The sequence below is a fragment of the Budorcas taxicolor genome, chromosome 4 (assembly GCF_023091745.1).
Source record: "Budorcas taxicolor isolate Tak-1 chromosome 4, Takin1.1, whole genome shotgun sequence".
Classification (NCBI taxonomy): domain Eukaryota; kingdom Metazoa; phylum Chordata; class Mammalia; order Artiodactyla; family Bovidae; genus Budorcas; species Budorcas taxicolor.
In genome coordinates, this window is record NC_068913.1 from 84,639,547 (window position 1) to 84,711,635 (window position 72,089).

Sequence of the window (72,089 nt, forward strand, 5' to 3'; positions counted from 1 at the left end):
CTTCTAAGAGGAGCAAAACATTCTCCTCAAATTATAAAAGAAAAATTAATAATAGATTGTTAATACAACCGCATATAAAATAACTTGTGATTCTCAATAAAGAATTGCTTTAATAATATCTATACTGATTTGCAAAAGTAAATTAAAATGTAATATCTTACTAGTATACACCATCTAAACCTGGCATTTCTTTTGCAGTTCATATAATTTTGTTTAAAGACCCAGTTTAAACAGACAGGTGTTTTTCTTACAAATAAATCACTCTGTCAATTATTATAAATTATTATCACAATAATTTATTAAAATAATTTTATAATAATAATAAACTCATTTTATAATAAATCCAATTTGTAATTATAGAGAAACAAACAACATACTTCCTAATTTGTGCCAAGGTACCATATGGGTTTAATGAACTTAGTGAACTTTTGAAACTAAATATAAATCTCGCTTCAGACATTATTATTTCAGAATTTCAGTTACCTTCTTAAAGAATCACAAATTGTAGAATTTCAAGAAAGGAATGCTAATGATGAAATTTATATATTGATCTTTAAATAGCTCTTTTGTTATCAAAACTTTCATAAGCCCACTCTCATATCTTTGGCAGGACCACCAACAGAAAATCCACTATGAAAAGTCTTAACTTGATAGGTACATTTGAGATCAAGGATATTTGGATGTCTTTTATTATTTTTCCTGAGAAATTACATGGGGTTGTTATACAGAAAAAATGATAAATAACATTGCCATTTTAATACTGATATAGGTACCAACCATGTTACATAATACTCATGTGTCTGATAATAGAAGAGACAGCAGCTCATAACCTATTGATAAAAATTATATAAAATTAGCATACAATTATCCATACGCTTCAAATTTCTGAGCTCCATTAGCTTTATCTTAGCATTTAAGGGGAAAATTATTCTCAAGTCATCCTGAATTGAAGGGGATACAGCTCATTAAATTAACCAGAGATAGCATGATATGAGAAGTGTCCTGAAGCTTATCAGTTCTTGTCCCATTTCTAACACAAAGCTTTTTTCCTTGGTCAAGTAATGCAAATGAGGGAGATGATGTTGGCCTGGACTACAGTGATAACCGTGGTCAAATTCTGTATGTATTTGGAAGCACTTCATACAGGTTTTGCTAACTGATTATATGTGGCCTTTGAAAAAGAAGGAAGTCAAGGATGACAGTAAAACTTTTGACGTGAGAAACATGAAGAATGAAATTACCTGCCTTTAAGTAAGAAAGACAGTGACAGATTGGAATGTCAGGAGAGCACTTGAAACATGTTAAGTTTGAGATGCCTATAGAAGCTATAGACAACTGGATTTACCAGTCTGGAGTTTAGCAGAGGGAACCAGACTAGAACTCCCAAATTTGGCGTTGACACTGTATAGATATGTTAAAGTTTTGGAACTGAATGAGATCAACCCAGAAGGGGATATAGATGGTGGAAGAAATCAAATGGATTCTGGACATATTGTATAGTTAGACTTGAAACAATTTGCTGTTAAATGTAGGTGTAAAAAGTAAGATTCAAAAATAGCTCCAAGGGTTTGGAGGGGAAAAAAATGAAGCTATGGATTGACTGATTCTGAGACTCTCCATTATTGGAGATAAAGAGGAATCAGGGAACTAAACAGTAGGATTGATTAGAAAGGAAGGAATGAAACCAGAGAAGGAAAATGTCTTGGAAACCAAGTGAAGTGTGTTTTGAGTAATAAGCAATTAATTGACTTGGTTTACATGAAAAGTGAGAAATGACCCTTGGGTTTCATGTGATGGAGATCACAGTCAGTCATATGAAAACAGAGTAACTATGGCAATTGCTTTTAAGTGAGAACAGAGGAAAAAAAATTACAGACAGAGATTACAAGATTATAGATAATTCTAAGGCTTTTGCTGTAAATGAGAGAAATGAGGCAATGATTACAGGGGGAGATGTGGTCAGTTTTTTGTTTTTAGGATGGATACTAGCATGTATTTATGTCAATAATGTCAGCAGAGAGAGAAACTAAAGACATGAGAAAGCAAGGGAAAGGCTGATGAAGCAATACAGAGGATGGGGTTCTAGAAAATAAGAGAAGTGCTGGCCTTTGCTAGAAACATGGACATATCATATGAATAGAAGAGAAGGTAAAATATTTTTTTTGGCAAGGTGTAGATAAGTGGATGGGCTTCCCAGGTGACTCAGTGGGAAAAGAATCTGCCTGCCAATGCAGGAACCCCAGGAGACATGGGTTTGATCCTCGAGTCAGGAAGATCCCCCTGGAGTAGGAAATGGCAACCCAGTCCAGTATTCTTGCCAGGACAATTCCATGGACAACAGAGCCTGGTGGACCACAGTTCAGAGCATCTCAAAGAGTCAGACACGACTGAGCAACGCAGCACAGTGGCGAGATGTCCTGGTAGCCTATAAAATTGTTTTTCTGATTCTTTTCTCAGTGAATCAAGAAGCCAGGTCATCAGTCAAGAAGTCTGAAGACAGAGAAGATATGAAATATTCAAGGAAAGTGTTAAGTATGAATGGATGAGGGAAATACCTAAGAATGCTGGGAAGTATAATCCATTTCAAGTGAAATCCATTTCAGGGTTTTCATGAACTGAAAATATGAAAAGACATCACAACTGTGTATTTTCCTTTAGTCACGTCCAGTGACTCAGGGCTAGACACATTTAGATAAGAATTTTATTATTTATTTATGCATGTATTTATGTATTTATTTGACATTAAATTTATGTATTTATTTATGTATGTATTTATTTATTGTTGCAGCATGCAGGATTTGGTTACATGACCAGGTGTCCAGCCTCAGCTCCTTTCATTGGGAATGTAGAGTCTTTGCCACTGGACCACCAAAGAAGTCCCTAGATGGGAGTTTTAAATGTAACTAATGGTTTAGGCAAACAAAAGAAAAGGAATAGGGGCAAACTTATTGTAGGTGTATGCATGGGAGTGATAATCATTAACTGTGGAATTTAATCTAGTTATGTAGGGAAGTGAGAACACAGAGTGGGGTGGTCAAGGCCACTGAAAGATGGCTGAATTAATGGACTGTAGGTGTAAAGAATTAGAAGGATTTTTGGAGTTTTGTGATGAGTGAGTTGAAATATGAGAGGTGGTGTTCAAAAGTATGTTTGAAATTGACATTAGGAAGGGATTTCAGTTATTATTAAAGGCTAGTTGTATCATGTGAATCATGTTGGTGAGAGGCTGGGTGTAGGCTGGAGGCAAGGTCACTGGAGGAGTTTCATCTCCACCAGGAAGAAAGTAAATCTTGGTTTGTAAGAGTTCAAGCTGTTAGGTTTATCTTTGAAGGAAAAGGGATTATTTGTAAGGAAGTTAGTAGATTTCTACCCAAAGGCTCTCGATCTAATAGGAAGACTGAGAGTGTTTCAGTTAATCTAAGATCTTGGGGGAAGAATCTGGATTTGGGCAACACTGGGTGCCAAGGCCCTGCATGTTGCTAGGCAACTGAGAAAAGCCTCCCAGCCTAGTTCTGGTCTTCATCGCACTTCCTGTCTGCGACCCACTTCGGGTCTCTGGTCGCTTTGACTCCAGCACTGTGGGGAAGCATCTGGCCAGAGGGTTCTGCGAGCCAGAGGCTCAGGGCCCACAGGTAGGTCGGGCAGTTAGGAGTTCCAGGACTTCCTGGTCCCACTGAAGGGCTGCCTCCTGAACCGCCATGAAGAAGCTTTTCACCTTATGGAGAAAGAAGGATGAGCCCCGCTGTTCCTGCTCACCCCTGCTTATAGGCAGATGGGCCAGTATTGGTCTCTTCGCCCAATCAGGCTACACCCTTCGAGATAAGAATTTAAAGAAACTTCACAGAGCTGCCTCAGTTGGGGATTTAGAGAAGGTGAAGGAGTGTCTTCAGCTCAAGAAGCATGATGTGAACATGCGGGACAGAGAACTCAGGTGACCAGAGTGACTGAAGGGCAGCATGGTGGGGAAGCTGGGGGCCACTGGGCCCTCTAACCAGAATCATGACTTGTCTGGGCTCCCCCACTGCTTGTCACTCCATATTTCCCACAGCAGAGAGGTCGGGTAACCATTGGCAGAGGGTCACACCCCAAACTTTCAGCTTCTTCCCTTTAGAAAGGCTCTTCTGGATATCTGAGGGCATTTGCCTTAATCTCCACTGCTTACCCCACCCTCTCCCCGACCTACAGTTTGTCCCTGTAGCAAATCTTGTCCCTAGCCACTAAGATTTTCCATGTTCCTAACGTACTGATAGAAAAAGAGTAGAGGCAACTTTTCAGAAGAGTAGTCGTTAAGATTTTAAGACTCTGAAAGAGCAAAACTTTTTAATGTAGATCCCCCAAGGAAAAAACTTTTTTTTTGAGTTACAGAAGATCTTCAAAAAGCTCATCAGCAACCACTTACTGCAAAAACAAAATTAATTTTATAAAGAAATGAAGAAGTCATATATTTGGCATTAATAACTGAAAATGTGTTCTATATGTGCCGCCCTTAAATCTTGTGGGGAGTTTTCAGGTCATTGAGTGTGTAAAATGTCATGTTTCATCACTATGGTTAGAGGATTTGTGTTAACTTATGGATAGGTTTACCTCCTTTTTTAATAAAATCAGAGTTACCTAATTTATCTGACTTTTATCCTGTACCACTGCTTTGAATTTCTTTACAAGGTCATGAATAACCTCAGCATGACTTTATTCAGTGGTCAATTCTCTGTCTTACCTGGGAGGCATCTCAGCCAAGTCTCTTACTTCCTTATCAATAGTATTTGAAATACTGCATTGTTTTGCAAGACAACTGGTTCACCTGGCATTTGTCCTACTTTTGTGTACAGTTCTTTCTAGACTCTTTTGCTGGTTTTGTTCATCTTCCTGACTGGTAGATATTTGAAGCCTCAGACCTTGAAATGATTCTCTTTCTCTTAATCCTCACTTGACTAGTGACAAGACATTGTCTGTATCTGATTTCCCATGGTTCCCAACATTTTATCTCCAGCTGGGTGTCTCCCTGAACTCTAGACTCAAATATACAAATGCCTACACTATCACTTGGATTTCTAATAGACTGTGGTGTGCTTGTAAATGTTTAATAACAAGCTTTTGAGTTGGGGTGGGGGTGAGGAGAAGGGAAGAGAAGCCCTGATTTCAAGCTACAAATGTGATATCAATTGGCTTGAGTAATTCCTGAGAATTTAACGATCAGCTTGTGAGAACCACTAGCTCCACTCCATCACTGATTTGGGATCTCACATAACCCCATACTGCACTCCTGTTACTTCTCAGATCTGCTCCTCTCTCCCTATAAATGCCGTTTCCTTTCTTTCAGTTGTTTACACTAGAACCCCTAGAGTCATTCTTGACTAATCTCATTCTTTCACATCCTCCATTTCTTTCAACAGGAAATCTTGGTTTTACCTTCAAAATAGATCTAAAATCTAGCCGTTTCTTGCCACCTTCACAGTTACCACCATAATCAAAGCCACTATCATACTTTAACAAGACTTACTGTAGTGGCCTCCCAGGTAGTTTTCTGTCTTCTAACATTTTCAGTTTATTCTCCACACATTAGCCAGAATGATCCTCTAAAGTGTAAGTGAAGTGATGTCTTTCCTTGCCTAAACAACATCCATTGGTTTTTCTTCTCATTAGGGGTAAAAGCCAAAGTCCTTCCAAGGCTCATAAGCCCTACACAACATTCACCCCCACTTCTTGTTATCTCTCTGATCTTGCCTCCTACAACTCTCCCTTTCGTTCATCTCCAGTTCCCCCTTGCCTTCTTAGTGTTCCACAGAAATGCCAGACATGTATTTAGAGCCTTTGGACTTGCTGGTTCCTTTACTGGGGTACTTTTCCCTCCCAGATCGTCACATGGCTTGGTCTCATTTCCTTTGGGTTTGTCACTGTATCAGTGAAGGCTTCCCTGGCTACACTACCTACAGTTGAACCCCTTCTCCATGCTGACATTTTCTGTTCCTCTTCCCTGCCTGATTTTTCCCTTTAGCACTTAATACTGTCAGTTGTACCTTGTATTTTATTTTGTTGACCTCTTCTGCTAGCCAGGTATGATTCATAAGGTCAGGTATTTTTGTTTTGTTTGCTGCTGTGTCTTCATCACCTATAACCTTGCCTAAGCCATAGTAAGTATTTAACAAATATTTTTGATGAGTGAATACATACATATATATCTATGCAGATAAATATAATTTAAAGATATTTACTCAGCAATAAAATGATATCTCATTAATATAAGAAATGAAATTACTGTACATGCAGCAACATGGATGAATCTCAAAAGTGTCATGCTAAGTCAAAGAAATCAGATAATAAAAACTATATATCAAGTGACTCCTTTTCTATGAAATTTTTGAAAGGCAAAAGTATAGCCAAGGAAAGCAAATCAGTAGTTACCAGGTGCTTCATACAGGGACTGGAGGAACGAGATTGATTATAAAGGGATATGAGTGATAGAAACGTTCTTTATCATGTTTATGGTGGCAGATATATGACTATATATTGGTTAAAACTCATAAAATTGTACATTTAAACTTTTTGTAGATTATACCTGAATAAAGCTGAATAAAAAAGTCTCAAACTGTATATTCTATTTGAATATTTGTGTGTGTGTGTGGAAAGACTGAGAATGGGATAAAGTATGAGTGGATACATACTAAACTTAAAATCACTATTTCTGAAGAGTAGATGAGATTTGGGCAGGGGAAGCAGAGAGAGTAAGAATGGTTATGGAAGACTCGCTTTATGCTGTTTAATTTTTTAAAAGTGATTTAGCGGTGGTTGCGCAGGCGCAGGAGGGCCTAGAGAAGCTATCCCACATTGAAGGTCAGGAAGGGTGGCGGTGAGGAGATACCCCTCATCCAAGGTAAGGAGCAGCAGCTGCGCTTTGCTGGAGCAGCCGTGAAGAGATACCCCGCACCCAAGGTAAGAGAAAGCCAAGTAAGATGGTAGGTGTTGCAAGAGGGCATCAGAGGGCAGACACACTGAAACCATACTCACAGAAAAGTAGTCAGTCTAACCACACTAGGACCACAGCCTTGTCTAACTCAATGAAACTAAGCCTTGCCCACAGGGCAACCCAAGACGGGCGGGTCATGGTGGAGAGGACTGACAGAATGTGGTCCACTGGAGAAGGGAATGGCAAACCACTTCAGTGTTCTTGCCTTGAGAACCCCATGAACAGCATGAAAAGGCAAAATGATAGGATACTGAAAGAGGAACTCCCCAGGTCAGTAGGTGCCCAATATGCTATTAGAGATCAGTAGAGAAATAACTCTAGAAAGAATGAAGGGATGAAGCCAAAGCAAAAACAATACCCAGCTGTGTATGTGACTGGTGATAGAAACAAAGTCTGATGCTGTAAAAAGCAATATTGCATAGGAACCTGGAATGTCAGGTCCATGAATCAAGGCAAATTGGAAGTGGTGAAACAAGAGATGGCAAGAGTGAACGTCGACATTCTAGGAATCTGAACTAAAATGAACTGGAATGGGTGAATTTAACTCAGATGACTATTATATCTACTACTGCGGGCAGGAACCCCTCAGAAGAAATGGAGTAGCCATCATGGTCAACAAAAGAGTCCAAAATGCAGTACTTGGATGCAATCTCAAAAACGACAGAATGATCTCTGTTTGTCTCCAAGGCAAACCATTCAATATCACGGTAATCCAAGTCTATGCCCCAACCAGTAACGCTGAAGAAGCTGAAGTTGAATGGTTCTATGAAGATCTATAAGACCTTTTAGAACTAACACCCAAAAAAGATCTCCTTTTCATTATAGGGGACTGGAATGCAAAAGTAGGAGGTCAAAAAACACCTGGAGTAATAGGCAAATTTGGCCTTGGAATGTGGAATGAAGCAGGGCAAAGACTAATAGAGTTTTGCCAAGAAAATGCACTGGTCATAGCAAACACCCTTTTCCAACAACACAAGAGAAGACTCTACACATGGACATCACCAGATGGTCAACACTGAAATCAGGCTGAATATATTCTTTGCAGCCAAAGATGCAGAAGCTCTATACAGTCAACAAAAACAAGACTGGGCGCTGACTGTGGCTCAGATCATGAACTCCTTATTACCAAATTCAGACTTAAATTGAAGAAAGTAGGGAAAACCGCTAGACCATTCAGGTGTGACCTAAATCAATTCCCTTATGATTATACAGTGGAAGTGAGAAATAGATTTAAGGGCCTAGATCTGATAGATAGAGTGCCTGATGAACTGTGGAATGAGGTTCATGACATTGTACAGGAGACAGAGATCAAGACCATCCCCATGGAAAAGAAATGCAAAAAAGCAAAATGTCTGTCTGGGGAGGCCTTACAAATGGCTGTGAAAAGAAGAGAGGCAAAAAGCAAAGGAGAAAAGGAAAGATATAAGCATCTGAATGCAGAGTTCCAAAGAATAGCAAGGAGAGATAAGAAAGCCTTCTTCAGCAATCAATGCAAAGAAATAGAGGGAAACAACAGAATGGGAAAGACTAGAGATCTCTTCAAGAAAATTAGAGATACCAAGGGAACATTTCATGCAAAGATGGGCTCGATAAAGGACAGAAATGGTCTGGACCTAACAGAAGCAGAAGATATTAAGAAGAGGTGGCAAGAATACACAGAAGAACTATACAAAAAAGATCTTCACAACTCGGATAAGGAGTCCTCGGCCACAGGACTGGAAAATGTCCGTTTTCATTCCAATCCCAAAGAAAGGCAATGCCAAAGAATGCTCAAACTACCGCACAATTGCACTCATCTCACATGCTAGTAAAGGAATGCTCAAAATTTTCCAAGCCAGGCTTCAGCAATATGTGAACAGTTAACTCCCTGATGTTCAAGCTGGTTTTAGAAAAGGCAGCAGAACCAGAGATCAAATTGCCAACATCTGCTGGATCATGGAAAAAGCAAGAGAGTTCCAGAAAAACATCTATTTCTGCTTTATTGACTATGCCAAAGCCTTTGATTGTGTGGATCACAATAAACTGTGGAAAATTCTGAAAGAGATGGGAATACCAGACCACCTGACCTGCCTCTTGAGAAATCTGTATGCAGGTCAGGAAGCAACAGTTCGAACTGGACATGGAACAACAGACTGGTTCCAAATAGGAAAAGGAGTACATCAAGGCTGTATATTGTCACCCTGCTTATTTAACTTATACGCAGAGTACATCATGAGAAATGCTGCGCTGGAGGAAGCACAAGCTGGAATCAAGATTGCCAGGAGAAATATCAATAACCTCAGATATGCAGATGACACCACCTTTATGGCAGAAAGTGAAGAACAACTAAAGAGCCTCTTGATGAAAGTGAAAGAGGAGAGTGAAAAAGTTGGCTTAAAGCTCAACATTCAGAAAATGAAGATCATGGCATCCGGTCCCATCACTTCATGGGAAATAGATGGGGAAACAGTGGAAACAGTGTCAGACTTTATTTTTTTGGGCTCCAAAATCACTGCAGATGGTGAGTGCAGCCATGAAATTATAAGACGTTTACTCCTTGGAAGAAAAGTTATGACTAACCTAGATAGCATATTCAAAAGCAGAGACATTACTTTGCCGACTAAGGTCTGTCTAGTCAAGGCTATGGTTTTTCCTGTGGTCATGTATGGATGTGAGAGTTGGACTGTGAAGAAGACTGAGGGCTGAAGAATTGATGCTTTTGAACTGTGGTGTTGGAGAAGACTCTTGAGCGTCCCTTAGACTGCAAGGAGATCCAACTAGTCCAATTTGAAGGAGATCAGCCCTGGGATTTCTTTGGTAGGAATGATGCCAAAGCTGAAACTCCAGTACTTTTGCCACCTCATGCGAATTGTTGACTCATTGGAAAAGACTCTGATGCTGGGAGGGATTGGGGGCAGGAGAAGGGGACAACAGAGGATGAGATGGCTGGATGGCATCACTGACTCAATGGACGTGAGTCTGAGTGAACTCAAGGAGTTGGTGATGGACAGGGAGGCCTGGCGTGCTGTGATTCATGGGGTCGCAAAGAGTCAGACACGACTGAGCAACTGAACTGAACTGGTATAATGCTGCATAAACTTGATTTAGAAGCATTATGCTAAAGGTCTCTGATGCCTCATGTATGTATATGTACACATAAATAATGGCCTTAGGATATAATATTCTATATGTTTTCTAGTAAACATAATGATACTAAATGTGGAAGTTTCTGGTTAGGAGAGAACAAGAGAAACACCTTGACAGTTAATGAGCAGGTTGTTCTAAAGGCCATAGTAGCCCAGTAGGAAGAACATTGTTTGGGGAATAAAATTCTGAATTTGTGGCCTGTCCTGCATTTGTGTGACCTTGACCCCAAATCTCATCTTGTCAAATCAGAATTAATACTAGATAAGTGTTTTTTAAACCAAGATATGCAAGCCCTTTTGCAAACTATTTTTTATTAAACCAGAAGAGCTCCTTATTAATGTCCTTTGTTTATTTGGCTTATATTTATGTTTTTGTTTTAAAAGTAATGTACCTAATAAGTATAAAAATGAATGGAAGATGTCTAATATCTCTCCCAGCAATAAAATTAAATTACCTTCTGTGTGTGTGTGTGTGTGTGTGTGTGTTTTTAATAAAAAGTCCCTCAGATCTGTAGATAGCCTCGTAAGTGAAGGCTCAATTCCAAATGAACACTTTCTACCATACTACTCAAACCCAGATTAGAGCTAAAGTGCCGGTTTACAGTTGAAAGTAGTGATCCAGTGTGAGGTAGCTTCCTTGGTTACTTCTTCACTCACCCTGAATTCTAAGTTATCATCAAGAGCCCAAGTCAGTTGATAAGGGGGGTGTTCTCACGATGACCTAATTTAAGACAGCAGCTGTGTTCTGGTCTTGCACCCTGTGTAGCAGGTAGCACTTCTCTTCAGTTTCCAGAATAGTGACTCTTCATATCCATCTGAGTCACTCCTTTTGCTAAAGTTCAGTTAAAGATTTCTGGGATCTGATAATTCTTCATTTGGCCACAATCTCTGCTGACAATTCTTTCACTGGTATATGAGAGAGTGAGAGACAGGGAGGAAACAAAACTTGAATCAAACAGTAGGATACCAGCTTGCCTAAAACCCTAGAAACCAGCACTAGGCCTTGCAGGACTTTAAATTTTTTGTAAGTACCATGAGTTAAAAGGTAACAGTATAGATCAGAGTCTTCACTTTGCAATATGGTACACTAATAAAAGTTGTGTGTTTTTGAGAAATGGAATAATACACTTAGTTTTAAAGTGTGTCGCTATTTGTAAATACATGTTTTGCATTCAGCTATTTCAAAAAATAGGATGGTTTTGACATTAGGTGAAAAAGCACTGCCTCTTGAGAAATCTGTATGCATGTCAGGAAGCAACAGTTAGAACTGGACAACAGACTGGTTTCAAATAGGGAAAGGAGTACGTCAAGGCTGTATATTGTCACCCTGCTTATTTAACTTATATGCAGAGTACATCATGAGAAATGCTGGACTGGAAGAAACACAAGCTGGAATCAAGATTGCCAGGAGAAATATCAATAACTTCAGATATGCAGATGACACCACCCTTATGGGAGAAATTGAAGAGGAGCTAAAAAGCCTCTTGATGAAAGTGAAAGAGGAAAGTGACAAAGTTGGCTTAAAGCTCAACATTCAGAAAACGAAGATCATGGCATCCGGTCCCATCACTTCATGGGAAATCGATGGGGAAACAGTAGAAACAGTGTCAGATTTTATTTTTGGGGGGCACCAAAATCACTTTATATGGTGACTGTAGCCATGAAATTAAAAGACACTTACTCCTTGGAAGAAAAGTTTTGACCAACCTAGATAGCATATTCAAAAGCAGAGACATTACTTTGCCAACAAAGGTCCGTCTAGTCAAGGCTATGGTTTTTCCAGTAGTCATGTATGGATGGAAGATTTAGACTGTGAAGAAGGCTGAGCACCGAAGAATTGACGCTTTTGAACTGTGGTGTTGGAGAAGACTCTTGAGAGTCCCTTGGCCTGCAAGGAGATCCAACTGGTCCATTCTGAAGGAGATCAGCCCTGGGATTTCTTTGGAAGGAATGATGCTAAAGCTGAAACTCCAGTACTTTGGCCACCTCATGCGAAGAGTTGACTCACTGGAAAAGACTCTGATGCTGGGAGGGACTGGGGGCAGGAGGAGAAGGGGACGACAGAGGATGAGATGGCTGGATGGCATCACTGACTCGATGGACGTGAGTCTGAATGAACTCCGGGAGTTGGTGATGGACAGGGAGGCCTGGTGAGCTGTGATTCATGGGGTCGCAAAGAGTCGGACACGACTGAGTGACTGAACTGAACTGAACTGAAAAAGCATTGATATTGTAGAAGCTCTTGTATGTGTATACATTTGGTAAATGATCATTACTTGCTGCATATTTCAATATTTCATATTCTTAATTCTCTGGAATTAAGACTAGTTAATCTAAAACTTAAAATGAAATGGAGGCAATCTGTATATTCTTGAGACTTTTTGTCTTTTTAAGCCAGGATGACTCATTTGAAAGGATGCAAAATATTCTGGGTAAAAATCTTTTTAAGACTATTTTGAGGGTTGAGTAATATTATAACCTTTGTAAAGTTTCATGCCTACTCAGGATAAATTAGTCTTGTTTTCAAATTTTGTGTAAAAGACCACAGGACTATATATCTCTCAATGCTTCCTTAAGAAACTGAAGCTTTAATAGCTAATTTATTTTATTGACTCTGTGGTCGATTTCCTGTGTTCCTTGGGGCATATAGATGCGCTCTGAGATCTTTGTAAAAGTTTCATTGTCATGTAGGGTTTAAACTTAAATTGGAAGAGTGAAATATTCAGCAGGCATGCATCAGCTACTTTTGGAAAACCTACTGGGAAAACCCAAATGCCATTTACTTTCTCTCAGAGAAAGAGAAATTGGTATTGTTTTTGCTTGTTTTCATGAAAAAAGGAAACCAGAGCTGGAGAGGTAGACCTAAAGATTGAGTAAAAACCACCTAAGTTCCTTGAGACTAAATTTTTGAGATAGGTGTAACAGTAGGTGAAAGCGACAGATCAATATATTTGTTAAGATTTGCTATGCTATCACAAGGAGTTATTTTAGGTCAGCTTAAATCCTTTTGGCCCTATATATTTGGGTTGAAGACTGGAGAAATTTCCTATTACATAAGAAAGTTTACGTTTAAGCCAAATTATGGATGTCAACAAAAAGGCTGATCAGTGCTTTCCCTGTTTTGTAATTTCTGAGAAATCAGATTAGTTATCAGAAGTTTGTTTGGTAAGGATGGAATCACAGCAAACAAGGTAGATCATTTTGAGGGATATTTTCATCTAGATCATGATGTCTGAGGAATCATTTTTGTTCTACACAAAAACAAAGTAATCCTTTCCAATGACTGGGTAATGTGGGTTCCTTAAATTCACATTTTCTTTACCATGGAGGATGTTAATCACGAATAACTTCTGGTTTCAGTCTATCACCTAGCTGACCATCCTCTTTCTGATTATAGTCTTTCTTCAGATAGGATAATATAATTGGTTAGGTTTCTGTTCTTTTGTATTATACTTAGTCTTGCCTTCCAGAGATTATATTCAGATAACTTTGATTGGAGTTTGTGTATTTTCAAATTGTTCAAAATTATTTTTATTTTCTCCCATAAATGGTAAATTATATCATCATCTATAGATTTTATATCTAACTCTTTGGAAGTTACCTTATTTTCAAGTCCTTATGGGCTACCTTTTGCTCCTCTTAGTATAAATAACAGTACTGTTTAGGTACGTATCAGTAAAGTACTTTTGAGAATCTAAAATAAACTGGAAAATGGCATCTAAAATCTTTTGTTTAGGACCTGAGCTATCTATATATAGATTTTATATTATAAAATTATCTTTGCTGCTGCTGCCAAGTTGCTTCATTCGTGTCCGACTCTGTGTGACCCCATAGATGGCAGCCCACCCAGCTTCCCCATCCCGGGGATTCTCCAGGCAAGAACACTGGAGTGGGTTGCCATTTCCTTCTCCCATGCATGATAGTGAAAAGTGAAAGTGAAGGTGCTCAGTTGTGTCCGACTCTTCGCGACCCCATGGACTACAGCCTATCAGGCTACTCCGTCCATGGGATTTTCCAGGCAAGAGTACTGGAATGGGGTGCCATCGCCTTCTCTGAAAATTATGTTTAAGTAAGGATATAATGATATCACCTTCACAAATAAATAAAAGTTTATTGAGGTCCAGTTCAGGCTAAAAACTACAAAGTTTAAAAGGAGTCATTAGTACCTGTTATGTTATACTTCATGAATATGTGCTTGATTTCTTGGAGGCTACATAGAATATGGCTCTTTGAGAAGAAAAAAAAATTTTAATAATTAAAACTTAGGCTGAGATCTACAACTTAAAGAGAGCCCTTAGGCTTTTCACCTTTGTGTTCACTTCTTAGAGCAAACATCAACTTTAATAGCTGAGCAAAGAGAAATATGCACAACTTAGGTGTAGCATGCTGTGGAACAAGGGTTCCAAGCATAGGCAATGTCCCTTCTCCCTATTAGCTGGAACATGTATCTTAGGTTTCGGAGATCATTTCTAGATTTTTTGGATATCTAATTTTATCATTCTTTTCAAGGCTTAGACTCACTTTGGTGTTTGAAAAAAGCTATTTTTTTTTTTTAACATAAATAAATTCTCTTGGAAGTGAAACCAGTTAAATAAGTATCTTCAGGGCATTTACATAGCCCTTTTAATTCAGTAAAAATTAATTATAATTAATATGAATTTGGTGTAAATATAAGTAAGCATATGAAGCAAATCAGTCAGCTCAGTTGCTAAGTCATGTTCAATTCTTTGTGACGTCATGGACCCCTCACCAGGCCTCCTTGTCAATCGCCAACTCCTGGAGCTTGCCCAAGCTCATGTAAATCAAGTTGGTGATGCCATTCAACCATCTCATTCTCTGTTGTCCCCTTCTTCTCCTGCCTTCAGTCTTTCCCAGCATCAGGGTCTTTTCTAGTGAGTCATCTGAATGTATATGAAGCAAATACCTTAACAACATATGATCTGGCATGTTCTTTGGCATAGAAGGTAACTTCTCAAACTAAGCCTTATGTCTAACTTGTGCTTCATTATGTTGATACAGAACACCTTTGCACCTGGCCTGTGCTAATGGATATTCAAATACTGTCTCTCTTTTAACTGAAAAACAGTGCAAAGTAAATGTCTGGGATGGTGAAAACAGATCTCCATTGACTAAGGTGTGTTGATTTTTCCTTTTTAGTTGAATTGCATTTGAGTTCTTCTAGTTAACCTTTGTTATATTTCATATTTTAAAACATAGTATTAAATATTAGTTTAATATATCAGATCCTAAGTAGTAAATTGGTTAGCCATCTATTGTTTTTGTGTTGACAGGCAGTACCATGTGACAAGGAGAGTTGTGCCACTATTCTTCTAGAACACAGTGCAGACCCCAATCTGGTGGATTTGGATGGCAACACTGCTCTTCATTATGTTGCCTGTTGTCAAAGTGTCTCACTAGCTGCAAAACTGCTGAAACACAAAGCTAACCTTGAGGCTCAAAATAAGGTAGCCTTCTATTAAAAATGATACCTGATGTTTTAGAAAGCAGTGAAAGAAGATATTCATTTATATCTTATATTGGTTAATTGGATAATAAATTGGATAATTTATATTGGTTGAGACATATGTTATATAAAGTATGAACTTTACAAAACGAAATTAGGGAGAAGTAGAGGAGAATGAGATTATCGAATACTGATAAGTTTTCTTTTTATACAAAACTTTCTCTATTTCATTTTAGATTATAATCCTGACCTCCAAAACAACATTATGTTTAACAACTAAAATTGTTCAAAGGACCACATCAAATGAGAAATACTTGATTTCACTATAAATGAACATTGATTAGAAATCATAAAGACTATATCTTTTTCTATTTTATTTATATACTCATGAATAATTATAAGAATAGAGTAAAATTAGAAAGGCACTTGTTATACTAAAAGTAATCCAAGTCCCCTATTAAGATATTATGGAAAATTGATGAGCATACCTTTTTAAGCTTCCTAACACTTTAGTTCACTGATATTTTATCCTCATGACAGGCCAAAATAAGTGCCAGCCTTAGAAGTTTAAATGAAACCCTAGGAAACCAACTGTGTATTGTGAATTAATGTTTTGTAATATTTATATATATTCTAGGTGCTCATTAATTAAATGTTCCATACTGCTCTTGCCCACAATTTGAATTAAGCCTGAAGTAGAAACTTTAATTTTATTTTTTAACTGGTTAGCAATATTTTATGTTTTTATTATTTCATTTATTTGTGTGTGTATGTGTTAGTAGCACAGTTGTGTCTGACTCTTTGTGACCCCATGGACTGTAGCCCACTAGGCTCCTCTGTCCATGGAATTCTCCAGGCAAGGATACTAGAGTGGGTTGCCATGCCCTCTTCCAGGGGATCTTTCCAAGCCAGGGATCAAACCCACATATTTTACATCTCCTGCATTGGCAGGCAGGTTTTTCAGTGCTAGTGCTTCTTGAGAAGCCCCGGCATATGCATTTATAAATATGTACACATACGTGTGTGTTAGTCCCTCAGTTGTGTCTGACTCTTTGCAACCCATACACTGTAGCCCACCAGACTCCTCTGTCCATGTATATATTCTTTTTTAGATTCTTTTTCATTTAAGCTTTTCATTACAAGATATGACAGAGGTTTCTCATAAGCACACTAATTTTTAAAATTGAACTTAAATCTAAAAGGCAGGTAATGTTGGTACAGTATTTAAAGTAATCATTTTGAAATATTTTTTCCAGGATGGGTTTACTCCACTTCTACTTGCTATTACTGAAAATAATGCAGAAATGGTAGAATTTCTTTTGAAGAGTGGGGCAGATGTGAATGCTTCAGATAAGAATCAAAGGTATAATTAATGTTAAGTAAGATCATATAACCATAGTTATCTAATAGGAATACACACACACACACACACACACACACGTGTGTGTGTGTGTGTTAAATGCTAGGTGTTCATTTCTTAAATATACCAGGCTGCTGTTGCCCACAATTTGAATTAAGCCTATATTATATATGTATATATGACATATATCTGATATTGAAAAGATTTGGCCATAGGATTTTGGACAAATTATCTAGATTCCAGAATCTATCTTTCTATTTGTAAAATCAAACAGTTAGGCCAGATTTTTAGGTTATTGTTACTCTTTTTTTTAAAAAAATAACGTTAGAATCTTCTACAGAAACCCAATCTATAAATCCCATATGCTGTAGTTAAATGGAGATGGGGACTCAGAGTCCCAGATACGCCTCTCCATAGAATTTTTGACACATTTCCTGGAAAACATTATGGTTCTCTGGAGCAGGGATTGAAAACCACTAAACTAGTTGCTTCTAGGGACTCTTATTTTCAGACTCCATAATATATATGATCTGTGATTACCACACCTTTTTGAGAAGATTTGCCCCACATTTTACATTCTTGCCCTCTTTTCCTGACCATACATTTGAACAGCAAATTTCAAAGACTAACTTTTTAAAAAATAAAAGATATTGTTAAGGTTAATAAATGGACATATATTTATATCTCTTGCTCCAGAACAGCCCTTATGATTGCTTTCAGTGATGAACCAACACGTTTAGTCAGTCTTCTTCTTCAGCAAGAAGTGGACCTATCTTGCCAAGATATTTATGGATTCACAGCTGAGGAATATGCATCTTTCAATGGTTTTACTATGTAAGTGATATTGTGTATCTTTTAACAATTGTGTGGAATTTGAGCATAAGGAAAGAAACAGTAGCTCCAAAGTACAAAGCCCACAGTAGGGGTAAACACATGATGAACTCTGGACACAAGCATCCAGGGAGGCTGATTTCCCCATCAGTATAAGAACCACAGTTTCTTCTTGAGGGGAATAGAGACTTCTCTCTTAAAGGGCACACACAAAATCTCACTCTCCAGGACCCAGGGCAGAAGCAGTAACTTGAAAGGAGCTTAAGTCAGACCAACTGCTGTTCTTGGAGAACCTCAAGGAGAGGCAGGAGGCAATCAGAGGTCATTTTGGGGACACGGAAACTGGGGCAACCATTTTGGGGAGCTCGTTCTATCACCTGGACACTGGTGATGGCAAACACCATTTTGGAATTCTCCCTCTGGCTTATTAGCCCCAGGACCAGGGCAGCCCTGGCCCAGTGATCTGCAGGCACCAGTGCTGGATGCCTCAGGTCAAGCAACTAACTGGACAGGGACACAGCCCCACCCACACCAGACAGGCTACTTTAAGGCCTCCAGATATATAGATGCAGATATACCATATCAATTCCAGTGTATAAGTGAGCTCTTCTTTCTTGAGATTTTAACAAAATAACTTATTCATATATTCCTTATGGAATAAATGTTTAAAACGAACAAGAAATAAAACAAAAAACAAAAAAAACAAAGACACCCCTGAGCCCACAGCTGCTTCTAGACAGGGCCATGCCCACAGAAAGCACAGACCCAGACCCACACTCCAGTGCATAGGTATTAGACCTGGGATTCCCCAGGGCTCTCCAGACAGAGACCCTGGGACCCAGCTCCACCCACCAGTGGGTAGACACCAGCTGCAAGACAGCAGCAGCCCTGCAGCCTGCAGGCCAGGTCCATCCACTAACAAGCATGCTCTAGCTTTGGGACAGACCTCACCCACCAGCATGCAGACCGCAGCCATAAGATAGCCGCAGCCCTGCAGCCTGCCAATCTAGCCCCTCCATCTGCAGGTTAATAGAAGTCTGAGGACACCCTGGGCCCTGTGGCCAACTATGTCAGGAAGTGGCCTCACCTACCACCCACCATGAGCAGAGTGATTTGATACCAGCTCTGGGACTCCTGGGGCCTGCAACCAGGCCCCAGGATCCAACTCTGCCCACCAGTAGACTGGCACTTGCCCCAGGATCTGGCTTTACCCACCAGCAGGCAGGCAAGAGCCCTGGGGTCTTTGGACCCTGACTTTACCCACAGGGCCCTCCAGAGTTCATTAGTCAGCTACCTCATAGCATGGCCCTGCCAACCAATGAGACAGGGCCTGGCGACTAACCAGGCCAGGGGCCAACCAAGCCCACCAGACTGCCCATAATAATTAGTCTGCCATGATAGAAGGACCCATACACTCCACATGCGAGGGGTGCCCCTGGAGCATATAGCTCTGGTGCTAAGAGGGGAGTGCACTGCTGGGGTGCACAGGCCTACAAAAGGCCACTTATTGAAGGAAATGTAACCAAACTACCAAATACATAAAAAGAAAAACAGGAAGTTATGCAAAATGAGGTAAAAGGGAACATGTTCCAAGTGAAGAAACAAGATAAAACCTCAGAAGAGGAACTACTTGAAGTAGACAGGTAATCTACCTGAGAAAGAGTTCAGGGTAGTGATCGTAACAGTGATCAAAGAACCTAGGAGAAGGATGCACGTACTGAGCACTTAGAAGTTTTTAACAAGGAGTTAGAAAATATGGAACAATCAAACAGAGCTGAAGAATACAGTGACTAAATTTAAAAATCCAGTAGAAGGAAATAATAGTAGACTAAATGTTGCAGGTCGGTGAGCTGGAAGATAGAGTTGAAGAAATCACTGATTCTGAACAGGAAAAAAAAGAGAGAGAGAGAAAAGAAATGACAATTTTAAGAGATCTCTGGGACAACATTAAGCACACTAATATTCACATTATAGGAGTGCCAGAAAGAGAAGAGAGAGAGATTAAGAGGCTGAGAACATATTTGATGACATAATAGCTTAAAACTTACTTAACCTGGGAAAGGTAACATCATTCAAGTCAAGGAAGGGCAGAGTGTCCCATACAGGTTTAACCCAAACAGGAACATACCAAAACAGCTTAGTGAAAGTCGCTTAGTTGTGTCCGACTCTTTGTGACCCCATGGACTATACAGTCTATGGAATTCTCCAGGCCAGAATACTGGAATGGGTAGCCTTTCCCTTCTCCAGGGGATCTTCCCAACCCAGGGATCAAATCCAGGTCTCCTGCATTGCAGGCGGATTCTTTACCAGCTAAGCCACAAGGGAAGCCCCAAGAAAGACTAATTAAAATGGCAAAAACTAAAGATAAAAGATAGTAGTGGTTGTTTAGTTGCTAAGTCGTGACTGACTCTTGTGAACCCATAGACTGAAGCCTGCCAGGCTCCTCTGTCCATGGGATTCTCCAGGCAAGAATACTGGAGTGGTTTGCCATTTCCTTCTCCAGGGTATCTTTTTGACCCAAGGACTGAACCTGCGTCTCCTGCATTGCAGGCAGACTCTGCCTCTGAGCCACCAGGGAAGCCAAAGATAAAGAATATTAAAAAAAACAGTAAGGGAATAGCACCAAGTTATATACAAGGAAACTCCCATAAGGTTATCAAATGACTATTCAGCAGAAACTCTGCAGGCCAGAAGGGAGTGGCACAATATATTTAAAGTGATGAAAGGGAAAAATCTACAACCAAGATTACACAGTAAGGCTCTCATTCAGATTTAATGGAAAGATCAAAAGTTTTATAAACAAGAAAAAGGTAGAAGAGTTCAGCACCACTAAACAGTTTTACAAGAAATGTTAAAAGAGCTTCTCTAAATGAAAAAGAAGATGCCACAACTAGAAACATGAAAATTATGAAAGGAAAAAGCACATCAGTAATTTAAGTGTAAATAAATGACTATGGAATTTTTATCATCTCAATATTACTTAAATATTTTTAGTGTTGAAAATTATAATTAAAATTATTTAATTAAAAAATTAAAATTATTGTTCTTTTTCCAAAAAGGTAAGAGGGAAGAGAGATAACTTCCTAATGACTAAGCAGTTACCTTTAGGATATGAAAACTGTCAGCATTGGCCTCCAATTAAAATAAATAAATTTAAATTTTAAAAAATGCAAACAACTTTAAACTTCAATCTAATGCCCCATCCTCTTTTTTGTTTATGCCTTCTTTTGTGATGGGAGCTAAGCTTTTTGTAATTGTGACTTTGTTGGTTAACAGCTATTGCCTATCTACAGCCTCTGCTTTTTATTATCATTTGTTGGCTCTCTCTCCTGGTACATAGGGTCTACTATTTGGTAAGAGTGGAAGCCTAGAATATGTTTCTCATATACATAGCCATTAAAAAAATAAAGGAAACTGTCTCAAATGAGGGAATTATATTTAGATATTTGTTTTACAGTTAGCTTTAACCCATACATTGCCTCATTCCTTTCACTGAAATTCTGAAATCATATGCCTATTAATGAGTGGCTAGAATGGGCTCTTTTCAAGCATGGAGAAAAGGTTTCTTCTTTGCTAGATATGGTTCAGTCTCAGACTGTGCATTGGGGTGGGCCCTAAGCCTATCTGACTGGTGTCCTTATAGGAGGAGATTAGGAATGCAGAGACACACAGAGGACAGGAAGAGGACAGTTATCTACTAGGCAATGAGAGAGGCCTGTAACAGTTAGAGCCTTCCTGTATGGCCCTCAGGAAACCAACCCTGCTGACACCTTGATCTTGGACTTCCAGTCTCCAGAATTGTGAGAAAACAAATTTCTGTTGTTTAAGCTACCTAGTCTGTGGTATTTTGTTACAGCAGCCCTAGCAATCTATATGCCAAGTATAAGCTAAAGCCACTTTTTCTACCTTGTGAGTGGTTTCTTGTGGTTACAGGAAGAAAAGAAGTACCAGACAATGGGACTATCTAAAACAAAAATGGTGTCTATTGATGGAGTTGACTTGAGAGGAGGCTGCGGTCAGCAGTTGAGTGTGTGATGTAATTGGGAAGGCATTATTAGCTAACATCCATGGTTTTTACTTGAGAATTATGCATGAATTGAACTGAATATTTATGAATGTTGGAATTCATATATTTAATATATTTTTTCTTTATGGATAGATATCAATTAATTGCTAATAATGAAAAGGAAAAAAAAGTTAAACAGATATCTAACTCTATGAACACAACTTTGGACACTATATTTGATACAGAAGAACTGCAGGAAGGTAAGAATATACAAATTGAACAAGTAGTTTTCCTTGTTGATTTTTATTTGTTTGGTTTTTAGGAAGGGACACCACTTTTGCAAATAATATATAAATTTGAAATTTTCTCCTATTTTGAAATGCTAAATATCTTAAGCACTATCCTTAAGAATATTAGTGATTAAAATATTCTGACACTGTTGAGTGAAATGTAATATAAAAATAGACTGAATGATTAAGATATTTTTATTCATTCTCTTGAATAGTTAAAAAAACACATTTTTGCATGTATATAGAGATTTCCAAAGATACAAAACTATTAGTATACTTTTTATTTTTTCTAAAATTACTTCACATAAATACATTTGATATCAATTAATGGGATTGCAAGGAGTTGGACATGACTCAGTGACTACGATACTACTAATATAACATATACCCAATCATTTCATAGGTTTGGATCACTGTGATATTGAATGGTTTGCCTTGGAAACAAACAGAGATCATTCTGTCATTTTTGAGGTTGCATCTAAGTACTGCATTTCAGACTCTTTTGTTGACCATGATGGCTACTCCATTTCTTCTAAGGGATTCCTGCCCAGAGTAGTAGATATAACAGTTATCGGACTTAAATTCACCCATTCCAGTCCATTGTAGTTTGCTGATTCCTAGAATGTCGATGTTCACTCTTGCCATCTCCTGTTTGACCACTTCCAATTTGCCTTGATTCATGGACCTAACATTCCAGGTTCCTATGCAATATTGCTCTTTACAGCATTGGACCTTGCTTCTATCACCAGTCACATCCACAACTGGGTATTGGTTTTGCTTTGGCTCCTTCCCTTAGAACTGGACTTGGAACAACAGACTGGTTCCAAATAGGAAAAGGAGTACATCAAGGCTGTATATTGTCACCCTGCTTATTTAAATTATATGCAGAGTACATCATGAGAAACGCTTGGGCTGGAAGAAGCACAAGCTGGAATCAAGATTGCTGGGAGAAATATCAATAACCTCAGGCATGCAGATGACACCATCCTTATGGCAGAACATGAAGAGGAACTAAAAGGCCTCTTGATGAAAGTGAAAGAGAAGAGCGAAAAAGTTGGCTTAAAGCTCAACATTCAGAAAACGAAGATCATGGCATCTGATCCCATCACTTCATGGCAAATAGATGGGGAAACAGTGGAAGCAGTGTCAGACTTTATTTTTTTGGGCTCCAAAATCACTGCAGATGGTGATTGCAGCCATGAAATTAAAAGACGCTTACTCCTTGGAAGGAAAGTTATGACCAACCTAGACAGCATATTCAAAAGCAGAGATATTTGCCAACAAAGGTCCGTCTAGTCAAGGCTATGGTTTTCCCAGTGGTCATGTATGGATGTGAGAGTTGGACTGTGAAGAAAGCTGAGTGCCAAAGAATTGATGCTTTTGAACTGTGGTGTTGGAGAAGACTCTTGAGAGTCCCTTGGACCGCAAGGACATCCAACCAGTCCATCCTAAAGGAGACCAGTACTGCTGTTCATTGGAAAGACTGATGCTGAGGCTGAAACTCCAGTACTTTGGCCACCTCATGCGAAGAGTTGACTCATTGGAAAAGACCCCGATGCTGAGAGGGATTGGGGGCAGAAGGAAAAGGGGACGACAGAGGATGAGATGGCTGGATGGCATCACTGACTCAATGCACATGAGTTTGGGTGAACTCCGGGAGTTGGTGATGGATAGGGAGGCCTGGCGTACTGAAATTCATGGGGTCAATAGCGTCAGACATGACTGACTGAACTGAACTGAACTGAACTGAAATCATTACATAAAACTTAAAATTAAGTAACGGTATTTGGAAAGAATTTAAAACACCATGTATATATTAAAATAATTTTTGGTTCTTATTTTAAAAATACATACAATTATTTGGGTCATAAAACAGCTTTTTGTGTATGTGTGTGACTATGACTTATATTGACATATAAAAATAACATTGGATAAACTATCATACATTAATTCTCTGTATTCACCAGCAACCACACTCCCACCTTACCATCCACTTAAACTTAAAAAAAAAAAAAATAGGTCAGAGAGCAAGCCCAATGAGATCATATAAATATCACAAGTTATTTAAATACACTCCCTGTCCCCTCAAATGTATAGATATGATAGGTGAATAAATTTAAAAGATAATTTCCCTAAATTCCCCTTTTGTCAACTTAATCTCATACACTCTCTCATGAGATTTTGCCTTTTTGGACTCTTGAGCTGCATCTTCATATCTTCCTCTGCTCCAATCTCTCCTCTTTAATGTGCAGAGAGCTATGTATAAGGAGTAAAGAATTTCTGTACTTTATACTTCATTTCTTTAGGGAAATAAAGCAGTAGAACCTATAAAACCAATACTCCTGCATTTCGTGTATCTCCTGAGGGCAAACAATTCAAACCACCCTGAATCCTTTAACCTTGGCAAGACACATTTTCAGTTTCTAGTGAAATATTAATCTTTGTATGTGTCAAAGCGTAATAGAAATATTAGGTCAAGAAATTATCAGAGGATACTGCAAAAGATGGCAAGCTTAAAAAGTCATATTTTATCAGATTTAAAGGGGGTAACTTAATCATTTAAAAGTACTATAAAATTCAGAAGTACAAGTGCTAAACTATAATTGTGTTGTAGCTGAGGCATAGAATTTAAGAAATATACTTAGGAGTGAAAGTATCTGAACATAAATGAAGACATTAAAAATATCACTTGTTTTCTAGATATGCACCCACATTTCTACAAATCCTTTGCTGCTGCCTTGGATTAGAAAAGTCTATTTTGAAAAAGCAGTTAAGTGAACTCTCACAGCATTTTTGCTGAGTAATCAATGAAGGAAAGTTTATTAAATGGAGAGCTGTTTTCACCTTAGAAGACGTGAAAAAATTTCAAAAGGCAAATGTCTATATTGTGATCCATGAGTTGAAAAAAAAACAATTTACATTCACTAAATAGGTAGAGAAAAACTTTTGGTCAAAATTTTAAATGCAATATTAGTAAAAGTAACCTTTGCAATATACTGTCTTAAGCATACATTGAACTGAAAATGAAATAGTCGCTCAGTCGTGTCCGACTCTTTGTGACCCCATGAGCAGTAGCCTGCCAGGCTCCTTTGTCCATAGGATTTCCCAGACAAGAATACTGCGGTGGGTTGCCATTTCCTTCTCCAGGGGATCTTCCCAACCCAGGGATCAAACCTGGGTCTTCTGCATTGCGGGCAGATTCTTTACCGTCTGAGCCTTGCATTAGAACATTCAAATAAAGTGAAAATGTTAAACAAAATATAAATAATCCTGAGTAAACAGAAATTACATAGGATTTTCATTTATAAAGACTCTCATAATAAAGTCTTTTTGATTTTTTACAAATACTATATTAGGACATATAAGAAAATTTGGGTATTACATCAAAAGTGCTAAATACTGCTAAATAGCCCACAATTCATACGACAACCCCCTAAAAGTCCTTACATGCATACATTCTCAGTCGCTTCAGTCATGTCCAACTCTTTGTGACCCCATGGACTGTGGCTCCTCTGTCCATGACATTCTCCAGGCAATAATACCGGAGTAGGTTGCCATACCCTCCTCCAGGGGATCTTCTCAACCTAGGGATAGGACCCGTGTCCCCTGCATCTCCTGCATTGCAGGAGGATTTTTACTCACTGAGATACCTGGCAGGCTCCGAGGTGATCTCAACTAAAAGAAACTTTCGACTGGGCTTGCCTTCCTAAGTTATAGTTTCTCTGGGTGTTTCCAATCAAAACCTACCCATCATAGTAAAAAGCAAATTCATAATAGAGGCATTTGCAAAGGACCCAAGAATCAGAGGAGGGAGGGAACATTTATGGAACCGGGAGAAGGCAATGTCACCCCACTCCAGTGCTCTTGCCTGGAGAATCCCATGGACAGGGGAGCCTGGTGGGCTGCAGTCCATGGGGTTACTGGGAGTCAGACACGACTGAGTGATTTCACTTTCACTTTTCACTTTCATGCTTTGGAGAAGGAAATGGCAACCCACTCCAATATTCTTGCCTGGAGAATCCCAGGGACAGGGGAGCCTGGTGGACTCCGACACGACTTAAGTGACTTGGCAGCAACCAAGGTTGACCTTGGTGGTGAAGAGAGGGTTTGAATCAATTCCTGAAGGCTGGATAGAATTTTGATATGGCGTATCTTATAAACAAACAAACAAACAAACAAACAAAACTATAGGAGAGAGAAAGTAGTTTCATACATTATAATTGAATTTGTGTTTACTACCCATTGGAGGAGGGTATATATACTTTAAAACAGTATGTTGTAGAGCAGGTATGCTGCTGCTGCCGCTGCTAAGTCGCTTCAGTCGTGTCCAACTCTGTGTGACCCCACAGACGGCAGCCCACCAGGCTTCCCTGTCCCTGGGATTCTCCAGGCAAGAACACTGGAGTGGGTTGCCATTTCCTTCTCCAATGCATGAAAGTAAAAAGTAAAAGTGAAGTCACTCAGTTGTGTCCGACTCTTCGCGACCCCATGGACTGCAGCCTATCAGGCTCCTCTGTCCATGGATTTTCCAGGCAAGAGTACTGGAGTGGGTATAGTATAACACTATTTGACTTGAGTTTAATTGCCAGCTTATTGTTTTTAATTCTCCTAAGTATTTAAAATCTTAGAATGTTATTACACTGAGAATTCTTTTTTAGTATGCCTGGTAATATCTAAAATAGACTATGTATTTACCCTTCCTTTAGGAAGTTAAATGATGGAAAACACCTATTTAATATATATATCCAACTTTAGGTGAATATTTAAATTTCCTCTAGGCAGCCATATAAGCAGACTACTTTTCTCACTCATGTAGACAACCTTGGAGGCATGCCCTTCTTTTTTTTTTAATTAATTTTTATTTTTACTTTATTTAACTTTACAATACTGTATTGGTTTTGCCATACATTGACATGAATCCACCACGGGTGTACATGAGTTCCCAAACATGAACCCTCCTCTCACCTCCCACCCCATATCATCTCTCTGGATCATCCCCGTGCACCAGCCTCCAAGCATCCTGCATCCTGCATCAAACATTGACTGGTGATTCATTTCTTACATGATAGTATACATGTTTCAATGCCATTCTCCCAAATCATCCCACCCTCTCCCTCTCCCTCAGAGTCCAAAAGTCCGCTCTACACATCTGTGTCTGTTTTGCTGTCTAGCATACAGGGTCATCATTACCATCTTTCTAAATTCCATGTATATGTGTTAGTATACTGTATTGGTGTTTTTCTTTCTGGCTTACTTCACTGTGTATAATTGGCTCCAGTTTCATCCATCTCATTAGAACTGATTCAAATGTATTCTTTTTAATGGCTGAGTAATACTCCATTGTGTATATATACACATACCCTTCTTTATGATTGAATTCTTCAACCTTCATCCTTCTCCTTCTCATCCTAACCCAAATAGGGTGATGCCATAGGTTGTGCAGATTTAGGCCATCCACTTGGAGGGAAAAGATTGGACTGGCCAAACTATGTGCCCTGACACAGATCTGTGCCAAAGGAAGAAAGGACACATTTTTCTAGTTTTCAAGGGTATTTCTAATGGGTTAGAGGTGGCCCTGTCTTAGCTCCATCATAACTTTTACTGAATTTGATCCCTTGTATCTCTCTAAAACTACAGCCTCTGCAGGCATCTGCAGTCTCCTAGGCTGCCCTGCTATCTTCCAAAAACCTATGGATCATGTCTTTGCCTGGGCTACTGATCCAACTTGTTTTAACCTCATTTCCATATAAAAATAAGTCCTTCCCAGTTTTGATTGTGGGTATCATATTTTTGTGTTTTTTTTTTTTTCCCTAGTCTTCTATTGTTAAAGAGTCACTTCCTATGCTCATTGATTCCACTCATACCCCTCTGCTCCTTAGTTTTCCAACTTTTCTTAATGCTACATTCGTGAATTACCATCATGGAACACAAACTATAGGAACTTTTGCAAGAATCTTAATCTTAACCTTTCTGAACTTGTTTCCTCATCTGAAAAACTTATTATGAAAGTAAACGAGAATGAAATTATTCTGCACAGTAGCTGATAAAGAGTTGTTGCTTATAAAAATGTTAGTTTACTTTCCTTTTACTTTGGATTGAAGAAATAAAGCTGTAACCGCCTTTTTTTTTTCTTCTGCTGGTTTTCTTATTTTCCTGGGCTTACTTTTCCAGTTCTGTGCAGACCTTAATATAAAACTCACCATACACTCTGGCTTTCACCAAATTTCATGTGATATCAGATTTTTCATTATTTTCCTACTTCGACTATAGTTCTATAGCATATTATGTAGTAGATTGCAGAGCCTCACTGGTGGCGCAGTGGTAAAGAATCAGCCTGCCAATGCAGGAGACTCACATTTGATTCCTGGGTCAGGAAGATCCCCTAGAGAAGGGAATGGCAACCTACTTCAGTATTCTTGCTTGGGAAATCCCATGGACAGAGGAGCCTGGTGGGCTACAGTTCATGGGGTTGCAAAAAGAGTTGGACGCAACTTAGCAAGTAAACAAGCAATAGTAGATTATAATATTGTTCGGCAAATATCTACTCTTTCTCCCTGACCCTATTTCCTTTCAAACTGACTTGGTTTGACCATGTGACTTCCATGGATGGGAGTGACAGGTTGCCTTTTTCTTGCAGAAGCCCATCGCCCTCTTTCACTCTTATCATCCTCCATCAGAACATCATGCTTAGATAGCAGCTACCTCTTCAGCCTGTATCCCAGCCTGAGACACAGCACAGATCTGCACTAAAGCCGAGCTGGTGCCAGGAACCCAGGTAGGCCCAGTAGGGCCACAGCCAACATTCAGAAGTGAGAAATAACTGTTCATTTTTCAGGCCACTGGGACTTTGGGATTTATTATCCCAGAAAAAAGTTGACTAATAAGCCATAACAAGCGGGTCATAACATGTAGCTCCTGGCGTTTCATTCACACAGGCCCCAGGACATGTACTCTGTGTCCTATTCCCAGATTCCACATCCCATCTCCCCGAATTGTCCCATAGCAGCTCAGTCTTGTGTCCCCTCATTCATCTCTTTTATTATGCAGGATTAGTTTTTCCTTGCCAGTGAAACTTGGAAAAGACTTGTTACTTCCACATTAACAACACAGTATCCCTAGGAAAGACTGAAGGCTCAAGGAGAAGGGGGTGGCAGAGGATGAGATGGTTGGATGGCATCATCGACTTAATGGGCATGAATTTGAGCAAACTCTGGGAGATAGTGGAGGACAGAGGAGCCTGGTGTGCTGCAGTCCATGGGTTTGCACAGAGTCGGACATGACTTAGTGACTGAACTACAATAGCTATGTGCTTATCCAAGTAGGTGTGTGCTGCATGCTAAGTTGCTTCAGTTGTGTTTGACTCTGTGTAACCCCATGGACGGCAGCCTGCCAGGCTCCTCTGTCCATGGGATTCTCCAGGCTAGAGTACTGGAGTGGGTTGTCATGCCCTCCTCTTTCAAGGGATCGTCTCAATCCAGGGATCAAACCTGTGTCTCTTATGTCTTCTGCATTGGCAGGCGGGTTCTTTACCACTAGTGGTCCAGGCCTTTCTCCACAAGCAATTATTTTACCAGTTACAAGGAATTTTTATTATGTGTAATATCAGATGAATGCTTTTATCTTGCAACCTTTACTGAGATATGAGTGAATCTTACTCAGGTTTAGGCAATTACTGTCTCGCTTTAAAAGAAATACCTGACATTTCTTTTCTAAGGAGTTGTATCAGTTTCTTATTGTAACAGCAAATTACCACAAATACAGTGGCTTAAAACACCACAGATTTTTTTTTTTTGTCCTACAGTTCTGGAGGTCCGAAGTCCAAATGGATTTCATGAGGCTAAAATCAAGATAACAGAATGTACTCCTTTCTGGAGGTTTGAGGGGAGAATCTGTTCCCTTGTCTTTTCTACCTTCCAGGTGCTGCCCATGTTTCTTGGTTCCTGACTGCCAGAAATCGAATTAATCTGTCCTCTGCTTGTATCTCACATCTGACTCTCCTGCCTCCCTATATGAACCTGTGTATTTGCTTTGGGTCCAGTCTTGTGGAGAACTACTTTTTGATGATAGCCATTCTAACAGTTGTGAAGTGATATCTCATTTTGATCTGCATTTTCCTGATGCTTAATGATATAAAGCCTCTCTTCATGTACCTGATGTCCATTGATATGTTCTTTGAAAAACTGTCTATTCAGTTCCTGTGCCCATTTTTCACTCAGGTTGTTAGCTTTTTTACTCTTGAGTTGGATAAGTTCTTCATCTATTAACTCATCAGATGTATGATTTATAAATATATTGTCCCATTCATTTTGTTGATCATTTCTTTTGCTGTGCAGATTTTTCGTTTGATGCATTCCCACCTGTTTTTTGATTTGCATGAATATCTGAAACATGAAGGCCACTGACGGATTATTTGTCACTTTATTGCATATATGCAGAGTATGCAGAGATAATTTTAATTTGTTTCAATAGATCTTATGTCAGTGATTCTTTGTAGTAATTGACTCTACACCTAATAATATATTAATCCTTCACTGAACTATTGTCATTTGAATATTTTCTCTTCTTATGATCATTAATATTTTTTGTATGCAAAGTTTTTATTTATAAAGTGATTTTAGTGTTTTAAAATCTAGACAATTTTACATTTCTATTTTATTACTACTTCAATGATAAATAATTATGAACTTATTGCTTAGTTCCCATGACTGAGAAACATTTCCTTTATATAACCATTCTTCTATTTAATTTTATTTGTTTCTGATTCATAAATAATTATAAGGGAATAGGAATTTGGAAGGATTTTTTTCCTGGATAAAGATTTTAGGTGGTTTTAGGATATTTTATTTTGTACTTGCTTCGTTTTTAAGACACAAAATGTCTGTCTTTTGTTTATAATAAGATATATAATTTTGAAGGAAATCAACCCTGAATATTCACTGAAAGGACTGATGCTGAAGCTAAAGCTCCAACACTTTGGCCAGGTGATGCAGAGCCAACTCACTGGAAAAGACCTTGATGCTGGGAAAGACTGAAAGCAAAAGGAGAAGGCGGCAGCAGAGGATGAGATGGTTGGATAGCATGATAAACACAATGGATGTGGATCTGAGCAAACACCGGGAGATAGTGAAGGACAGGGGAGCTTGGTGTGCTGCAGTCCATGGGCTCACAGAGTCTGACAAGACAGTGACTGAACAACAACAATAAAGACAATTTCATAAAATCTGTTTTCTGTTGTCAATCTCCTCATAAAATTGTTTGCCATCTAGTGGACAATCTAAATACTGCTTAGTTTTGTAAGACAGGGTTCTAAGTAGAGTATCTAGAGAGAGAGATGGAAATTAATCAGAGATATTCTGGGGCAAAATCTCAATAAATGAAAAGATGTAATATGTTTATAGATGGAAAGACTCAACATAGTAAAAATGAAAGTTCTCTTGAAGTAGATGCAGGTTTAGTGCAATCTAGTGAATATCTAAGCGAGATTTTTTTATAGGTATAGACAAGATTCTAAAATTTATATGGAAAGGCAAAGGAAGTAGAATAGCTAAAACAATTTTGCCAGAAGAATAAAGTGTGAAGAATCATCCCACCTGACTTAAGAACTTTTTATATAGCTACAGTAATCAAGACTCTGTGGTACTGATGGAGAGAGAGAAATATAGAGCAATGGAAGAGAAGAGAGAACAGAGAAATAGACCCACATGAATATGGTTGACTTTTGACAAAGTTGTGAAAGCAATGCAATGGATAACCTTTTAAAAAATGGTACTAGAGCAATTGGACATCCATAGGCAAAAAAATAAATATTGCCTTAAGTTTCATAGTTTATATGAAAATAAACTAAAAAGTAGGTAATGGATTAAATATAAGATGTAAAGCATAAACATTTCAGGAGAAAAAAAAGAGGAGAAAAACTTTGTTCTCTAGGACTAGAGTTCTTAGACCTGACACTAAAAGCATGTATATAAAAGGAAAAATTGATAAATTAGACCATAAAAGTTTCAAACTTTTGCTCTGTGCAAGACTCTTCTTTAATCTCTGTTTAGGACTAAAGTAAGCTACAATCTGGAGGAAAATATTTACAAACTTCATATCTGACAAAACACTATTGTATCTAGAATTTATATAGAACTCCTATATCTCTACAGTTTTTTAAAAAAAGCAATTCAGTCAGAAAAAGGATGAAATACATGAAAAAAACATTTCACTAAAGAGGAGATACAGATGCGAAGTAAACACATGAAAATATTTTCAACATTGTCAGGGAAATTCAAACTTACACTACAATGAGATATCATTACACATCTATCAGAAAGGCTAAAATAAAAACAGTCAATATCAAGCGCTGGTTAGGATACAGAGAAATTGGATCACTCATACATTGCTACTGGGAATGTAGAATGGAAGAGCCACTCTGGAAAATAACTTAGTTGTTTCCTTAAATACTAAACATATAACTACTGTACAAATCAGCAATAGCACTCCTGGGCATTTATCCCAGAGAAGTTGAAACTTATGTTCACACCAAAATCTGTACACAAATGTTCATATTGCTTTATTTGTGATAGCTCCAAACTGGGAACAACCTAGGTGAGCTTCAAGGAGTAGGGTGAATGGTTAAATAAATTGTGATACATCCATATCAAGGGATACTACTCAGTGGTAAAACAGAATGAACTGTTGACATATGTCTATACTACAATCTGGGTGAATTTCCAGAGAATTATGCTGACTGAAAAAGCCAGTCCTGCAAGATTGCATACTGTATGATTCCATTTATATAACATTCTTTAAATGCAAACTTATACAAATAAAGAACACGTTGCAAGAGGTGAAGGAGGGATTGGGGGTGTGTGAAGAAAGTGGATGTGGCTTTTTATAGCCACATTTTTATATGCTGCATAAGGTATCTGTGATGATGAAAATGTTTTATACCTTGCTGATATCAATGTCAATATCTTAGTTATTAAAGTATAGTTTTGCATGTGGGAAACCAGAGTACAGGATAAACAAGACCTCTCTATTATTTTTTACAACTGCATTATTTTTTACGAATGAGGATGATCTGCAAATTAACAGTTTAATTAAAATATATACATATAAAAATAATTCCTGGCAATGACACCCCACTCCAGTACTCTTGCCTGGAAAATCCCATGGACATGGGAGCCTGGTGGGCTGCAGTCCATGGGGTCGCTAAGAGTAGGACACGACTGAGCAACTTCACTTTCACTTTTCACTTTCATGCATTGGAGAAGGAAATGGCAACCCACTCCAGTGTTCTTGCCTGGAGAATCCCAGGGACGGGGGAGCCTGGTGGGCTGCCGTCTATGGGGTCACACAGAGTCGGACACAACTGAAGTTACTTAGCAGCAGTAGCAGCAGCAGCAGGGCAAAATGCACTACTTTGAAGGTATGAATACTTAAGGAATCATTGTTTATTTCTTAAGAAATCAAGATGATCTCTTCCTATCTCATATAAATTTGATTCACTGAAGTTTTTATGTCCTTGAAACTTCTAACTATTCTATATACTTGAAGAGTTGGGCTCTGTTCAGAATGTACAATATCCACATTTCTCCACAGACATGCATTGTTACTAACATACTATCCTTAGTCAGAATAGAATTCTGACAAAGATGTATTTATTTTTCTAAACAATAGGTGGCATATCAGTTTTGCAAATAAAATGATGATTCATCCTCTTGTAGCAAGAAATGTAACTATGTCTTTCAAACTAATTTAAGTTTAATTTATACACAGGCACACCTCAGAGATATTGGGGATTCAGTTCCAGGCCACCTCAACAAAGCAAATACTGCAATTAAGCAAATCACACAACTGTCTTAATTTCCCAGTATAGAAAAAATTAAATTTATACTTTATGAAGAGTACAATAACATTATGTCTAAAAAATGTATGTACCTTAATTTAAAAAATAATTTATTTATTGCTAAAAAAATTGCTAACCATCATCTGAGCCTTCAATACATCAAAGACCACTGATCACAGGTCACCATAATGAATAAAATGATAATGAAAAAGCTTGAAATGTTGTGAGAATTACCTAAATGTGATGCAGAGACATGAAGTGAGCAAATGTTGTTGAAAAAATGGTTCCAATAGATTTGACAGAGGGTTGACATAAACCTTTCATTTTAAAAATGAATCATCTGCAACGTATAAGAAAAGAGGTATCCCCCAAATATGCTAAAAGATCACTAATTATTAGAGAAATACAAATCAAAACTACAATGAGGTATCACCTTACACTGGTCAGAATCACTTTAGTTCAGTTGACTCTTTGCAACCCCATGGACTGCAGCATGCCAGGCTTTCCTGTCCATCACCAACTCCTGGAGCTTGTTCAAACTAATGTCTATTGAGTCCTTGATGCCATCCAACCATCCTGTCCTCTGTTGTCCCCTTCTCCTCCTGCCTTCAATCTTTCCCAGAATCAGAGTCTTTTCTAATGAGTCAGCCCTTCACATCAGGTGGCAAAAATATTGGAGCTTCAGCTTCAGCATCAGGACTTCCAATGAATATTCAGGACTGATTTCCTTTAGGATTGACTGGTTTGATCTCCTTGCTGTCCAAAGGACTCTCAAGAGTCTTCTCCAACACCACACTTCAAAAGCTTCAATTCTTTGGTGCTCAGGTTTCTTTATGATCCACCTCTCATGTCCAAACATGACTACTTGAAAAAACATAGCTTTGACTAGATGGAACTTTGTCAGCAAAGTAATGTCTCTGCTTTTTAATATGCTGTCTAGGTTAGTCATAGCTTTTCTTTCAAGGAGCAAGTTTCTTTTAATTTCATGGCTGCAGTCACCATATGAAGTGATTTTAGAGACCAAGAAAAAGCCTGTCATTGTTTCCATTGTTTCCCCATCTATTTGCCATGAAGTGATGGGACTGGATGCCATGATCTTTGTTTTTTGAATATTGAGTTTTCATCCAGCTTTTTCTCTCTCCTCTTTCACTTTCATCAAGAGGCTCTTTAGTTCTTCTTCACTTTCTGTCATAAGGATGCTGTCATCTGCATATCTGAGGTTATTTATATTTCTCCTGGCAATCTTGATTCCAGCTTGTGCTTCATCCACTTCAGAATTTCACATGATGTAATCTGCATGCAAGTTAAATAAGCAGAGTGACAATATACAGCTTTGGCATACTTCTTTCCCGGGTTGAAACCAGTTTATTGTTCCATGTCCAGTTCTAACTGTTGCTTCTTGACCTGCATACAGATTTCTGAGGAGGCAGGTAAGGTGGTCTGGCATTCCCATCTCTTTAAGAATTTTCCAGTTTTTTTTGTGATCCACATAGTCAAAGGCTTTAGCATAGTCAATGAAGCAGATGTTTTTCTGGAATGCTCTTGCTGTTTCTATGATCTAAATAGTCAGAATGGCCATCATCAAAAAATCTACAAATAATAAATATTGGATAGGGTGTGAAGAAAAGGGAACCCTCCTATGCCTATTGGTTGGAATGCTAACTGACACAGTCACTATGGAGAACATAATGGAGGTTCCTTAAACAACTAAGAATAGAGATACCATATTATCCAGCAATTCCATTCCTGAGCATATACCTGGAGAAAAGCATGATTAAAAAGGATACATGCACCCCAATATTCTTGCAGCACTATTTACAATGGCCAGGACATGAAAGCAATCTAAATGTCCACCGATGGATGATTGACTAAAGAAGATGCGGTACATATATACAGTGGAATATTATTCAGCCACAAAAAGAAGGAAATAATACGTTTTGCAGCAACATGAATGGATATGGAAATTATCATACTGAGTGAAGTAAGTCAGACAAAGGCAAATATCATATGACATCACTTATATGTGGAATCCAATGAAAGGGTACAAATGACCTTATCTATAAAGCAGAAATAGTTACAGATGTAGAAAATCACAAACATATGGGGGTAAGCAGGTGGAGGGGGGGAAGGGATAAACTGGAACATTGGGATTGACATATATACACTACTATATATAAAATTAATAACTAATAATGACCTACTATCTAGCACAGGGAATCTACTCAATACTCTGTAATGGTGTCTATGGGAAAAGAATCTTAAAAAAAGAGTGGATATATGTATATGCATAGCTGATTAACTTTGCTATACACCTGAAACTAACGCTACATTGTAAATCAACTATACTCCAATAAAAATTTTTTTAAAAATTGCTAAAAGCACAATGAAAAAGGGGTATGCTAGTACATAGTTCTCCTCATAGCTTATAATACACTTAAAAATATCAGTTAACTGACTAAAAGAAGACACCTATTTTTTCCAAAATTAACACTGGGAATTTTGCTACTTCTTTGGGGAAATATATGAAAATAACCTCTAGACTTCATAATGCAATATTGTGTTCCTTTGAATATATTATAGTTTATACATTGTATGAGAATACTCTTTTTCTCTCAACATCATACTGGAAGTTTTAACTAAAATCTAGTAAATGCTAATGCATATCAAATGTTAACTTTTCTAATTGTAGTTAATATTATTCAGATAGAGAGGCAAATTTCAAGCAAGCATTCAATATATGAATAATACATCACTTTATTTTCTAATAAAATTTACATTATGAACTTTGACTACTTTGTTATATTGTAGGCAGCAAATGTTTTCTTCCCTTAGGAGTTGAAACTTACTTGGGGGCTATTTTAAGCCTGAGGAACCACTGGTGGGTGAGATTAATCATTTCCTACTGCCTTCAGGTGTTCAGTATTCGGCTACTTATACCCCAGTTTAAAAAAGAGCCTAGCGGTCTCTCTGTTATTTGTTAGTTGTAAACTCACAGATGTATTGAGGGCTGCCGACTTTATTTTTTCCTAAGAACCCCAGTCTATATTGTTCTAAATATATTTGTATTTTATGTTGTCATTCTTTCATGGTACCTGCTTGCACATAACCATTCATGGGAGGCCATGGAGAAAGTCACCTTCCAGCCTCAACGTGAGTGTTTGGGTCCTGGCCTTCAGCATAACAGAATAAAAGCCTAAACCCTGACAAGGAGAGGTAGAAGCAATCTGAGGTTTTCCACTGAGAGACTGGGTTTGAATGCATGCCTTTCCATTTTTGAACTCTGAAACCAAGATTCGGTCTCTAAAGCTAAGCCTCAATTTCATCTACAACAAGATCTGTTGTAAGAATTAAAGTTAAATAATATATATGTAAGCTATTCTATAACAGGAGCCTTATTTTTTGATGTTCATTAGGAAATTTAAAAAAATTAATGAATTCAGCTTATAAACTTAAGCTATTTTTAGAAGAGTATTAACTATAAATTTCTAGTAATATCTAGCTAGCAGTTGTCAATTACAGGAAATTTAAAAAGAAAGGCACAAAAAAGGTGGAAGAAAAAAATTTTTTTTCCCCACTTTAGAAGTTAGTGCTCAGGGTAGAACATGTTCTGTATTGTCACCCTGCCTGACCCAAATATTGCTGTAAGATCTCTGAGTTGGGAAAAGCAGAAGCTGTCATGAAGAGGGCTTATATTCCCAAGAGAAGCTGTAGACAGACTTCAGGAGAGATAGAGTGTTGGAAGGGCTTTAGCACTCTGGGCAGTGTGTTGAGGGAGAGAGCCTATTAATACTGCATCAAGGATGTGAATGCATGGCTTAAAAATTTAAACTGAGACATCATCTCACAGCAATACACTATCATATCATAGTCAAATACTGTCAGTTATTTAATCATTTTTGAGGGGTTATATGAATACATCCTATCTCTGGAAGGACAGTTTTTGAGTAGTGGTGCTTTATATTTTTGTGTCTCATAGAGTCTCTAGTACTATAATATATAATATGATTCTATAATAGGTAATAAATAATGACTGAAATTAGCCTTTTCATCTATAAAAATAAATTCTTAAACTATGCATCTAGATTACAAAATGGTTTTTATTTAACTCTGAAGTTCTATTTTATTTCAGGTTTTACTTTTATGTTCTTCAAGAATTTATTGTCACTAAAACTTTTATTGAGTTATTTATTTTCTATAAATTCAATGCAGTATAATACAAAGATAGGGAGGCCCATAACTGTATTTTCTACTTGAGGTGGCTGGTATCTTTAAGATATATTTGTAGAGGGGGTGGTCCCAAGATGGCAGAGTAATATGATGAGGAGACCACTTTCTCCCCCACAAATTCATCAAAAGATCATTTGAATGCTAAGCAACTTCCACAAAACAACTTCTGAACACTGGAGGAGGATATTAGGCACCCAGTACTGCAGCCCATTCTCTTTGAAAGGAGGTAGGACAAAATATAAAAGACAAAAAGAGAGAGAAAATAATTAGGGATGGAGTTCCATCTGGGAAGGGAGTCATGAAGGAGGAGAAGTTTCCAAACATCAGGAAACCCTCTCACTGGCAGGTCTGTGGAGAGTTTTGGAATCTCAGAGGGCAACATAACTGGGGGTGGGGGTGTGGGGGTGTGGTGTGGAAACCCACAGAATACGTGCCTAACTGCAGCTCATAGTGGAGAAGTAGCCCAGACACTCATGTCTGCCACCAGGGGATGGACAGAGAGGCACGAGAGAACATTCCTGCAAAAGGTTCTAACCTAATGTGTAACCTGGCCTGCTCACAGAACAAAGGATTGAGAGAAAACCAAAGGAGAGCTAGCTGGCTGCATACAGGGCCCTTCCCTGCACTGGAGGCAGAGAGGCATGAATGTGACAGGCAGAGCTGGCAGGCTAAGGGCAATCTCAGCCCCAGAGACTGGCATCCTCCACCAAACTGTGAGCATGCTCCCAGTCGCTAACCACATCTTCCTGGGATCCTGGTTGGCTGACATCTGCCAGGAGGGTCGCATCCTGAGATCAGCTCCCCAGAGGAGACACAAGGCACACCTGAGACGATGCTCTCGTGGCCTCCAGGGAAACTGAACAGCCAGGATTGGGCAGGTGATTAAGACACACTGTCCACCTGGGACAGTGCGCTCGCCAAGCACCTGGTCGCCTGAGCTGGGAAGGGCACAAAAGCACTTCCCACTGAGTCTGTGCCCTTGAGGAGTACCCGAGAACATGAAGGTGAGCATCTTAGACCCGGGAAGTGCACAAAACACAAGGCCCGCTTTGGACAGTACCCCTGCAGAGCAACCTGGAGCATGAACAGTGTAGATATGGAAAGCACATGCTGCTGTGAGCTGAGGCGAACCCGGTGTGGTCCATACACTGTGAGCACTCCCCACACACGCCAGTGATATTTGTTTGCAGTGTTCCTTCTGCCCCACAAGTGAGTCTAAATAAGTGAACACCTTTGCCCCCTTTTGTCAGGGCAGAAATTAGACACTGAAGAGACCTGTAAACAGAGGAAGCCAAAATTAACAAACAAGAGGAAATGCTCTGGAAGTGACAAGTACAACAGATTAAAACCCTGTAGTTAACATTGACTAAGCACAGGAAGGGGCTTATAGACCTTAAGAAGAAGTACAAGCTGGAACAAGGAACCATCTGAAACTAAACTGACCCCACACTGCCCACAACAGCTCCAGAGAAATTCCTAGATATATCTTTAGTATTATCATTAAAAAAATTTTAAAGTTCATTATTACTCCTTTAATTTTCATTTTTATAACCTATTGCCTTGCAAAAAAAGACCCCATTTTTAAAGCAAATTTCACATATATACTTTTTATAATTTTTGTGATTGATTTTGTTTTGTATTTTTAATATTGTATTTTGAGAGTCAAACCTCTACTATAGATTTTTAATCTTTGCTTTTTGGTATTTTGTTATCAATTTTGTACCTTTAAGAATCTAATCTTCAGTATCCATATTCCCTTAGGTATGTGATTACTGGCTTGATTGCTCTCTCCCCTTTTGACTCCCCTTCTTCTCCTTCTGGTCACCTCTATCTCCCTCCTCCCTCTTTTCTTCTCCATGTAACTCTGTGAACCTCTCTGGGTGTCCCACACTGTAGAGAATCTTTTCACCATTAACCTAGATGTTTTATCATCTGTGCTGTATGGATGGAGAAGTATTGAGGCTACTGTAAGGATAAGACTGAAAGCCAGAGGCAGGAAGCTTAAATCCAAAACTTGAGAATACTAGAGAACTCCTGATTCCTGGGAACATTAGTAGACAAGAACTCATCCAAAAGCCTCAATACCTACCAGCTCCATCCAAGACCCAACAAGTTCCAGAACAAGACATACCATGCTAATTCCTCAGCAATGCCAGAACACAGCCTTGAGCATTAAAATATAGGCTGCCCAAAGCCATAGCAAACTCATAGACACCTCAAAACTCACTACTGGACACTTCATTGCACTCCAGAGAGAAGAGATCCAGCTCCACCCACCAGAACACAAATGCAAGCTCCCCTAACCAGGAAACCTTGACAAGCCACTAGTCCAACCCCACCCACAGGAAGCAAGCTCCACAATAAAGAGGAATCACAAACTTCCAGCTTACAGAAAGGCCACCCCAAACACAGCAATCAAACAAAATGAAAAGGCAGAGAAATATTCAGCAGGTAAAGGAACATGATAAATGCCCATCAAACCAAATAAAAGAGGAGGAGATAGGGAGTCTACCTGAAAAATAATTCAGAGTAATGGTAGTAAAGATGATCCAAAATCTTGAAAACAAAATGGAGTTACAGATAAATAGAGACAAGGATTGAGAAGATGCAAGAAATGTTTAACAAGGACCTAGAAGAAATAAAAAAGAGTAAATCAATAATGAATAATTCAATAAATGAGGTAAAAAACACTCTGGAGGGAACCAACAGTAGAATAACTGAGGCAGAAGATAGGATAAGTGAGGTGGAAATAGAATGGTGGAAATACATGAAGCAGAGAGGATAAAAGAAACACGAATGAAAAGAAATGAGGACAACATCAGAGACCTTTGGGACAATGTTAAATGCCCCCAACATTCGGATCATAGGAGTCCCAGAAGAAGACAAAATGAAAGGGCATGAGAACATACTTGAGGAGATAATAGTTGAAAGCTTCCCTATAATGGGGAAGGAAATAGCCACCCAAGTTCAAGAAATCCAGAGAATCCCAAACAGGATAAACCCAATGTGAAACTCCCCAAGACACATATTAATCAAATTAACAAAGATCAAACACAAATAACAAATATTAAAAGCAGCAAGGGAGAAACAGCAAATAACACACAAGGGGATTCCCATATGGATAACAGCTGATCTTTCAATAGAAACTCTTCAGGCCAGAAGGGAATGGCAGGACATACTTAAAGTGATGAAAGAGAAGAAGCTATAACCCAGGTTACTATACCCAGCAAGGATCTCATTCAAATATGAAGGAGAAATCAAAAGCTTACAGACAAGCAAAAGCTGAGAGAATTCAACACCACCAAACCAGTTCTTCAACAAATGTTAAAGGATCTTCTCTAGACAGGAAACACAGGAAATGTTTATAAACTCAAACCCAAAACAACAAAGTAAATGGCAATGAGACCATACTTATTAATAATTACCTTAAATGTAAATGGGTTGGTTGGGTTGAATGCCCCAACCAAAAGACAAGGACTGGCTGAATGGATACAAAAACAAGACCCCCTATATATACTGCCTACAACAGACCCATCTCAAACCAAGGGATACATACAGACTGAAAGTGACGGGCTGGAAAAAGATATTTCATACAAATGGAGACCAAAAGAAAGCAGGAGTAGCAATACTCATATCAGATGAAATAGACTTTGAAATGAGGGCTGTGAAAAGAGACAAAGAAGGGCACTACATAATGATCAAATGATCAATTTAAGAAGATATAACAATTTTAAATATATATGCACCCAACATAGGAGCACCTCAATACATAAGGCAAATGCTAACAAGTATGAAAGGGGAAAATAACAATAACACAATAATACTGGGAGACTTTAATACCCCACTCACACCTATGGATAGATCAACCAAACAGAAAATTAGCAAGGAAACACAAACTTTAAATGATACAATCGACCAGTTAGACCTAATTGATATCTATAGGATATTTCACCTCAAAACAGTGAATTTCATCTTTTTCTGAAGTGCACACAGAACATTCTCCAGGATAGATCACATCCTGGGCCATAAATCTAGCCTTGGTAAATTAAAAAAAAATTGAAATAATTTCAAGCATCTTTTCTGATCACAATGTGGTAAGATTAGATGTCAACTACTGGAAAAAACCCAGTAAAAATACAAACATATGGAGGCTAAACAACATGCTTCTGAATAACCAACAAATTACAGAAGAAAAAAAAAAGAAATCAAAATATGCATAGAAGCAAATGAAAATTAAAACACAACAACCCAAAACCTATGGGATTCAGTAAAAGCAGTGCTAAGGGGAAGGTTCATAGCAATACAAGCTTACCTCAAGAAACAAGAGAAAAATCAAATAAATAACCTAACTTTACACCTAAAGCAACTAGAAAAAGGAGAAATGAACCCCAGGGTTAGTAGAAGGAAAGAAATGATAAAAATTAGGGCAGAAATACATGAAAAAAAGAAAAAAACAAAGGAGACTATAGCAAAAATCAACAAAACTAAAACCTGGTTCTTTGAGAAGATAAATAAAATAGACAAACCATTATCAAGACTCATCAAGAAAAATATCAATGAAAATGGAGAAATCACAACAGATGACACAGAAATACAAAGGATCATAAGAGACTACTATCAGCAACTATATGACAACAAAACGGACAACTTGGAGGAAATGGACGAATTCTTAGAAAAGTATAACCTTCCAAAACTGAACCAGGAAGAAATGGACAATCTTAACAGACCCAACACGAGCACAGATATCAAACTGGAATAAAAAATTTCCAACAAACACAAGCCCAGGACCAGGTGGCTTAACAGGTGAATTCTACCAAAAATTTAGAGGAGAGCTAAAGCCTATCCTACTCAAACTCTTCCAGAAAATTGCAGAGGAAGGTAAACTACCAAACTCATTCTATGAGGCCACCATCACTTTAGTACCAAAACCAAATACCTAATACCAAAGGATGCCACACACACACAAAAAGAAAATTACAGCCAATATCACTGATGTGGGGGTGAACATAGATGCAAAAATCCTCAACAAAATTCGAGCAAACAGAATCCAATAACATATTAAAATGATCATACATCATGACCAAGTGGACTTTATCCCAGGAATGCAGGGATTCTTCAATATCCACAAATCAATCAATGTGATACACCTCAAGAAACAAGGTTAACAAATTGAAAGATAAAACCAAAAAAAAGATATGATTATCTAAATAGATGCAGAGAAAGCCTTTGACAAAATTCAACATCCATTTATGATAAAAAAATCTTCAGAGAGCAGCCATAGGAGGAACATACCTCAAGAGAATAAAAGCCTTATATGATAAACCCACAGTAAACATTATCCTCAATGGTGAAAATTGAAAGCATTTCCCCTAAAGTCAGGAACAAGACAAGGGTACCCACTCTCACCTCTACTATTCAAGATAGTTTTGGAAGTTTTAGCCACAGTAATCAGAGAAGAAAAATAAATAAAAGGAATGCAGATTGGGAAAGAAGTAAAAGTTTCACTGTTTGCAGATGACATGATCCTCTACATAGAAAACCCTAAAGACTCCACCAGAAAATTACTAGAGCTAATCAATGAATACAGTAAAGTTGCAAGATAATAAATTAACACATGGAAATCCCTTGCATTCCTATATACTAACAATGAGAAAACAAAGAGAAATTAAGGAAACAATTACATTCACCATTGTGACATAAAGAATAAAACACTTAGGAATAAATCTACCTAAAGAAACAAAAGACCTATATATCAGTTCAGTTCAGTCACTCAGTCGTGTCTGACTCATTGTGATCCCATGAATCACAGCACGCCAGGCCTCCCTGTCCATCACCAACTCCTGGACTTCACTCAAACTCATGTCCATCGAGTCAGTGATGCCATCCAGCCATCTCATCCTCTGTCATTCCCTTCTCCTCCTGCCCCCAATCCCTCCCAGCATCAGAGTCTTTTCCAATGAGTCAACTCTGCGTGAGGCAGCCAAAGTATTGGAGTTTCAGAATCAGCATCAGTCCTTCCAATGAACACCCAGGGCTGATCTCCTTTAGGATGGACTGGTTGGATCTCCTTGCAGTCCAAGGGACTCTCAAGAGTCTTCTCCAACACTACAGTTCAAAAGCATCAATTCTTTGGTGCTCCACTTTCTTCACAGTTCAACTCTTACATCTATACCTATATATAGAAAACTATAAAACACTGATGAAAGAAATCAAAGATGACACAAATAGTTGGAGAAATATACAGTGTTCATGGATCAGAAGAATCAATATAGTGAAAATGAGTATATTACCCAAAGCAATATATAGATTCAGTGCGATCTCTTTCAAGCTACTAATGGTGTTTTTCACAGAACTAGAACAAATAATTTCACAGTTTGCATGGAAATATAAAAAACTCCGAATAGCCAAAGCTATCTTGAGAAAGAAGAATGGAACTGGAGGAATCAACCTGTGGTATCAGACTATACCACAAAGCTACAGTCATCAATACAGTATGGTACTGGCACAAGGACAGAAATATAAATCAATGAAACAAAATAGAAAGCCCAGAGATAATTACATGCACCTATAGACTGTGGCTCAGATCATGAACTCCTTATTACCAAATTCAGACTTAAATTGAAGAAAGCAGGGAAAACCACTAGATCATTCAGGTATGACCTAAATCAATTCCCTTATGATTATACAGTGGAAGTGAGAAATAGATTTAAGGGCCTAGATCTGATAGATAGAGTGCCTGATGAACTATGGAATGAGGTTCGTGACATTGTACAGGAGACAGGGATCAAGACCATCCTCATGGAAAAGAAATGCAAACAAGCAAAATAGCTGTCTGGGGAAGCCTTACAAATAGCTGTGAAAAGAAGCGAAGCGAAAAGCCAAGGAGAAGAGGAAAGATATAAGCATCTGAATACAGAGTTCCAAAGAATAGCAAGAAGAGATAAGAAAGCCTTCTTCAGCGATCAATACAAAGAAATAGAGGAAAAGAACAGAATGGGAAAGACCAGAGATCTCTTCAAGAAAATTAGAGATACCAAGGGAACATTTCATGCAAAGATGGGCTCGATAAAGGACAGAAATGGTCTGGACCTAACAGAAGAAGAAGATATTAAGAAGAGGTGGCAAGAATACACAAAAGAACTGTACAAAAAGGATCTTCACGACTTGGATAATCGTGATGGTGTGATCACTCATCTAGAACCAGACATCTTGGAATGTGAAGTCAAGTGGGCCTTAGAAAGCATCATTATGAACAAAGCTAGTGGAGGTGATGGGATTCCAGTTGAGCTATTTCAAATCCTGAAAGATGATGCTGTGAAAGTGCTGCAAATATGCCAGCAAATTTGGAAAACTCAGCAGTGGCCACAGGACTGGAAAAGGTCCATTTTCATTCTAATCCCAAAGAAAAGCAATGCCAAAGAATGCTCAAACTACCGCACAATTGCACTCATCTCACATGCTAGTAAAGTAATGCTCAAAATTCTCCAAACTAGAATTCAGCAATATGTGAACCGTGAACTCCCTGATGTTCAAGCTGGTTTTAGAAAAGGCAGAGGAACCAGAGATCAAATTGCCAACATCTGCTGGATCATGGAAAAAGCAAGAGAGTTCCAGAAAAACGTCTATTTCTTCTTTATTGACTATGCCAAAGCCTTTGACTGTGTGGATCACAATAAACTGTGGAAAATTCTGAAAGAGATGGGAATACCAGACCACCTGACTTACCTCTTGAGAAATCTGTATGCAGGTCAGGAAGCAACAGTTAGAACTGGACATGGAACAGACTGGTTTCAAATAGGAAAAGGAGTACATTAAGGCTGTATATTGTCACAGTGCTTATTTAACTTATATGCAGAGTACATCATGAGAAATGCTGGGCTGGAAGAAACACAAGCTGGAATCAAGATTGCCGCGAGAAATATCAATCACCTCAGATATGCAGATGACACCACCCTTATGGCAGAAAGTGAAGAGGAACTAAAAAGCCTCTTGATGAAAGTAAAAGAGAAGAATGAAGAAGTTCGCTTAAAGCTCAACATTCAGAAAACGAAGATCATGGCATCTGGTCCCATCACTCCATGAGAAATAGATGGAGAAACAGTGGAAACAGTGTCAGACTTTATTTTTTTTGGGCTCCAAAATCACTGCAGATGGTGACTTCAGCCATGAAATTAAAAGACCCTTACTCCTTGAAGAAAAGTTATGACTAACCTAGATAGCATATTCAAAAGCAGAGACATTACTTTGTCGACTAAGGTCCTTCTAGTCAAGGCTATGGTTTTTCCAGTCGTCATGTATGGATGTGAGAGTTGGACTGTAAAGAAAGCTGAGCGCCGAAGAATTGATGCTTTTGAACTGTGGTGTTGGAGAAGACTCTTGAGAGTCCCTTGGACTGCAAGGAGATCCAACCAGTCCATTCTGAAGGAGATCAGCCCTGGCATTTCTTTGGAAGGAATGATGCTGAAGCTGAAACTCCAGTACTTTGGCCACCCCATGCGAAGAGTTGACTCATTGGAAAAGACTCTGATGCTGGGAGGGATTTGGGGCAGGAGGAGAAGGGGTCGACCGAGGATGAGAGGCTGGATGGCATCACTGACTTGATGGACATGAGTCTGAATGAACTCCGGGAGTTGGTGATGGACAGGGAGGCCTGGCATGCTGCAATTCATGGGGTCGCAAAGAGTCGGACATGACTGAGTGACTGAACTGAACTGAATAGACACCTTATCTTTGACAAAGGAAGCAAGAATATACAATGGAGAAAAGATAATCTCTTTAACAAGTGGTGCTGGGAAAACCGGTCAACCACGGGGAAAAGAATGAAACTAGAACACTTTCTAACACCATACACAAAAATAAACTCAAAATGAATTAAAGATCTAAACATAAGACCAGAAATTATAAAACTCCCAGAGGAAAACATAGGCAAAACACTCTCTGACATAAATCACAGCAGTATCCTCTATGAACCACCTCCCAGAGTAATGGAAATAAAAGCAAAAATAAACAAATGGGACCTAATTAAACTTCAAAGCTTTTGTACAATGAAGGAAACTATAAGCAAGGTGAAAATACAGCCTTCAGAATGGGAGAAAATAATAGCAAATGAAGCAACTGACAAAGAATTAATCTTAAAAATATACAAGCAACTCATGAAGCTCAATACCAGAAAAATAAACGACCCAATCAAAAAAAAAGGGGGCCAAAGAACTAAACAGACAGTTCTCCAAAGAAGATATACAGATGGCTAACAAACACGTGAAAAGATGCTCAGCATCACTCATTATCAGAGAAATGCAAATCAAAACCACAGTGATGTACCATCTCATGCCAGTCAGAATGGCTGCCATGAAAAAGTCTACAAACAATAAATGCTGGAGAAGGTGTGGAGAAAAAGGAACCCTCTTATACTGTTGGTGGGAATGCAAACTAGTACAGCCACCTTGGAGAACAGTGTGGAGGAGATTCCTTAAAAAACTGGAAATAGAACTGCCATACGACCCAGCAATCCCACTGCTGGGCATATACACTGAGGAAACCAGAATTGAGACACATGTGCCACAATGTTCATTGCAGCACTGTTTACAATAGCTAAGACATGGAAGCAACCTAGATGTCCATCAACAGATGAATGGGTAAGAAAGCTGTGGCACATATATACAGTGAAATACTACTCAGCTATTAAAAAGAACTCATTTGAATCAGTTCTAGTGAGGTAGATGAAACTGGAGCCTATTATACAGAGTGAAGAGAGTCCCTTGGACTGCAAGGAGATCCAACCAGTCCATTCTGAAGGAGATCAGCCCTGGCATTTCTTTGGAAGGAATGATGCCGAAGCTGAAACTCCAGTACTTTGGCCACCTCATGCGAAGAGTTGACTCATTGGAAAAGACTCTGATGCTGGGAGGGATTGGGGGCAGGAGGAGAAGGGGACGACAGAGGATGAGATGGCTGGATGGTATCACCGACCTGATGGATGTAAGTCTGAGTGAACTTCAGGAGTTGGCGATGGACAGGGAGGCCTGGCGTGCTGTGATTCATGGGGTCACAAAGAATCAGACATGACTGAGCGACTGAACTGAACTGAAGTAAGCCAGAAAGAAAAACACCAATACAGTATATTAACGCATATATATGGAATTTAGAAAGATGGTAACGATGACCCTATATGTGAGACAGCAAAAGAGACACAGACTTTTGAACTCTGTGGGAGAAGGTGAGGGTGGCATGATTTGAGAGAATAGCATTGAAACATGTATGTTACCATAAGTGAAATAGATCGCCAGTCCAGGCTCAATACATCAGACAGGGAGCTCAGGGTTGGTGCACTGGGATGACCCAGAGGGATGGGATGGGGAGGGAGGCAGGAGAGGGGTTCAGGATGGGGAACACATGTACACCCATGGCTGATTCATATCAATATATGGTAAAAAGCACTATGATATTATAAATTAATTAGCTTCCAATTAAAATAAATAAATTAATAAAAAAAAATATATTTATAGATGCCAGATCTAGATAATGAAGTGAATATTTTGTCTAAGACCTTGCAAATAATTAGCATATAAGTGAAAAAAATCCTTAAAGCAGTGGAGGTAATACAATTACATTTTTGAGCAGTCTCTCAGAATTTACAATGAGTTTGACTTATGTAAGATAAACTTTAAGTTCCATAAGGAATCATGTCTCAACAATTTTAAATTTTACTCTGAAAGTATGTGTCTATATTATCAATAGATACTTATAAATGATAATAAATAATATGCAGACTTTTAAAAAAGTAAGCCACATTAATTTGTTTAAAATTTGGATTTCATACCAAAAGGGTTGTATAAGTCTTTTTTGCCCTAAGGTGGTGACAAAACTCCACACTGGAGAAAACATGGTTGAAACTTAAATATATGGATTGCTTGTAATATGATTCTTTTTTCTTGACTTACTTTTGCAAGCACTATATTTGTAATTAACCAAATCAAATTAAAGCTACTGAATTTAGAGCAAAGATGACCTTTGTGCTCAGAGCTGAAAGGTTCATTCATCAACTGTCAGCAAATCCTACAAATATTCAATTCCCCTGCCATGTGTGAAGCAGAACCTCTCTCCACTGTGCGGATGCTCAGGAGGAGAGGGGTCACAGAGGAGGGCACTGTCATGGTCTGTCACTTTTTATTTATAGAAACACGGTTCCCATCTCATCTGCAGTGTGTAGGAATGAAGTAGCACGTTGCAAACACATTTACTGTTCACTTATCTGTGGAAAATTGTTTACATGAGCAAATTTAAATAAGTAAGAAATATGCTTAGATTTTTTTCTGTAAAACAAATGCTGCTCTCATACAATATTTCTTTCTGCTTGCCAACGCTGCTGAGATCAGCATAACCTGTGGTTGCAGTAAACTGTCTAATAAATCCTCATCCCTGCTATATATTGAAAATACCACAGTGATATGACAGACACATCAGGAGTGGAAATGACTGTTCAAATGAAATGATCTAGTGCTAAGATTAGTTTAATTCTGTTGGCATTAGTGAATGGTCTATATTACAGAAAGTTTTAAAGAGATTTTGTTATTCATGGTTCCTATTAATCTTCATGATATGGAAGGTAATCCTTTAACTGCTAAACTGTAGCTGTTTTAGTGTTTTTGAGGTGGGTGGCAGTGAGTTATCTCCTTTATTGGTCCTCTTCTGATAAGCGCTGTTTATGTAGAATTTCATCTACTATCAGAACTTGAAAAGAATGTTTGGAGTGATTAAAAAAACACATGTAATATGTGTAATGTGTAGAACATTCGTTGTTACAATCAAGGTTCCAGAAAGATCAAACTCAGATGATGTAAGAGACTTTAATGAATAAAGGATTTAAGGGATTACTAAATTCCAAGATAAAGGAAAGATTAAGAAAATCAGCAGGATTAAGGAAATCAACAACTTTAGGGATTAGCAATATAGAAATGCCATTGCTACAGCAATGAAAGGAATTTGTGGACAAGGAATACAGAAAAGAAACTGGAGTTGTGGAGGAATTCAAAACCCTGTCAGAAACACATCTTAGAGAACCTCTTTATCCTTGCAGCTCCTAATTTCCCCATGTCTCCAACTGGCTGAATACAAATGGGAGCCAGCTGGCAATGTGCAGTCCATGGGGCTGGACATCTTGGAATACAGAGCAGGGCACAAAGAAAGGCGAAGAATGACTCTAGGGCAAGGTTGATGGACAAAAGGTGAAGAACTGACAAAAATGTTAAAATAACCTTCTGTAGTGGCTACAGTCCCAGTGATTGCAAACGTGGTGCTGCTTTTGTCCACTTTTTAAAAATTGGAGTATAATTGCTTTACAGTGTTGTGTTAGTTTTTGCTATACAACAAAGTGAATCAGCTATATGCATACTTTGATATAGTGGATTTCCAGCTTCACTAGGCAACAGTTTCTGAAGTGCAGCAGCAAAGAAGAGGATGATGGAATTCCAGACTCCACTCTAGAGCTCGGTTATCAGTATTGTGTGACGGTGAAATCAGTTCTGACTTGTTAACCCTGGCACACACATGATTGGAGTTCTTTGACCAAGACTGACCGTCCCATAGCCTCTCAGGTGATTAATTCTAACACTGAGATTTGAATGTTGATGTGACTATATCTGCATTTACCACTTGGTGGCGCTTTTACACTGAAGTTATAGTCTTAGTGATAAACTATGTATAAAAAGGTACCTGGTTACATAGATAACATCACTGACACAATGACAGGAACCCAGACGTAGTGGAGGACAGAGGAGCCTGGTGTGCTGCAGTCCATGGGCTCACAGAGTCAGACACAACTTAGTGGGACTGCAGAATAATGTATTAAAAAACAGAATCTACTAAAATGTGTTCTCCCTATAGTTTTCCTTTCTTCTTAGTGTAAGCAGGTTACTAAGGTTGATCATATCCTGCCTTAGAAACTGCGGAAGTTGGAAAGCAGAAGAGTCTGGATGCAAAGCCTATTCTCTCTTTGACAACATCTTCAGTTGTTTGAAGAGGAAACTTTTAGAGGGAGAAGGCTACTGAACACAGAGAGATGGGAATATTTCTCAGAGATTGGGAGGGGCAGATGTCTGTGGGTTTGGGAACAGTTCATTTTTCCATGTGGGGATTGCAGAGAGGCATCAGGTCCTTATGACTAGGATTCCCATCATCCCTGAAGGTTCCCAAATCCCAAATGTGGTGTGGATGAAGCAGAGGCCAGAGGAGTAGGCTAACTGGAAGAATAATTATCAATATAGGCTAATTGATAAATGACCAATGGCTGATGTGCACCTCTGTACAACCTTGCAGTGAGGAAGGAGCACTACTATAATTGGGTTAAATTTCTTATCAGCAAGGTCAACAGGTTTCCAGAGTTGAATTAGCTTACATAAAAGGTTGAAATAGTTTTTGCAGTGTTGAGTGTGTGGACTGAGATTCCTTAACCTTATCAATGCTTCCTATTACAAGGGCTTTTTCCTAGCAGTTTCTCACAAATCTTTTTGATTAGAATCTGGTTAAAAGTTTTAGCCATGTGGCCAAGGGAGTCAGTCTTCTTTGTTCTTGTCCAAGTTGGATTCCTCTTTTTTTCTACCTCAGGTCATAGGATTCTTCATGTCATTGTTTAGGACCTTTGCTCTCAGTTTCCACATATTCACCTACAAAAATATGTCTCTAATCAAAGCCTTTATCTAGCGATTCTTATGAAACCTTGCCTACTTAGTATACTCTGGAAAAATTCTGGGTATCTGCTCTACTTGTTTACTTGAGGTCCAATCCCAGTCTATATCTGAAAGTTTTCAATAAATATCTCCTCCTGTGGCTACTGAACAACGGGAAAACTCACTACAGCCACCTTTTCTTTGGCTCAATGGAATCCTCATTCTACCCTGTACTCCACACCTCTCCTCCCATTGCTAGCCCAACCTTCCATGATTCTTAACTATGTTTGCTTCGCATCTTCTTTGAATTTCTCTTATTCACTTATTTGAATTTGGAAGTACAATTCTAGACTTCTTTTTCTGAGATGCAAGACATAATTGGATGCAATCTCACACTGCAATTCAAAGCTATAGTAAACGAAACAGTATGGTATTGGCATGCTGCTGCTGCTGCTAAGTTGCTTCAGTCGTGTCCGACTCTGTGCAACCCTATAGACGGCAGCCCACCAGGCTCTGCCATCTCTGGGATTCTCCAGGCCAGAAAACTGGAGTCGGTTACCATTTCCTTCTCCAATGCATGAAAGTGAAAAGTGAAAGTGAAGTCGCTCAGTCGTGTCTGACTCCTAGCGACCCATGGACTGCAGCCTACCAGGCTCCTCCGTCCATGGGATTTTCCAGGCAAGAGTACTGGAGTGGGTTGCCATTGCCTTCTGCATAGTATTGGCATAAGACATAGAAATCAGTGGAACAGAACAGAGAGCTTACAAATAAACAATAAACACATGTATATAAGGTCATTTACAATAAAGGCACCAATAATATACAGTAGGTGAAGGATAGTATCTTCAATAAATAGTGTTGGGTAAGCTGGATATTCACATGCAAAGAATGAAATTTGACCCCTATCTTGCAACATACAAAAAACCAACTCAAAAGGGAATAAAGATTTGAATCTAAGAGCTGAAGCTATAAAACTCCTAGAAGAAAACAGTGTGGATTAGCTCCTGACATTGGTCTTGGCAATGATGTTTTGGATTTGGCATCAAAAGCACAAAAGAAAAAGAAACGAGCACAATTACCTTAGGCTAAAAATGTTCAGCACAGCAAAGGAAACCATCAACAAAAAGGTAAGCTTTAGAACTGGAGAAAATATTTGCAAACCATGTGCTTGATAAGGGGTTAAAATCCAAAATATATAAGGAACTCATATAAATCAATACCAAAAAAAACCCACACCCAACTTAAAAATGGGAAAAGGAATTGAATGGACTTTTTTCCAAAGAAGACATACAAATGACCAAATGATGAAATGGTACATGAAAAGATGCTCAATGTTACTAATCATCAGGGAAATGTAAATCAAATTCACAATGATCAAAAATTATGTTAGTATGGTTATTATCAAAAAGACAAGAGAAAAATGCTAGCAAGGATATGTTAACTGGAAAAGTCATTATGAAAAATAGTATGGAGTTTCCTCAAGAAATTAAAAATAGAACTCACCATATGATCTAGGAGTCCCACTTCTGTAGACACATACATATATCTCAAGAAAATGAAATCATTGTCTCAAAGAGATGTCTGTATATACCTATATCCACTGAAGCATTATTCACAATAGACAAGGTATGGAAACAACCTAAATGTCTGTCAACAGATGAATGGATAAAGAAAGTGTGAGGTATAACTTAGAGATAAAATGCATTTTTGAATACTATTTAAACCCTAACAAGGAAAGAAGTCCTGTCATTTACAACAACGTGAATAAGCCTGGATAACATTTTCCTAAGTGAACTAAGTTAGAGAAAGACAAATACTGCTTGATGTCACTTATACGTGTGAAATATTAAAAAGAAAAAATACAATTTAGCTCATTAAAACAGAGAGTAGAATGATGGTTGGGGAAATACTGAGTGGGGAATAGTGGGTAATGGTTGGTCGAAGGAATAGGGTATAATGCATGCTGAAAATGGATAATGGTTGGTCAAAAAGTACAACACATACTTTCTGTCAGATGAATAATTTCTGAGGATATAATGTATAGCATGATGACTAAAGCTGATCATATTGTACTGTATTATTGAAATTTGCTAAAAGAATAGATTTTATGCATTCTCATTCTCCCCCACAAAAAAGGTAATTAAGTGATGGATGTGTCAACTTGAATCCTTTCACAATGTATATATACATTAAATCACATAGTACATTTAAGTAATTACTCAAAATTCTATTTGTTAATTATGCCACAGTGAAGCTGGGGGAAAAAAGATGGAATTGTCTTAGGCTTCATAACAAAGCACTTGATCCAACACAGCACTTTGATACCATTATCATCTGTCTATTCTCTTCTAGTACCTCAGTTCAGTTCAGTTCAGTTCATTGCTCAGTTGTGTCCGACTCTTTGCGATCCCATGAATCGCAGCACACCAGGCCTCCCTGTCCATCACCAACTCCCGGAGTTCACTCAAACTCGTGTCCATCGAGTCCGTGATGCCATCCAGCCATCTCATCCTCTGTCATCCCCTTTTCTTCCTGCCCTCAATCCCTCCCAGCATCAGAGTCTTTTCCAATGAGTCAACTCTTCGCATGAGGTGGCCAAAGTATTGGAGTTTCAGCTTTAGCATCATTCCCTCCAAAGAACACCCAGGACTGATCTCCTTCAGAATGGACTGGTCGGATCTTCTTATAGTCCAAGGGACTCTCAAGAGTCTTCTCCAACACAGTTCAAAAGCACCAATTCTTTGGTGCTCAGCTTTCTTCACAGTCCAACTCTCACATCCATACATGACGACTGGAAAAACCATATCCTTGACTAGACAGACATTTGTTGGCAAAGTAATGTCTCTGCTTTTCAATATGCTATCTAGGTTGGTCATAACTTTCATTCCAAGGAGTAAGCGTCTTTTAATTTCATGGTTGCAGTCACCATCTGCTGTGATTTTGGAGCCCCAAAAAATAAAGTCTGACACTGTTTCCACTGTTTCCCCATCTATTTGCCATGAAGTGATGGGACCAGATGCCATGATCTTCGTTTTCTGAATGTTGAGCTCTAAGCCAACTTTTTCACTCTCCTCTTTCACTTTCATCAAGAGGCTTTTTAGTTCCTCTTCACTTTCTGCCATAAGGGTGGTGTCATCTGCGTATCTGAGGTTATTGATATTTCTCCTGGCAATCTTGATTCCAGCTTGTGTTTCTTCCAGTCCAGCATTTCTCATGATGTATTCTGCGCATAAGTTAAATAAGCAGGGTGACAATATACAGCCTTGATACATCCCTTTTCCTGTTTGGAACCAATCCGTTGTTCCATGTCCAGTTCTAACTGTTGCTTCCTGACCTGCATATAGGTTTCTAAAGAGGCAGGTCAGATGGTCTTGTATTCCCATCTCTTTCAGAATTTTCCACAGTTTATTGTGATCCATACAGTCAAAGGCTTTGGCATAGTCAATAAAGCAGTAATAGATGTTTTTCTGGAGCTCTCTTGGTTTTTTGATGATCCAGTGGATGTTGGCAATTTGATCTCTGGTTCCTGTGCCTTTTCTAAAACCAGCTTGAACATCTGGAAGTTCACGGTTCACGTATTGCTGAAGCCTGGCTTGGAGAATTTTGAGCATTACTTTACTAGCGTGTGAGATGAGTACAATTGTGTGGTAGTTTGAGCATTCTTTGGCATTGCCTTTCTTTGCCCCTTACCTAATCCAGAGAGATTTGTGAATACAAAGAAAGTTTATTTCTGACTATTGTCTAATGTTCCTCCTCTTAAGAGTGCCTTAACTTGCATTCTTTGATCACTGTAGTGAGTGGGTGAACTTTTATGACCACTAGTAGTCTATGTGGAACCTCTACTGCTACTGCTGCTAAGTCACTTCAGTTGCTTCCGACTCTGTGCGACCCCACAGATGGCAGCCCACCAGGCTCCCCTATCCCTGGGATTCTCCAGGCAAGAACACTGGAGTGGGTTGCCATTTCCTTCCCCAATGCATGAAAGTGAAAAGTGAAAGTGAAGTCGCTCAGTCATGTCTGACTCCTAGCGACCCCATGTGTTGCAGCCCACCAGTCTCCTCCGCCCATGGGATTTTCCAGGCAAGAGTACTGGAGTGGGGTGCCACTGCCTTCTCCAGTGGAACCTCTAAGGAGATGGCTAAAAAAGGCTTGCTCTCTGGATGTATACATCTCCAGAGTACAGCCTTTCCTCTGACTGGATACCATTCTGCAAGTGGAGCCTGGGTGGGTTTTGGAGAAGGAAATGGCAACCCACTCCAGTATTCTTGCCTGGAGAATTCCATGGACAGAAGAACCTGGTGGGCTCCAGTCCATGGGGTTGCAAAGAGTCAGATACAACTGAATGACTAACATACAGTCCCTCAGTCAGGTGAATTTGTGCCAAACTCTACCACATCTTAGGTGAGAAAAGTTAGTTTCTATTTTGGGATGGAGCAATAGCAGCCCTGTTTGTCCTTTTTGTTATGGTATCTTGTTTTCATAAGATGATGCCCTGTCTTTATGACAAGGAAGAGCACTAACGTTTTCTATAAGCAACACGACTCAGCTCCTTGTTTTACCAGTCAAGGAAACCTACAAACTGAAGTGAGATTAGGGAGGCTTATGCAGGCCTCTATCAACACTATTTAATCTGTACTGTTATTTACATTGCTACCTTCACCAATTGTTTTAATTTTCTATATTTGAAGGATCATATAGATTTTGGAATTTGAGTTACTATCTTCCTATAGAACAGTTTCTCAACTGTGACACTGTTGACATGTTGGGATGGATAATTCTTTGTTTTGGGAGACTGCCCTGGACATTGTAGGATGACCAGCAGCATCCTTGGCCTCTATCCATTTCATGCCAGTAAGCCTCTCCCCACATCATGACAATAAAAAAAGAAAAATGTCTCTAGCCATTGCCAAATGTCCCTTGGAAGTGCAAAATAACCTCTAGTTGAGAACTGGTGTTCTAGAAGAGGCTTGTCTGATAACTCATTGTTAAATAGTCTTTTTGGATATCTTATTAATATGCACAACATATACTGAAAGTTTTGTGTTCCCTTTTTTCCTCTCTTTTGTTTATATGAAGAGTCATTTAGCATCAGAAAAAGTGCATTGACAGTGTTCTCTATTACTGCAGTTTCTCTTAGCTCTACAGATATAAACCTTGGGGGGAGGATCTTTTAAGAGGGAAACCTTTAGATTAAGTATAAATGCATACAAATGTAGCTTATTCTTGTATATTTTTATATGATTATGTTCATCTATAAATTTATTGTTCTATTATAGCTGAGAATAGAAATTCAAATGAATAGTGAAGCTTAGCTTAAAAAACAAAACTGGAGAAATGGTGTTTTAGTTTTTCAGCACCAAAAAAGAGAGAGAGGTTAAAAATTGTAATAAAATTCAAAATGTCAGCATTTTGAAGTAGCTGTTTTAAATATAGAGAAATCATATTTTCTCAAAGCTAATATTTTAAAAGATGTACCCAAAACAGAATTTTCCTGTGTTTTAAGATAATAAGCTTCATATTCAACAATTTAATTAACACTTAATAAAAACTATTAATAAAAAACTAATAAAACTAAGAAAAAACATTTAATAAAAACTGTTCATTCTTAAGAAATTCCTGAAAGTCATGCTATTAAAAAAAAAATGCTGTTATTTCCCCAAAGGCTTCATTCCAAAAGACAAGCTAGATCAAATTTAAACATTCTTTATGATAGTGTTAAGTACATCTATTATAGTACTTTTTGCTATAAAATCTCTTCTGATAGAAAGAGCAAAAATTAAATCTGTGTTCTGCATGCCAAATCTTCAGTGTTTCCCAGCTGTGTTGGCATTTCAAGGCAGGCTCTTTCTCTTCAGAGTCAGGGTAATGAGCTATAATTAATGGTAGCAATGATGATGACAAAGCATGAAGAGAGCATTTCTTATGTCAGCTCATTCAAATTTTCTGAAATCACATCTATATCATAGTCTTTTAAGTTTTTATAGTGAATTAACAAAATTATCTTAAAAAGCCCTCTATTTTGAACCTGACAATTTTTTTTTTTTTTTTTTTTTTTTGGATTTTTTGTTGTCGTCATCTTTTGCTGGCCGATAAATCTCAAAGTTCTTTCCTTTTTTTTGGAGGTTTAAAAGTGGATTATTTTCCAGAGCTTGAATTTCCTTCATCCTATCAAGGATTTCTTCTTCAACGGGCTTATGAGAGTTTGTATGATATTGAGAAGAAAATTTGTCAATTAAGTACAAGATTAGAAAATATACTTCCTATGTTCTTTTGAGGGGTGCTATAGATTTGCTGTGAATTTTCAAAGTTGTGTGTAGCTTGTTACGTTATTAGAGAGGAGAAAGGGTATAGCATTAAATTCAGTAATGTCCTGATGAATAAGTTGTGCACATAAATAAAGAAAAATAAACATAGAGGCTTTTTACAAAAAAATATAAAAATTTCAATTAGGAATCACTGACTTGTCCAAACATGAAATTCTGGAGTTTAAAGAGACCAGCAGAGGTCTCCAAGTTCACATATTCAAACTCACTGCAAAAATCTTTTCCAAAAGCAGGGTGATCTCTGGAATGATACTTGATGAGAAATTTCAAGGAATGATGAGGAGTTTAAAACTGTCTAAAAGCTGGTATCCTTTCCTGATTTAATATCTTTACAACCCTGTAACCTAAATGTCAGTATTTTCATTCTGCAGAATATGAAATCTTAGCTGAAGAGGGCAGTTTGCTCAGGAGTTCACAGATGGAAGTAGTTGAGTTGTCATTTGAACTTCAGTTTCTTCTGAATTTAAGGCCAAAGCTTTATCTGCCTAATCACATTTCTGTAAGTACCCATTTTTACTCTAACATATTTGAGAGAAATTTTTAAACACTGAGAAAATTTGAAAAAATTTATGTATATCTTCTAAGTTCTTATGTTCTGTATTTGTATTATTATCACATTATCTATCCATCCAATCCTCTATCCATCCATCAGTTCATCTTTTAATTGCTGCATTTCAAATTAAGACATAGATATCAGTGCATTTCTCCTCAAATACTTCAGCATACATATTATCAAACTTCAGTAGTTATTTATATTTCAAGATAACATTCATATACAATGACATGCTCAAATCTCAATAACATATTGGGATTTGTACCCACAAATGCAAATATCTGTGCAACCCAAATCCTTATCAAGATATAGAACATTACTTAAGAAGATTCCCTCATGGTCTCTTCCCAGTAAATCCCCTTCCTCTCTATCAAAATTATTTTGATTTTTTTCTACCCTAGATTAGTTTTGCTTATTCTAGAACTTTAAATATGGTGATTTATATTAAAACTTAATATAAAAATTTTGGGGAAATAAAAAATTTCTTTTATTCAGTATATTGTTTTGAGATTCATCAGTGTTATTGGATGTATTACTACTTTTTTCCTTTCCTTATTGAATAGTATTCCATTATAGAATATGCTAAAGTTTTTAAATCCATTTTTCTATTAATTGACAACTGAACAGTTTCCAGTTTTTTAGGTATCAAGAATCAACTGCTGACTTCTAGTGTTTGGTTTGGCATGCATGGAGCTTAGAAGTCATCAATCTGTCCTAACAAGTAAAAAGACTGCAGAGACAGATGAATTCAGGAAGTCATGACTTACCAGAGCAGAGACTCACAAGCAGAAGCCGTGGGAAACAGTGCCTGAGTGGGATAACCTGAACTGGAATTGATGAATTGCTGGTGGCTCAGCATGGCCACCCCACTCCAGTCCTCTTGCCTGGAAAATCCCATGGATGGAGGAGACTGGTAGGCTGCAGTCCATGGGGTCGTGAAGAGTCAGACACCACTGAGCGACTTCACTTTCACTTTTCACTTTCATGCACTGGAGGAGGAAATGGCAACCGACTCCAGTGCTCTTGCCTGGAGAATCCCAGGGACGGGGAAGCCTGGTGGGCTGCCGTCTATGGGGTCGCACAGAGTCAGACAAGACTGAAGTGACAGTAGCAGCAGCAGCATGGCCAAGTCTGAGAGTTAAAAACTACAAAGGGGCTGGTGCATGGGGATGACCCAGAGAGATGTTATGGGGAGGGAGGTGGGAGGGGGGTTCATGTTTGGGAACGCATGTAAGAATTAAAGATTTTAAAATTAAAAAAATAAAAATAAATAAATTAAATTAAATTAAAAAAAATACCTCCTTGTTTAAGTCTGTAAAAAAAAAAAAAAAAAGAAAAACTACAAAGGGACCCAGTGATAGGGGATCCCCTGCAATACTGTGAAATTTATCTCCAAGAACTCAACCAGAGAACCCCTCTCATGCTTCTGAGAGAGGGAAGCAAAACAATCCATTTTGAAACCTACCAGAGAACTTGGTTCTTAACAAGGCCTGCCTTCAGGGTAAACTGATTAACCTGAGCCTGCAGATGGTGACTGCAGCCATGAAATTAAAGGACGCTTACTCCTTGGAAGGAAACTTATGACCAACCTAGACAGCATATTGAAAAGCAGAGACATTACTTTGCTAACAAAGGTCCGTCTAATCAAGGCTATGGTTTTTCCAGTGGTCAAGTGTGGATATGAGAGTTGGACTGTGAAGAAGGCTGAGCGCCGAAGAATTGATGCTTTTGAACTGTGGTGTTGGAGAAGACTCTTGAGAGTCCCTTGGACTGCAAGGAGATCCAACCAGTCCATTCTGAAGAAGATCAGCCCTGGAATTTCTTTGGAGGGAATGATGCCGAAGCTGAAACTCCAGTACTTTGGCCACCTCATGCGAAGAGTTGACTCATTGGAAAAGACTCTGATGCTGGGAGGGATTGGGGGCAGGAGGAGAAGGGGACGACAGAGGATGAGATGGCTGGATGGCATCACGGACTCGATGGACATGAGTCTTAGTGAACTCCGGGAGTTGGTGATGGACAGGGAGGCCTGGAGTGCTGTGATTCATGGGGTCACAAAGAGTTGGACATGACTGAGCAACTGAACTGAACCTATCCTGTTAGGGTATTATATCAGAGCCTAACTGACTTGCAGGAAGGGAAATACCCAACTCCAGCCCACTCTAATCATCCCGTCGCACCTAAGCAGGGAGAAGAAAACTAAGTAACACTTGTGAAGTCCACAATCCAGGGGCAAGGCTCACTAAAAGACTGAGATCTGATCATAGGGCTGTAGAACACTCCCTCTTGTCTCCCCATCTTACCACACGACCAAAGGGCTGTATACAGCGCAGCCTTTTACTTGGCATATCCTGTCCAGCCATAAAGAAAAAATTAGAAGGCATGAAAAAAAGCAAAAGAACACAATTAGAAGAAACAGAGAAAACAGAGAAACATCAGAACAACATGTTGGTTGTTGGAATTATCAAACTGGAAATTTAGAATAACTATGATAAATATGCTAAGTGAAAGTGAAGTCGCTCAGTCGAGTCCGACTCTTTGTGACCCCATAGACTGTAGCCCACCAGGCTCCTCGGTCCATTGGATTTTCCAGGCATGAATACTGGAGTGGGTTGTCATTTCCTTTTCCAGGGGATCTTCCCGACCCAGGGATTGAACCCAGGTCTCCCGCATTGTTGGCAGGTGCTTTACCATCTGAGCTACCAGGGAAGTAAATAAATATGCTAAAGGCTCTAACAAATAAAGTAGCATGCAAGAATAGTGACAATGTAAGCAGAAAGATGGAAGTCCTAAGGAAGAACCAAAACTAAGTGTGAAACTTTTTTGTTATGAAGATAATTCTTCAGAGTTGACAGAAGTAATGGATATCAAATAAATAACAGAAAATAAGCCTTTTTGAAATGATGCTACTTGAGAAACAACCTAATACAGAGAAGATAAATGATTATATAAAGTTATTATCAGCATCCGTTTCCTGACTTTGAAAGCACATTCATTATTTTTTCTAAAGTTTGTAACATTAACATCCAGCCCTCACTATTAAAATCATATCCTAAACTGTTGTTTTCTTCGGCTATCATCATCATTCTTTTTTCTGGGGGTGGGGGGCATGTCAAGCAGCATGTGGTAATCTTAGTTGTCTGACCAGGGATTGAATCCATGCTCCCTGGCATGCAGTCTTAACCATTGGACCACCATGGAAGTCTCTATAATCATCATTCTTGACAGGAAAAGTATAGGTATGTCAAGACCCAAATTTGGAAAAGAAAATAATTTTTCCACCAACATAAATAAATAAATAAATAAAAGTAGCTACCAATTTTCTAAGAAATCTGCAGCTTGCCATATCTGGAAAAAAATTGTAGTTTTTGTTAAGATAATAGATTAGACACTCCCAATTAAGGCCAATTGCCTTAATACCTAGCCTGCCTTTATATACTATTACAGTAAAAACTCATTATTTTGGGGTGTGGCTGGAGAGATTCATGTTTTAGAATGAAGTTAAATGTGTAAATTAAGGAATCATACAAAAGAGAACATTTTTAATTTTAAGCACATGCAGTAACTTAATTGCGAAGATAATTCTAGATTGAAAACTCAGTGGATTTGCTCTAATAAACAGAGTGATGAACTACATTTGTAAATAGTTGCATCTATTTTGGTTTAAGTATTGTCATCTAATGGCCAACACACAAAAATTTATTTTAGAATATTAATGCTAAAAATGACTGCAGATATTTTATCAGTTAGGGATATTATTTAATTTACTTAGCAAACTCATTCTTTATAAGAGAGTGCAATGGTATTTTTCAGCCCAACTCCATTTGAATGATGAAATATCCAAGATTATGCTGTGCTACTCAAGATTCAAATATAGCAAATATATGATTCTGTTTAATTCTTGACATAGAAAATTCAGTATATCAACAAGGAGGAATTTAACTTACAGTTAAAGATAATTTCATAGTAACAAAGTATTGATTTTAGCCAAAATAAAAATGTTGTATGGTTCTTCCTACAACATTTAAGTACCCATATTTATGGTGAAATGGCATTTTTACATAATTAAAAAGACTTCTATTTTTTACATTAGTAAAAGTTTTCAGGAGTCTTGGAAACTTGAGTTTTTAATGTTTTTCCTTGAAAATGTATTTTAATCACAAGGTACTCATATACTTAGGAACCATAATATGAATAATTTAGATTTTAGTAATTCTGCATAATTTTTAGTATAATTATTATTCAGTTAACCAAAATTTATTTAACAGAATTCCAAATTTAATAATTTTAAACTTATTAAGTTACATATTTACTGTAAAGAACATTTCCTCTTCATCTATGCATTCTTATGCCTACCATCTATTGCTGTTCCAATAGAACTTTCTTCAGTGATAGAAATATTCTATATCTTTGTTCTCTAATATGATAGCCACAAGCCACATGTGGCTATGGAATGCTTGCTATATGGTTAGTGTGAATGGGGAAATGAATTCGTAAATTATGTCTAATTTTAGTCAATCAGAAAGTGAAAGTGATAGTCAGTCATATCTGACTTTTTGTGATCCCATGGATTCTACCTCTTTCCATGGAATTCACAAGAATACTGGAGTGTGTTGCCATTCCCTTCTCCAGGGGAATCTTCCTGACCCAGGGATCAAACCCTTGGTCTCCTGCATTGCAGGAAGATTCATTACCTTCTGAGCCAGCAGAGAAGCCCTAATTAAAATTTAAATAATTACATATTATTAGTGGCTACTCTTTTAGCACCTATTCCAGACTTTCATGTTCCTGGATGAAAATTGCATTTTTTTTGTCATGAAGTTCAGCTGATATATAGCTATTGTCCAAGTTTTGACTTTTCCCAGGTATTAAGTTTCAACAACTATTTTTACATTCCAATATTCCTTCATTTGGAGAAGGCAATGGCACCCCACTCCAGTACTCTTGCCTGGAAAATCCCATGGATGGAGGAGCCTGGTAGGCTGCAGTCCATGGGATCGCTGAGTTGGACACTGAGCGACTTCACTTTCACTTTTCACTTTCATGCATTGGAGAAGGAAATGGCAACCCACTCCAGGGTTCTTGCCTGGAGAATCCCAGGGATGGGGGAGCCTGGTGGGCTTCCATCTATGGGGTCGCACAGAATCGGACATGACTGAAGCGACTTAGCAGCAGCAACAGCAGCATTCCTTCATTATGACACTGCATTTGTGTGTGCTAAGTCACTTGTCATGCCCAACTGTTTGGATTCTCCACATTATGACACTACTATTTGTTAAATGAATAACTGGGCTAGAAACTGATGAGCCACACAAAACAGTCTACTAATTTCCTAACCATTGTTAGGTTTTCATCAATTGCTAGGTTCTTAAATGCTTCCATAAACATTTGACAAAAATCATTGTTTATAAATGAGGACTGACCACCACTCTATTCATTAATTTGATGTGTTCTTTCTTCCTCTCAAACAAGAAAAAATAAAGCATTAAAAGATGTGAAATATTTAAGGTGTGCAAAAATAACAAAGCTAAAAATAAAAGAACCCTCCAAACTGTTTTTGAGGAGAACCAGGATCCAGTCTGGGGATGGGCAGGGTCCACGAGTCCCCTTGGTCCTCTGGTGACTGAAGAAATATACAATAAAAGATCAAATGGCAAGTATTTACTGAGCTTTTTCTTTGTGCCCATCATTAAATTAGGTATTGTAGTAGAAACAAGAGAAATTCAAGATGTCATTTATCCTCTGAATGGATTCACAATTTAGTGGAAATAAATAGGTAAAAATGATTGAATTTTGGAATATGCACATGGGAAATAATAATAAATCCAGATGACTGAGTAAGAGAAGTTAGTAAAAGATGCACAGCTGTAAGGGTGGATGGCCAAAGACTTTAGGAAAAATAGGATGATTTGTGTGATCACCATCCTGAATTAGTCACATTGTTTCTAATCTGAATATTATATGATGATGATTATATTGTTATAATGATTATAAGCATTTGTTTTTCAGTTAGAATGACTTCAGATAATTAACATAAGCAGAAATGTGATTGCTGGCATAAATTGATTAACTGGTATATAGGGCAGTATATCATTTTGTGGGGTTTATTACTAAGTAGAGGAAAATATGAGGTATGATTGATGGATGCCTAAGAGTAGAGTCAAAGCTGATTTCTTTTCAGCTTTTAGTATCTTCAGTTCAGTTCAGTTCAGTCGCTCAGTCGTGTCCGACTTTGCGACCCCATGAATTGCAGCACGCCAGGCCTCCCTGTCCATCACCAACTCCTGGAGTTCACTCAAACTCATGTCCATCGAGTCAGTGATGCCATCTCATCCTCTGTTGTCTCCTCCTCCTGTCCCAAGTCCCTCCCAGCATCAGAGTCTTTTCCAATGAGTCAATTCTTCACGTGAGGCGGCCAAAGTACTCTTTAAAAATTACATACCGTATTATTCACTAATTTGAGCATTGAGTTCTAAAAATTTTAACACATGCATAGATTTTTGTAAATACCATCTCTACCAGTTATGCCACAATTGCAACATGTTAGGTAATTCCTTATTGTTGACTCTTTTAATCAGACCATCTTCTCTAACGTTACCCTTAGTAACCACTGATTTGTTCCCTATTCCAATATTTCTTCAGGTTGTCATATTAATGGAATCATATGATATGTAACCTTTGAGACTTATTTTTTTTACCTAGCAAACCCTTTGAGGTTCAAGTAGTGTAGAGTACTACTTCAGTAATTTTCATCAATGAATAGAATTGCTCTGTATAGATGTACCATAGTTTGTTTATTCATCATTCATTTAACTATATTGGGTTATATCAATTTGAGGAAATTGTAAAATATGCTGATGTAAACATTCATGTACATGTTGGAATTTAAAATGTTTTCTATGAAACGAACAGGTGAGAGAATGAAAGGACAAGCCACAGACAAGGAGAAAATATTTGAAAAATCACATTGTATCCAGAACATAGAAAGTTGAATCCTGAATTATATTAGAAAGCTTTTGCCCTGAAACAAGAAGATCATGTTAGAGAAACTGAATGGTAATGTTGTTGTCAGCAAGGATTACATTTTGTTCTGAAATGAAAAAATAATAGGAACATTACAGTATGGCTATGACAGTAGTGTAAAATTATATGGAAACTGGCAAGATGCCTAAATACAGTAAGGCTAGGCTTTGGTATTATAGATGTGTATCTTTGAAAAACTGAAAAAGAAATAAGATACATAGCACAAAATTTTAACAGGGGAAGAAAGAGGTCATTGCATTTATAGGGCTGTAGCACATATGCACGAGCTGTGCCATTTCGAGAGTTTCAGATGTGGAAAGTCAGGTCACAGAAGTGATCAACCAAAATGCCATTTTTCACAAAATAAGTGGGAGGAAGGGACACGTGATCTTCTGGTTGTCTTAAGGCTGAACATATTAATGGAAACCAGAGGATGGAATGGAAATTTGAGCAGGATTAAATCATAAATCACCTGGACCGTATAAGGGCAGGTGATGTTAAAGGCTCTAGGAAACAAGCATAAAAGGATCTGCTGGGAGAACTGTGAGTGAGAAGGCATTTATTAAGGAGGTGGGAAGAAAGGACAGGTAGGTGGTAAAAAAAGAAAAATGTACAAGTGGCAGCTTGTGGCTGTGGGTGTTCTAGAGATGGCAGTTCTGTTTCTGACTGCTCACCTAAGGACAAAGATATATACGACAAGGATAGCAGCCGCTGCGCGTATAGAAATAAAAAGACAGAAGGAACTGTCTTAGGGAAATTGAATGCTGGTTATCACATTTCTTTTCTGGATGTTTTCTGAAATTAAACAAGTCTCTGGTTTTTTGTTTGTCTGATTTTATTCTGATATACTCCTGGAAATCACAAAGTGAAGAAGAGACTTCTGAAAAGAATAGCATTTCTCCCTGAGGATATGTTATAATGAATGATTTCAAATAACTCGTGCATGACAAACAATATGTAGTAAAAACAAAATAATAGGAAGTAACAGACAATGAGATTTCATAATCAACTGTTACATGCTGTTATGGATCTAAGCGCTTTGTAAACTCCAGTTATTATTTAAAATAGTAAAACATGTCCCAGTAGAGGTTATAGTAGAAGGAAGAGGTAATCTGCAATTCTCTGTACTTTAGGTTACAGATCACTTAACTTTTAAAAATATGAATAGAAAATTAATTTTACTGTGGTGCTGATAAGACACCTGAGAGTCCCTGGGACTGCAAGGAGATCAAACTAGTCAATACTAAAGGAAATCAACCCTGAATATTCATTGGAAGGATTGATGCTGAAGCTGAAGCTCCAATACTTTGGCCACCTGAGGCAAAGAGCTGACGCATTGGAAAAGACCTTAATGCTGGGAAATATTGAAGGCACAAGGAGAAGGGGGCAGTAGAGAGGATGAGATGATTAGATAGCATCACCAACTAAACAGACATGAATTTGAGCAAACTCTGGGAGACAATGAAGGACAGGAAAGCCTGGTGTGCTGCAGTCCATGGGGTCACAGAGAGTCGGACACGACTTAGCGACTGAACAACAACAATTTATCTTTATTGATACATCTTTACCTTTCAATTATACATGTATATATACATACATATGTATATACACTTACTGGAGAAGGTGATGGCACCCCACTCCAGTATTCTTGCCTGGAAAATCCCATGGATGGAGGAGACTGGTAGGCTGCAGTCCATGGGGTCGTGAAGAGTCAGACACCACTGAGCGACTTCACTTTCACTTTTCACTTTCATACATTGGAGAAGGAAATGGCAACCCACTCCAGGGTTCTTGCCTGGAGAATCCCAGGGACGGGGGAGCCTGGTGGGCTGCCATCTATGGGGTTGCACAGAGTAGGACACGACTGAAGCGACTTAGCAGCAGCAGCAGCATACACATACATATATGTGTTTGTACATGTGTATATATTTTAAAGCAAAACAAGAGGAAAAGACCTTGACTGAAGGACTATTACAAAAAGTAGGACTGGTGAAAAAAGCATTAGCTATTTTAAAGTGCATCAGGCTGATCTTTTTTGAATCAGTTATAGTGATATAATCTCAAAGAGACTATTTTCTAATCTGTAAAATTAGGGTGAAAATACCTACTTTTTAATTTGTTCTGAAGCACTAAATGACACAGCAGTATAATCGCCTCACACAAATAGTTTCTTGGAAGACTGCAGATGCTGTTCTTCTTCCATGGATTGGTAGTACCAATTGTTGCATTTCTTCTTGACCTAAGAAACCAAATGTTATAACTTTATATTTCCATTCACTGAATAATCTTATAAATCACTTGAACCCATAATTATAAATTTAAATAGGGGTCTTTGGCAGAGGTACTTCTTCAAACTACCAATCCTTCAAAAATTATGGGCCACTCTTTCAGAGGAAGAGCCCCCCAAAAGCCTTCCACTCCCACCCCATTGAAAATCACTCATTTCATGACACGGAAGATTTGGAACTCAGAGAATGACGTTAGTGTTCTATGAACCTACCATTTATTCCTCTGAGGCATAATAAGTGTCTCCCTGTTGAGTTCACCTAGAAATCAAGCCCTTCCTTCCATCTCTCCATGTTTTATCTCATCTTCAGATAGCTGATCAAAGACCCTTTCTCTATGAAGCATCTCATTACTGTATGATATGTATCATAGAATTGCTACTTTATTTCTACCATACAGTCAGTTCAACATAGCCCAGCATACACACATACATCATTTATTCATGCAGCTGGATCCAACTGAAGTTTGCACAGACTTTGTTTTTTTTACTGATGTAAAAAGTAAAATGAATATACATTGAAATTAACTGTCAAAGTCAAGTGTTAACAGTTTATAGAGTTCTCCCAGTACCATAAGATAGGTGAGTGATATAATTCTCATTGTCGTCCTTTAGTAGTGTCTGAATCTTTGCGACCCCATGGACTTTAGCCCTCCAGGCTCCTCTGTCCATGGGATTTCCCAGGCAAGAATACTGGAGTGAGTTGCCATTCCCTTCTCCAGGGGATATTCCTGACCCAAGGATTGAACCCACATTTCCCACTTGGCAGGCAGACTCGTTACCACTCAGTCACCAGTTCTACTCATAGCAGTAAATAAAAGCAGAACCAAATTTCTTTAGGGAAGAAAGCAGTTATTTACAAATTTGAAGGAAAAACGCAGTTCAGGTTAATTGATCCCAATTTAGCTTCATTCTGTGTGCTTGATATATGGAGGCTTTCAAGGGATAGCCTGGTAGCAGAAGGGCTGAAATGGTGACAAAACAAAGTCTGTACTGAATGCATGTCTCTCAGCTATCCTTGTTTCACATTACCTTAGGATTTCAGGGCTTCCCTGATGGCTCAATGGGTAAAGAATCTACTTGCAGTGCAGGAGACATAGGAGATGTGGGTTCGATCCCTGGGTCGGGAAGATCCCTTGGAGAAGGAAATGGCAACCCACTCCATTGTTGCCTGGGAAATCCCATGGACAGAGGTTCCTGGTGGGCTACAGTCCATGGGGTCAGAAGAGTGCCTTAGTGACTAAACACAACAGACATCCAGTTTATTGTTTATTTCCTTTTTAGATACTTGGAAATCTTCAATAGCTTTATCGCTTATTTCTCAAGAGAAAAACAGCCTGCATTAATGATGAGGAAATATCCACTTTTATTGCCTGTATAATCATTTTGTAAACACAATTGACTTTGATTTCTGAGTCTTCCATTATTTAAAATTTATACATAAAGATCTTTAGTGCCCTTCTTAGCCCCATTCTGACCAATCATGACTTATCTGAGGATTGATAGAAGTGGACTTAGAATTGCCCAATCTAGATTTTTTTCCATAGGAAAAAGACTTTCTTTCCTTACAATGTTATGGCCATAAAAAAATAAATCTCTCTATATGTAACATTTATAACCCTGTGGCTACATTCCCCATAAGTATTGACCATTTGTTGTAACAGGAACTTTTAAAATTTAGGGTAAATAAATTAGAGCCACGCAACTCTTTTCCTGGGCTTTCCAGGTGGCAATAGTGGTAAAGAACCCACCTGTCAATGCAGGAGACATAAGAGACATTGGTTGAATCCCTGGGTCTGAAAGATCCCCTGGAGGATGGCATGGCAACCCACTGCAGTATTCTTGTGGAGAGTCCCACAGACAGAGGAGCCTGGCAGGCTACAGTCCATAGGGTCATAAAGAGTCAACATGATTGAAATGACTTAGCATGCATCCAACTCTTTTTCCACCAGTTCTCCTTAGTGACGTAATTTCAGGAAACTATTTCTTTTGAAAAAGATAAAGCCAACATGTTGATATCAAGACCATTGTATTTCTGTATTTAAAATACATAGCCAGTTCATTGTCAGACTGAGATCTGATTCATGCCGTCCTATACCCAACAAGAATTAATTATGGTAAGGGTTATTAGTAAGGAGATGATGTGGCATAGGGGAGGGAGCAAGAGCTGGGAAAGAATTTTCTCTAATCAAAGTTCAGTTCCCTGTGACTTACAGAAGTAACTGTGCTTAAGTCTTTGATTATTGTGAATTTTGAGATTTTATTTCTGACAGAGTATAAAATATAGAGCTTTGAAGATAAATCTTCCTGACTTAAAAAAGTCTGATAGGTAATATACTCTGTGACTTTTTTCTAATGTTTTCAATATGTAAAGTGCAGTTAGAACACATTAATTTTACTCTGTAAAGGTTTATCACCTTCTGTTACTATGTTGGCTCTTACTTCTCTGGATAATAATTTTTGTTTGATGAACATCTGTATTTAGTTGGAACTCTGAGGACTTAAAAAGTCAGTTGCCTTAGTCAGGAAAATTATCTCTAGCTAGAAAATTCACACATTTTGGATACCTATTAATACTTGTTTTTACATGACTTTCCAATTTTTTTTCACAACAGTAGGTCTGAAGTAGGTATTGTTTTCGTACGTAACAGCGAGCAAAACCCAGAGTCAAGAGATAATGTGACTTAAGCAAGCTAAGTGACAGAGACTGGATTCAAGGTCACATATGCTGATTTCAAGTCCAATGTTCTAGATTGGAAGTTCGTGGTTGTTTCAAGCCATACACTTTTAGAAGAAAGGTGATTAAATTCTCCAGGGAGAATTTTCTTTCAATTGTTTTTGAGAGACTAAACCATAAGGGAATATTTTCTTCCACAACTTAATGAACATTTTATAGGAGAAAACTTTTCCTGGTTGTAGAGTGTGAATCAAGGCAAGTAGGGGCAAATGATGCTCCTGAGAGCAAGAGGCAAGAGAATGTGGTAAAGGAACTGAAAAGCTAGTGAAAACTGTATCATTTTCAATCTTTTAAATGGCTTTTAGGTCTATGCTAATAAATTTTGAGTCCATGGTTCATAATTTTGGTTCAAACACATAATTCTTCTTATTTTGTTTACAGTCTCAGGAGTCTTGGCATAAAATGCTATTTTCATCATTCTAGATCCTTTAGAAAAATTACCTGTCAGCTTAAATTAAAGGTAGCTCTTTGAAAAATATTTTAAGAAAAACCTTATTGTTTGTAAGTGCTAAACAAGCCACAAACTTTTTGTTCAGAAACTTTTAAAACATACATGAGAGGATTAAAAAATAGAGTTACATTTAAACTATTTTGTACTCTAATTCTATGTTACTGTATGGAGAATTTTGTTATAAATCGTGCTATAGGGATCATGTAAAATATTCAGGAAGGTATTATAGCTTATATAGTGAAAAGTATATGCACTATATTCAGTATTTCTAGGTTTATTTCTGTTTCTTAATTGTGCAAACTTGACTGAGTTATTCAATCTTTGAGTTTCACATTTCTTTCTGTGAGTGGGGATAATATTTGCCTCCCACACATTATTGGGTGATTGAGTTATATCCCACATATTTCTGAAAATCATATGTAGGAACCTCATGGCACTATTTACATAGCTCTTTGTCTTGATTGAGACCACTGCTAGGTAATGCAGTGATTTATGTTGAGTAATTAAAGGTATTTTTCCGTTTCTTTTTTTTTTTTTTTTGTAGTTGAAAATAACAAGAGTTCAATGTCCACATCGAAGGCAGGCTTATAGCATCTCAACTCCACACTGGACAGACCCGACCAGGGGATTTTGTTCCATGCTCATTGCCTAGCCATGTATGTTTTTCAATTTGCTCAAAGACTCGTTGGTTTTGGATCACTTTCTGGGAGTGGATATTAAAGAAGTGAAGATATTTTGCTTAGAGAATGAAAAAATTAGGAACATGATAGCTGTCTTTGATTAGCTGTGGGATGGTCATGTGTAGAGAGATTTGGACTAATTTTATAAAGCTCTGGGGCAGGGGGGCAAGACCAAGCTGAATAGGTAGAAATTATGGAAGGGAACCTTTGACTTTACATAAAATAATTTCTAACTATTAGACTAGACCTCAAAATGGATTGAGGTAATGAATTTCTC

The 72,089-nt window shown here is 38.2% G+C and overlaps 1 protein-coding gene across 1 annotated transcript; it reads left to right on the top strand.

The window, feature by feature from the left end:
* Positions 1-3,698: 3,698 nt before the first annotated feature.
* ANKRD7 (ankyrin repeat domain 7) lies at positions 3,699-29,981 on the top strand. The gene is made up of 7 exons (XM_052638408.1): positions 3,699-3,931; positions 15,106-15,220; positions 15,378-15,551; positions 16,807-16,913; positions 17,607-17,744; positions 21,901-22,007; positions 29,839-29,981. The coding sequence occupies exons 1-7, from the start codon at positions 3,699-3,701 to the stop codon at positions 29,979-29,981; spliced, it is 1,017 nt and encodes a 338-aa protein (XP_052494368.1).
* Positions 29,982-72,089: the final 42,108 nt, after the last annotated feature.

Excerpts from the sequence above, each read along its gene's own strand:
- ANKRD7 (XM_052638408.1), top strand. The coding sequence starts at position 3,699 with ATGAAGAAGCTTTTCACCTTATGGAGAAAGAAGGATGAGCCCCGCTGT. Across the intron at positions 16,914-17,606 it reads GCTTCAGATAAGAATCAAAG|AACAGCCCTTATGATTGCTT; the intron begins GTATAATTAATG and ends CTCTTGCTCCAG. Across the intron at positions 22,008-29,838 it reads TACAGAAGAACTGCAGGAAG|TTCTGGAGGTCCGAAGTCCA; the intron begins GTAAGAATATAC and ends TTTGTCCTACAG.